Here is a 72,089-nt window from a genome sequence, read left to right on the forward strand (position 1 = left end):
GGCATGGGAACCTCAAAGGAGTTTTTTCCGTGTGAAAATAACAACCAGGCTGAACTTCATGGCAGGGTTCCAGATTCCTAGGAATTCCACGGGCTGTATTGCTCAGAGATAGAACCTACTGCTTGGGGCACAATCTGAAAAGCTTGCTGGACTCACGGCTTTCCCAAAGACCCAAGGTTCTCAAAGAGCGAGCGTAAGTTTGACGGAAAAAATAAACTGCCAGTGGCGCCTTTTTTACCTTGAAACCGGCAAGAAGCAAGATTTCCCTTAAACCTTGAATCTCAGAAACATTTTGATCGTGAAGGAAAACCAGTGAGAGCCGATGTACTTCCAATAATCCAACACTTAAATTAAACGTCAAACCTACATCCTATCCTAAAACCAACCCTAATCCTAACCCTAACCTAGTGAAAACCTAACCCTAGGTCTGAACCTAAACAGAGATGTAACCCTAAGCCTAGGTCTAACTGTATACTCCTAAATTTAAACTTAACGCTAACCTAAGGCTCACCCTAAACCAAGCCCTAACGCTAACCGTATGTCTATCCTAAGGCTAACCCTAATCCTAACCCCAAATCGGATGTGAACATGCAGTTCCCACTACAACTAACCTTACTCCTAACCGTCACCCTTCGCCTGAACCTAACTTAACTCTATCCCTCACCTTCAATCGATACATCAATTTCACCGTTAATGTAAACCAATCCCTTAAACTAGACAGAGAGCTAAACTTAACCTTAATGAAAACGGATGTAACACACTAACCGTAAGCCTGACCCCAACTCAACCTCTCACACGGTCTAACCCTCCCACAAATATTAACCCCAACCCATATCTACAACAGTCAAGTTTACCATAAGCCTAAATGAGACACTAGGTTCGCTCATCCTTAATCACTAAACCCTACTATTACCTTCAACCTCACACTCACCTTACATTTGATCCTCAGACTTACCATAACCCGAATCCTCACACAGCCGTAACTCTAACGTGAACTCTAACTCTGTCCCTAAACATGCCCAAATGCCTGTACCTATGCCCGTCTAAAGTTAAACCTAAACCGAAATCTTCTGTGCCACCATTTTGCAGCAGTTTAAAGAAGAACAGTGGGAAAGATTTTTCTGCAAGGAAGAAACTGCAGGCGGCGTGCCGGAACTGAGAATATCATGCTGCACGAGCTCTTTGGCCTCAGATGCTAAAAGTGCCATGTGTGGGAAGTATAAAGAAACGGGAGTTTACTTTCTCCGTGATCATCAACCTTTGTGGATTCTCTTTGTTCTAGACGCATGAAATAAAGACAGTTGTCCTGGGTTCCCCTGCCTCTGTACACTGATGCTTCCAGCAACGTCATGTCTCACAGGCTCTTTAAGTTTTTCTGCTACAGGGAAAAGGGTGAAGCGCCTGGGTTCCCGTGCTTCACTACTTCATGGCCTGAAGAAGATGTTTATAGGCACATCGGCAAATCCACCGGTGGCAATTATCTCATATTGTCATTGCGATGGGAAGATTTCTTATTCGATAGGAAATGGTTTACCATGGAAAACGGGTCACCACAGAGCTGTCTCTTTTGTGTTGACACTAACTCTGCTGAATTTAGCTGCCAGCATCTGCGTGTCCTCCCTTTCCTTTAAGGTCGATGGAGACGCATGAGTGTAAGGAGAACGGTGAATGGTGGCCGTTCGTAACGCACAGTCATCAGAAACCGCACAGTACAAATGCACAGTACAAATGCACAGTACAAATTTGAAGTACAAATGCTTTTCTACACGGGTGCTGCCACCCTGAGCTTTCCTTTGTCTTTGCTCAATCGATGCAGATTCCTGTGCTGAACACGCCATGGACTAGCACAGGTGGGTTCTTGTCAGTATACCGGGCAAACGCAGCAATTTCGATTGTCAAGACACACCTGGCTTGATCAAGGTTCTTTATTCCAGTGAAAACGATTTTTATCCAAATTATAGAGGAGCACCAGTGTGCCTCTGGGAGCTACACCAGGGAGCGGCTGCGGAGTTTTCATTTTCTGACTAAAATTCAACACGGAATTTCATGGATCAAAGGAAACCGTGAATTGTGGACGTACCAGATTCTCACATCTTCATTGTCTAATGGAAGCTGAAGTTTCCCAGTCTGGTCCGGCTGCCACTTCATTTCTGGCAATGACCATTCAATTGTGGACGTTCAGCCTTCTTCGGAATTCTCTTATACCGGCATGTTCCCGCGCCACATTAAGACCACTCGGTGGAGGTTTATGTGACTCAGGACAACTCTTTATTTCAGGCGTCTAGAACAAAGGCAATTCACAGAGGTTGATTATCTCTTATTAAAGTCCCGTTTCTCTATGATGCCCACTGATGACACTTCTACATCTGAGTGCAAAGAGCTCGTGCAGCATGATATTCTCATTTCAGCCACGCCGCCTGCAGTTTCTTCCTTGCAGAAAAATCTTTCCCAGTGTACTTCTTTAAAATGCTGCAAAAGAGTGGGACAGAAGATTTCGGTTTAGCGTTAACTTTAAACGGGCATAGATACAGGCATGTGGGCATTTTCAGAGACAGTGTTTCACTGGTCTACGGTAAAGGGTGAAGCGCCTGGGTTCCCGTGTTTCACTACTGTATGGCCTCAAGATGATGTTTGTAGGCACAGCGGCAAATCCATCGGTGGCCATTCTCTCATATTGTCATTGCGATGGGAAGATTCCTTATTCGCCAGGAAATGTTTTACCGTGGAAGACGGGTCACCACAGAGCTGTCTCTTTTGTGTTGAGACAAACTTTGCTGAATTTACGTGCCAGCAGTTGCGTGTCCTCCCTTTCTTTTAAGGTCGATGGAGACGCACGAGTGTAAGGAGAACGGTGAATGGTGGCCGTTCATAAGCCAGGATCATCAGAAACCGCAGAGTAAATTTTAGGAACGTAGACGTAGGACAGTGGAGAAAACTTCTCTCAGGGACTTCAGTGAACTCTCCTTACAATGCTGAGGCCTGCCTGACACGCCTAGTGCCTGGGGGCAAGCCGGCTCCTGCCCTAGGTAGTTTTGTTGAGCGTGCCTCCCTCAGGTGGTGCCTTTTCTCTCCCAGCAATATTGCTCCGTGAAATTCTGCCGATGATGAAAACTGTTTGCCATGGCTTTGTCCTTTCACCTCATTGGCCTCATCTTTGAAGTACAAATGCTTTTCTACACGGGTGCTGCCTCCCTGAGCTTTCCTTTGTCCTGGCTCAATCGATGCAGGTTCCTGTGCTGAATAAGCCATGGACCAGCACAGGTGGGTGCTTGTCAGTATACCGGGCACACGCAGCAATTTCGTTTGTCAAGACCCACCTGGCTTGATCAAGGTTCGTTATTGCAGTGAAAACGATTTTTATCCAAATTCTAGAGGAGCACCACTGTGCCTCTGGGAGCTACACCTGGGCCTGCTGAACAGAGGTTACGGAGTTTTCATTTTCTGACTAAAATTCAACTAGGAATTTCATGGATCTAAGGAAACCGAGAATTGTGGACATACCAGATTCTCACATCTTCATTGTCTAATGGAAGTTTGAGTTTCCCAGTCTGGTCCGGCTGCCACTTCATTTCTGGCAATGACCATTCAATTGTGGAAGTTCAGCCTTCTTCGGAATTCTCTTATACCGGCATGTTCCCGCGCCACATTAAGACCACTCGGTGGAGGTTTATGTGACTCAGGACAACTCTTTATTTCAGGCGCTAGAACAAAGGGAATTCACAGAGGTTGATGATCACTTATTAAAGTCCCGTTTCTCTATGATGCCCACTGATGACACTTCCGCATCTGAGGGCAAAGAGCTCGTGCAGCATGATATTCTCATTTCAGCTACGCCGCCTGCAGTTTCTTCCTTGCAGAAAAATCTTTCCCAGTGTACTTCTTTAAAATGCTGCAAAAGAGTGGGACAGAAGATTTCGGTTTAGCGTTAACTTTAAACGGGCATAGATACAGGCATGTGGGCATTTTTAGAGACAGTGTTTCACTGGTCTAGGGTAAAGGGTGAAGCGCCTGGGTTCCCGTGCTTCACTACTGTATGGCCTCAAGATGATGTTTGTAGGCACAGCGGCAAATCCATCGGTGGCCATTCTCTCATATTGTCATTGCGATGGGAAGATTCCTTATTCGCCAGGAAATGTTTTACCGTGGAAGACGGGTCACCACAGAGCTGTCTCTTTTGTGTTGAGACAAACTTTGCTGAATTTATCTGCCAGCAGTTGCGTGTCCTCCCTTTCTTTTAAGGTCGATGGAGACGCACGAGTGTAAGGAGAACGGTGAATGGTGGCCTTTCATAAGCCAGGATCATCAGAAACCGCAGAGTAAATTTTAGGAACGTAGACGTAGGACAGCGGAGAAAACTTCACTCAGGGACTTCAGTGAACTCTCCTTACAATGCTGAGGCGTGACACGCCTAGTGCCTGGGGGCAAGCCGGCTCCTGCCCTAGGTAGTTTTGTTGAGCGTGCCTCCCTCAGGTGGTGCCTTTTCTCTCCCAGCAATATTGCTCCGTGAAATTCTGCCGATGATGAAAGCTGTTTGCCATGGCTTTGTCCTTTCACCTCATTGGCCTCATCTTTGAAGTACAAATGCTTTTCTACACGGGTACTGTTTCCCTGAGCTTTCCTTTGTCTTGGCTCAATCGATGCAGGTTCCTGTGCTGAATAAGCCATGGACCAGCACAGGTGGGTGCTTGTCAGTATACCGGGCACACGCAGCAATTTCGTTTGTCAAGACCCACCTGGCTTGATCAAGGTTCGTTATTCCAGTGAAAACGATTTTTATCCAAATTCTAGAGGAGCACCAGTGTGCCTCTGGGAGCTACACCCGGGCCTGCTGAACAGAGGCTCCGGAGTTTTCATTTTCTGACTAAAATTCAACTAGGAATTTCATGGATCTAAGGAAACCGAGAATTGTGGACGTACCAGATTCTCACATCTTCATTGTCTAATGGAAGTTTGAGTTTCCCAGTCTGATCCGGCTGCCACTTCATTTCTGGCAATGACCATTCAATTGTGGACGTTCAGCCTTCTACGGAATTCTCTTATACCGGCATGTTCCCGCGCCACATTAAGACCACTCGGTGGAGGTTTATGTGACTCGGGACAACTCTTTATTTCAGGCGCTAGAACAAAGGGAATTCACAGAGGTTGATGATCACTTATTAAAGTCCCGTTTCTCTATGATGCCCACTGATGACACTTCCGCATCTGAGGGCAAAGAGCTCGTGCAGCATGATATTCTCATTTCAGCCACGCCGCCTGCAGTTTCTTCCTTGCAGAAAAATCTTTCCCAGTGTACTTCTTTAAAATGCTGCAAAAGAGTGGGACAGAAGATTTCGGTTTAGCGTTAACTTTAAACGGGCATAGATACAGGCATGTGGGCATTTTTAGAGACAGTGTTTCACTGGTCTAGGGTAAAGGGTGAAGCGCCTGGGTTCCCGTGCTTCACTACTGTATGGCCTCAAGATGATGTTTGTAGGCACAGCGGCAAATCCATCGGTGGCCATTCTCTCATATTGTCATTGCGATGGGAAGATTCCTTATTCGCCAGGAAATGTTTTACCGTGGAAGACGGGTCACCACAGAGCTGTCTCTTTTGTGTTGAGACAAACTGCTGAATTTACCTGCCAGCAGTTGCGTGTCCTCCCTTTCTTTTAAGGTCGATGGAGACGCACGAGTGTAAGGAGAACGGTGAATGGTGGCCGTTCATAAGCCAGGATCATCAGAAACCGCAGAGTAAATTTTAGGAACGTAGACGTAGGACAGCGGAGAAAACGTCATTCAGGGACTTCAGTGAACTCTCCTTACAATGCTGAGGCCTGCCTGACACGCCTAGTGCCTGGGGGCAAGCCGGCTCCTGCCCTAGGTAGTTTTGTTGAGCGTGCCTCCCTCAGGTGGTGCCTTTTCTCTCCCAGCAATATTGCTCCGTGAAATTCTGCCGATGATGAAAACTGTTTGCCATGGCTTTGTCCTTTCACCTCATTGGCCTCATCTTTGAAGTACAAATGCTTTTCTACACGGGTGCTGCCTCCCTGAGCTTTCCTTTGTCTTGGCTCAATCGATGCAGGTTCCTGTGCTGAATAAGCCATGGACCAGCACAGGTGGGTGCTTGTCAGTATACCGGGCACACGCAGCAATTTCGTTTGTCAAGACCCACCTGGCTTGATCAAGGTTCTTTATTCCAGTGAAAACGATTTTTATCCAAATTCTAGAGGAGCACCAGTGTGCCTCTGGGAGCTACACCCGGGCCTGCTAAACAGAGGCTCCGGAGTTTTCATTTTCTGACTAAAATTCAACACGGAATTTCATGGATCTAAGGAAACCGTGAATTGTGGACGTACCAGATTCTTACATCTTCATTGTCTAATGGAAGCTGAAGTTTCCCAGTCTGATCCGGCTGCCACTTCATTTCTGGCAATGACCATTCAATTGTGGACGTTCAGCCTTCGGAATTCTCTTATACCGGCATGTTCTCGCGCCACATTAAGACCACTCGGTGGAGGTTTATGTGACTCAGGACAACTCTTTATTTCAGGCGTCTAGAACAAAGGCAATTCACAGAGGTTGATGATCACTTATTAAAGTCCCGTTTCTCTATGATGCCCACTGATGACACTTCTACATCTGAGGGCAAAGAGCTCGTGCAGCATGATATTCTCATTTCAGCCACGCCGCCTGCAGTTTCTTCCTTGCAGAAAAATCTTTCCCAGTGTACTTCTTTAAAATGCTGCAAAAGAGTGGGACAGAAGATTTCGGTTTAGCGTTAACTTTAAACGGGCATAGATACAGGCATGTGGGCATTTTTAGAGACAGTGTTTCACTGGTCTAGGGTAAAGGGTGAAGCGCCTGGGTTCCCGTGCTTCACTACTGTATGGCCTCAAGATGATGTTTGTAGGCACAGCGGCAAATCCATCGGTGGCCATTCTCTCATATTGTCATTGCGATGGGAAGATTCCTTATTCGCCAGGAAATGTTTTACCGTGGAAGACGGGTCACCACAGAGCTGTCTCTTTTGTGTTGAGACAAACTTTGCTGAATTTACGTGCCAGCAGTTGCGTGTCCTCCCTTTCTTTTAAGGTCGATGGAGACGCACGAGTGTAAGGAGAACGGTGAATGGTGGCCGTTCATAAGCCAGGATCATCAGAAACCGCAGAGTAAATTTTAGGAACGTAGACGTAGGACAGCGGAGAAAACTTCACTCAGGGACTTCAGTGAACTCTCCTTACAATGCTGAGGCCTGACACGCCTAGTGCCTGGGGGCAAGCCGGCTCCTGCCCTAGGTAGTTTTGTTGAGCGTGCCTCCCTCAGGTGGTGCCTTTTCTCTCCCAGCAATATTGCTCCGTGAAATTCTGCCGATGATGAAAACTGTTTGCCATGGCTTTGTCCTTTCACCTCATTGGCCTCATCTTTGAAGTACAAATGCTTTTCTACACGGGTGCTGCCTCCCTGAGCTTTCCTTTGTCTTGGCTCAATCGATGCAGGTTCCTGTGCTGAATAAGCCATGGACCAGCACAGGTGGGTGCTTGTCAGTATACCGGGCACACGCAGCAATTTCGTTTGTCAAGACCCACCTGGCTTGATCAAGGTTCGTTATTCCAGTGAAAACGATTTTTATCCAAATTCTAGAGGAGCACCAGTGTGCCTCTGGGAGCTACACCCGGGCCTGCTGAACAGAGGCTCCGGAGTTTTCATTTTCTGACTAAAATTCAACTAGGAATTTCATGGATCTAAGGAAACCGAGAATTGTGGACGTACCAGATTCTCACATCTTCATTGTCTAATGGAAGTTTGAGTGTCCCAGTCTGGTCCGGCTGCAAATTCATTTCTGGCAATGACCATTCAATTGTGGAAGTTCAGCCTTCTACGGAATTCTCTTATACCGGCACGTTCCCGCGCCACATTAAGACCACTCGGTGGAGGTTTATGTGACTCAGGACAACTCTTTATTTCAGGCGCTAGAACAAAGGGAATTCACAGAGGTTGATGATCACTTATTAAAGTCCCGTTTCTCTATGATGCCCACTGATGACACTTCCGCATCTGAGGGCAAAGAGCTCGTGCAGCATGATATTCTCATTTCAGCCACGCCGCCTGCAGTTTCTTCCTTGCAGAAAAATCTTTCCCAGTGTACTTCTTTAAAATGCTGCAAAAGAGTGGGACAGAAGATTTCGGTTTAGCGTTAACTTTAAACGGGCATAGATACAGGCATGTGGGCATTTTTAGAGACAGTGTTTCACTGGTCTAGGGTAAAGGGTGAAGCGCCTGGGTTCCCGTGCTTCACTACTGTATGGCCTCAAGATGATGTTTGTAGGCACAGCGGCAAATCCATCGGTGGCCATTCTCTCATATTGTCATTGCGATGGGAAGATTCCTTATTCGCCAGGAAATGTTTTACCGTGGAAGACGGGTCACCACAGAGCTGTCTCTTTTGTGTTGAGACAAACTGCTGAATTTACCTGCCAGCAGTTGCGTGTCCTCCCTTTCTTTTAAGGTCGATGGAGACGCACGAGTGTAAGGAGAACGGTGAATGGTGGCCGTTCATAAGCCAGGATCATCAGAAACCGCAGAGTAAATTTTAGGAACGTAGACGTAGGACAGCGGAGAAAACTTCACTCAGGGACTTCAGTGAACTCTCCTTACAATGCTGAGGCCTGACACGCCTAGTGCCTGGGGGCAAGCCGGCTCCTGCCCTAGGTAGTTTTGTTGAGCGTGCCTCCCTCAGGTGGTGCCTTTTCTCTCCCAGCAATATTGCTCCGTGAAATTCTGCCGATGATGAAAACTGTTTGCCATGGCTTTGTCCTTTCACCTCATTGGCCTCATCTTTGAAGTACAAATGCTTTTCTACACGGGTGCTGCCTCCCTGAGCTTTCCTTTGTCTTGGCTCAATCGATGCAGGTTCCTGTGCTGAATAAGCCATGGACCAGCACAGGTGGGTGCTTGTCAGTATACCGGGCACACGCAGCAATTTCGTTTGTCAAGACCCACCTGGCTTGATCAAGGTTCGTTATTCCAGTGAAAACGATTTTTATCCAAATTCTAGAGGAGCACCAGTGTGCCTCTGGGAGCTACACCCGGGCCTGCTGAACAGAGGCTCCGGAGTTTTCATTTTCTGACTAAAATTCAACTAGGAATTTCATGGATCTAAGGAAACCGAGAATTGTGGACGTACCAGATTCTCACATCTTCATTGTCTATTGGAAGTTTGAGTTTCCCAGTCTGGTCCGGCTGCCACTTCATTTCTGGCAATGACCATTCAATTGTGGAAGTTCAGCCTTCTACGGAATTCTCTTATACCGGCACGTTCCCGCGCCACATTAAGACCACTCGGTGGAGGTTTATGTGACTCAGGACAACTCTTTATTTCAGGCGCTAGAACAAAGGGAATTCACAGAGGTTGATGATCACTTATTAAAGTCCCGTTTCTCTATGATGCCCACTGATGACACTTCCGCATCTGAGGGCAAAGAGCTCGTGCAGCATGATATTCTCATTTCAGCCACGCCGCCTGCAGTTTCTTCCTTGCAGAAAAATCTTTCCCAGTGTACTTCTTTAAAATGCTGCAAAAGAGTGGGACAGAAGATTTCGGTTTAGCGTTAACTTTAAACGGGCATAGATACAGGCATGTGGGCATTTTTAGAGACAGTGTTTCACTGGTCTAGGGTAAAGGGTGAAGCGCCTGGGTTCCCGTGCTTCACTACCGTATGGCCTCAAGATGATGTTTGTAGGCACAGCGGCAAATCCATCGGTGGCCATTCTCTCATATTGTCATTGCGATGGGAAGATTCCTTATTCGCCAGGAAATGTTTTACCGTGGAAGACGGGTCACCACAGAGCTGTCTCTTTTGTGTTGAGACAAACTGCTGAATTTACCTGCCAGCAGTTGCGTGTCCTCCCTTTCTTTTAAGGTCGATGGAGACGCACGAGTGTAAGGAGAACGGTGAATGGTGGCCGTTCATAAGCCAGGATCATCAGAAACCGCAGAGTAAATTTTAGGAACGTAGACGTAGGACAGCGGAGAAAACGTCATTCAGGGACTTCAGTGAACTCTCCTTACAATGCTGAGGCCTGCCTGACACGCCTAGTGCCTGGGGGCAAGCCGGCTCCTGCCCTAGGTAGTTTTGTTGAGCGTGCCTCCCTCAGGTGGTGCCTTTTCTCTCCCAGCAATATTGCTCCGTGAAATTCTGCCGATGATGAAAACTGTTTGCCATGGCTTTGTCCTTTCACCTCATTGGCCTCATCTTTGAAGTACAAATGCTTTTCTACACGGGTGCTGCCTCCCTGAGCTTTCCTTTGTCTTGGCTCAATCGATGCAGGTTCCTGTGCTGAATAAGCCATGGACCAGCACAGGTGGGTGCTTGTCAGTATACCGGGCACACGCAGCAATTTCGTTTGTCAAGACCCACCTGGCTTGATCAAGGTTCGTTATTCCAGTGAAAACGATTTTTATCCAAATTCTAGAGGAGCACCAGTGTGCCTCTGGGAGCTACACCCGGGCCTGCTGAACAGAGGCTCCGGAGTTTTCATTTTCTGACTAAAATTCAACACGGAATTTCATGGATCTAAGGAAACCGTGAATTGTGGACGTACCAGATTCTCACATCTTCATTGTCTAATGGAAGCTGAAGTTTCCCAGTCTGATCCGGCTGCCACTTCATTTCTGGCAATGACCATTCAATTGTGGACGTTCAGCCTTCTTCGGAATTCTCTTATACCGGCATGTTCCCGTGCCACATTAAGACCACTCGGTGGAGGTTTATGTGACTCAGGACAACTCTTTATTTCAGGCGTCTAGAACAAAGGCAATTCACAGAGGTTGATTATCTCTTATTAAAGTCCCGTTTCTCTATGATGCCCACTGATGACACTTCTACATCTGAGGGCAAAGAGCTCGTGCAGCATGATATTCTCATTTCAGCCACGCCGCCTGCAGTTTCTTCCTTGCAGAAAAATCTTTCCCAGTGTACTTCTTTAAAATGCTGCAAAAGAGTGTGACAGAAGATTTCGGTTTAGCGTTAACTTTAAACGGGCATAGATACAGGCATGTGGGCATTTGTAGAGACAGTGTTTCACTGGTCTAGGGTAAAGGGTGAAGCGCCTGGGTTCCCGTGCTTCACTACTGTATGGCCTCAAGATGATGTTTGTAGGCACAGCGGCAAATCCATCGGTGGCCATTCTCTCATATTGTCATTGCGATGGGAAGATTCCTTATTCGCCAGGAAATGTTTTACCGTGGAAGACGGGTCACCACAGAGCTGTCTCTTTTGTGTTGAGACAAACTTTGCTGAATTTACCTGCCAGCAGTTGCGTGTCCTCCCTTTCTTTTAAGGTCGATGGAGACGCACGAGTGTAAGGAGAACGGGGAATGGTGGCCGTTCATAAGCCAGGATCATCAGAAACCGCAGAGTAAATTTTAGGAACGTAGACGTAGGACAGCGGAGAAAACTTCACTCAGGGACTTCAGTGAACTCTCCTTACAATGCTGAGGCCTGACACGCCTAGTGCCTGGGGGCAAGCCGGCTCCTGCCCTAGGTAGTTTTGTTGAGCGTGCCTCCCTCAGGTGGTGCCTTTTCTCTCCCAGCAATATTGCTCTGTGAAATTCTGCCGATGATGAAAACTGTTTGCCATGGCTTTGTCCTTTCACCTCATTGGCCTCATCTTTGAAGTACAAATGCTTTTCTACACGGGTGCTGCCTCCCTGAGCTTTCCTTTGTCTTGGCTCAATCGATGCAGGTTCCTGTGCTGAATAAGCCATGGACCAGCACAGGTGGGTGCTTGTCAGTATACCAGGCACACGCAGCAATTTCGTTTGTCAAGACCCACCTGGCTTGATCAAGGTTCGTTATTCCAGTGAAAACAATTTTTATCCAAATTCTAGAGGAGCACCAGTGTGCCTCTGGGAGCTACACCCGGGCCTGCTGAACAGAGGCTCCGGAGTTTTCATTTTCTGACTAAAATTCAACACGGAATTTCATGGATCTAAGGAAACCGTGAATTGTGGACGTACCAGATTCTCACATCTTCATTGTCTAATGGAAGCTGAAGTTTCCCAGTCTGATCCGGCTGCCACTTCATTTCTGGCAATGACCATTCAATTGTGGACGTTCAGCCTTCTTCGGAATTCTCTTATACCGGCATGTTCCCGTGCCACATTAAGACCACTCGGTGGAGGTTTATGTGACTCAGGACAACTTTATTTCAGGCGTCTAGAACAAAGGCAATTCACAGAGGTTGATTATCTCTTATTAAAGTCCCGTTTCTCTATGATGCCCACTGATGACACTTCTGCATCTGAGGGCAAAAAGCTCGTGCAGCATGATATTCTCATTTCAGCCACGCCGCCTGCAGTTTCTTCCTTGCAGAAAAATCTTTCCCAGTGTACTTCTTTAAAATGCTGCAAAAGAGTGTGACAGAAGATTTCGGTTTAGCGTTAACTTTAAACGGGCATAGATACAGGCATGTGGGCATTTTTAGAGACAGTGTTTCACTGGTCTAGGGTAAAGGGTGAAGCGCCTGGGTTCCCGTGCTTCACTACTGTATGGCCTCAAGATGATGTTTGTAGGCACAGCGGCAAATCCATCGGTGGCCATTCTCTCATATTGTCATGGCGATGGGAAGATTCCTTATTCGCCAGGAAATGTTTTACCGTGGAAGACGGGTCACCACAGAGCTGTCTCTTTTGTGTTGAGACAAACTTTGCTGAATTTACCTGCCAGCAGTTGCGTGTCCTCCCTTTCTTTTAAGGTCGATGGAGACGCACGAGTGTAAGGAGAACGGTGAATGGTGGCCGTTCATAAGCCAGGATCATCAGAAACCGCAGAGTAAATTTTAGGAACGTAGACGTAGGACAGCGGAGAAAACTTCACTCAGGGACTTCAGTGAACTCTCCTTACAATGCTGAGGTCTGACACGCCTAGTGCCTGGGGGCAAGCCGGCTCCTGCCCTAGGTAGTTTTGTTGAGCGTGCCTCCCTCAGGTGGTGCCTTTTCTCTCCCAGCAATATTGCTCCGTATAATTCTGCCGATGATCAAAACTGTTTGCCATGGCTTTGTCCTTTCACCTCATTGGCCTCATCTTTGAAGTACAAATGCTTTTCTACACGGGTGCTGCCTCCCTGAGCTTTCCTTTGTCTTGGCTCAATCGATGCAGGTTCCTGTGCTGAATAAGCCATGGACCAGCACAGGTGGGTGCTTGTCAGTATACCGGGCACACGCAGCAATTTCGTTTGTCAAGACCCACCTGGCTTGATCCATGTTCTTTATTCCAGTGAAAACGATTTTTATCCAAATTCTAGAGGAGCACCAGTGTGCCTCTGGGAGCTACACCCGGGCCTGCTGAACAGAGGCTCCGGAGTTTTCATTTTCTGACTAAAATTCAACACGGAATTTCATGGATCTAAGGAAACCGTGAATTGTGGACGTACCAGATTCTCACATCTTCATTGTCTAATGGAAGCTGAAGTTTCCCAGTCTGATCCGGCTGCCACTTCATTTCTGGCAATGACCATTCAATTGTGGACGTTCAGCCTTCTTCGGAATTCTCTTATACCGGCATGTTCCCGTGCCACATTAAGACCACTCGGTGGAGGTTTATGTGACTCAGGACAACTCTTTATTTCAGGCGTCTAGAACAAAGGCAATTCACAGAGGTTGATTATCTCTTATTAAAGTCCCGTTTCTCTATGATGCCCACTGATGACACTTCTACATCTGAGGGCAAAGAGCTCGTGCAGCATGATATTCTCATTTCAGCCACGCCGCCTGCAGTTTCTTCCTTGCAGAAAAATCTTTCCCAGTGTACTTCTTTAAAATGCTGCAAAAGAGTGTGACAGAAGATTTCGGTTTAGCGTTAACTTTAAACGGGCATAGATACAGGCATGTGGGCATTTGTAGAGACAGTGTTTCACTGGTCTAGGGTAAAGGGTGAAGCGCCTGGGTTCCCGTGCTTCACTACTGTATGGCCTCAAGATGATGTTTGTAGGCACAGCGGCAAATCCATCGGTGGCCATTCTCTCATATTGTCATTGCGATGGGAAGATTCCTTATTCGCCAGGAAATGTTTTACCGTGGAAGACGGGTCACCACAGAGCTGTCTCTTTTGTGTTGAGACAAACTTTGCTGAATTTACCTGCCAGCAGTTGCGTGTCCTCCCTTTCTTTTAAGGTCGATGGAGACGCACGAGTGTAAGGAGAACGGGGAATGGTGGCCGTTCATAAGCCAGGATCATCAGAAACCGCAGAGTAAATTTTAGGAACGTAGACGTAGGACAGCGGAGAAAACTTCACTCAGGGACTTCAGTGAACTCTCCTTACAATGCTGAGGCCTGACACGCCTAGTGCCTGGGGGCAAGCCGGCTCCTGCCCTAGGTAGTTTTGTTGAGCGTGCCTCCCTCAGGTGGTGCCTTTTCTCTCCCAGCAATATTGCTCTGTGAAATTCTGCCGATGATGAAAACTGTTTGCCATGGCTTTGTCCTTTCACCTCATTGGCCTCATCTTTGAAGTACAAATGCTTTTCTACACGGGTGCTGCCTCCCTGAGCTTTCCTTTGTCTTGGCTCAATCGATGCAGGTTCCTGTGCTGAATAAGCCATGGACCAGCACAGGTGGGTGCTTGTCAGTATACCGGGCACACGCAGCAATTTCGTTTGTCAAGACCCACCTGGCTTGATCAAGGTTCGTTATTCCAGTGAAAACAATTTTTATCCAAATTCTAGAGGAGCACCAGTGTGCCTCTGGGAGCTACACCCGGGCCTGCTAAACAGAGGCTCCGGAGTTTTCATTTTCTGACTAAAATTCAACTAGGAATTTCATGGATCTAAGGAAACCGAGAATTGTGGACGTACCAGATTCTCACATCTTCATTGTCTAATGGAAGTTTGAGATTCCCAGTCTGGTCCGGCTGCCACTTCATTTCTGGCAATGACCATTCAATTGTGGACGTTCAGCCTTTTTCGGAATTCTCTTATACCGGCATGTTCCCGCGCCACATTAAGACCACTCGGTGGAGGTTTATGTGACTCTGGACAACTCTTTATTTCAGGCGCTAGAACAAAGGGAATTCAGAGGTTGATGATCACTTATTAAAGTCCCGTTTCTCTATGATGCCCACTGATGACACTTCCGCATCTGAGGGCAACGAGCTCGTGCAGCATGATATTCTCATTTCAGCCACGCCGCCTGCAGTTTCTTCCTTGCAGAAAAATCTTTCCCAGTGTACTTCTTTAAAATGCTGCAAAAGAGTGGGACAGAAGATTTCGGTTTAGCGTTAACTTTAAACGGGCATAGATACAGGCATGTGGGCATTTTTAGAGACAGTGTTTCACTGGTCTAGGGTAAAGGGTGAAGCGCCTGGGTTCCCGTGCTTCACTACTGTATGGCCTCAAGATGATGTTTGTAGGCACAGCGGCAAATCCATCGGTGGCCATTCTCTCATATTGTCATTGCGATGGGAAGATTCCTTATTCGCCAGGAAATGTTTTACCGTGGAAGACGGGTCACCACAGAGCTGTCTCATTTGTGTTGAGACAAACTTTGCTGAATTTACCTGCCAGCAGTTGCGTGTCCTCCCTTTCTTTTAAGGCTGATGGAAACGCACGAGTGTAAGGAGAACGGTGAATGGTGGCCGTTCATAAGCCAGGATCATCAGAAACCGCAGAGTAAATTTTAGGAACGTAGACGTAGGACAGCGGAGAAAACTTCACTCAGGGAATTCAGTGAACTCTCCTTACAATGCTGAGGCCTGCCTGACACGCCTAGTGCCTGGGGGCAAGCCGGCTCCTGCCCTAGGTAGTTTTGTTGAGCATGCCTCCCTCAGGTGGTGCCTTTTCTCTCCCAGCAATATTGCTCCGTGAAATTCTGCCGATGATGAAAACTGTTTGCCATGGCTTTGTCCTTTCACCTCATTGGCCTCATCTTTGAAGTACAAATGCTTTTCTACACGGGTGCTGCCTCCCTGAGCTTTCCTTTGTCTTGGCTCAATCGATGCAGGTTCCTGTGCTGAATAAGCCATGGACCAGCACAGGTGGGTGCTTGTCAGTATACCGGGCACACGCAGCAATTTCGTTTGTCAAGACCCACCTGGCTTGATCCATGTTCTTTATTCCAGTGAAAACGATTTTTATCCAAATTCTAGAGGAGCACCAGTGTGCCTCTGGGAACTACACCCGGGCCTGCTGAACAGCGGCTCCGGAGTTTTCATTTTCTGACTAAAATTCAACTAGGAATTTCATGGATCTAAGGAAACCGTGAATTGTGGACGTACCAGATTCTCACATCTTCATTGTCTAATGGAAGCTGAAGTTTCCCAGTCTGATCCGGCTGCCACTTCATTTCTAGCAATGACCATTCAATTGTGGACGTTCAGCCTTCTTCGGAATTCTCTTATACCGGCATGTTCCCGCGCCACATTAAGACCACTCGGTGGAGGTTTATGTGACTCAGGACAACTCTTTATTTCAGGCGCTAGAACAAAGGCAATTCACAGAGGTTGATTATCTCTTATTAAAGTCCCGTTTCTCTATGATGCCCACTGATGACACTTCTACATCTGAGGGCAAAGAGCTCGTGCAGCATGATATTCTCATTTCAGCCACGCCGCCTGCAGTTTCTTCCTTGCAGAAAAATCTTTCCCAGTGTACTTCTTTAAAATGCTGCAAAAGAGTGGGACAGAAGATTTCGGTTTAGCGTTAACTTTAAACGGGCATAGATACAGGCATGTGGGCATTTGTAGAGACAGTGTTTCACTGGTCTAGGGTAAAGGGTGAAGCGCCTGGGTTCCCGTGCTTCACTACTGTATGGCCTCAAGATGATGTTTGTAGGCACAGCGGCAAATCCATCGGTGGCCATTCTCTCATATTGTCATTGCGATGGGAAGATTCCTTATTCGCCAGGAAATGTTTTACCGTGGAAGACGGGTCACCACAGAGCTGTCTCTTTTGTGTTGAGACAAACTTTGCTGAATTTACCTGCCAGCAGTTGCGTGTCCTCCCTTTCTTTTAAGGTCGATGGAGACGCACGAGTGTAAGGAGAACGGGGAATGGTGGCCGTTCATAAGCCAGGATCATCAGAAACCGCAGAGTAAATTTTAGGAACGTAGACGTAGGACAGCGGAGAAAACTTCATTCAGGGACTTCAGTGAACTCTCCTTACAATGCTGAGGCCTGACACGCCTAGTGCCTGGGGGCAAGCCGGCTCCTGCCCTAGGTAGTTTTGTTGAGCGTGCCTCCCTCAGGTGGTGCCTTTTCTCTCCCAGCAATATTGCTCCGTGAAATTCTGCCGATGATGAAAACTGTTTGCCATGGCTTTGTCCTTTCACCTCATTGGCCTCATCTTTGAAGTACAAATGCTTTTCTACACGGGTGCTGTTTCCCTGAGCTTTCCTTTGTCTTGACTCAATCGATGCAGGTTCCTGTGCTGAATAAGCCATGGACCAGCACAGGTGGGTGCTTGTCAGTATACCGGGCACACGCAGCAATTTCGTTTGTCAAGACCCACCTGGCTTGATCCATGTTCTTTATTCCAGTGAAAACGATTTTTATCCAAATTCTAGAGGAGCACCAGTGTGCCTCTGGGAACTACACCCGGGCCTGCTGAACAGCGGCTCCGGAGTTTTCATTTTCTGACTAAAATTCAACTAGGAATTTCATGGATCTAAGGAAACCGTGAATTGTGGACGTACCAGATTCTCACATCTTCATTGTCTAATGGAAGCTGAAGTTTCCCAGTCTGATCCGGCTGCCACTTCATTTCTAGCAATGACCATTCAATTGTGGACGTTCAGCCTTCTTCGGAATTCTCTTATACCGGCATGTTCCCGCGCCACATTAAGACCACTCGGTGGAGGTTTATGTGACTCAGGACAACTCTTTATTTCAGGCGCTAGAACAAAGGCAATTCACAGAGGTTGATTATCTCTTATTAAAGTCCCGTTTCTCTATGATGCCCACTGATGACACTTCTACATCTGAGGGCAAAGAGCTCGTGCAGCATGATATTCTCATTTCAGCCACGCCGCCTGCAGTTTCTTCCTTGCAGAAAAATCTTTCCCAGTGTACTTCTTTAAAATGCTGCAAAAGAGTGGGACAGAAGATTTCGGTTTAGCGTTAACTTTAAACGGGCATAGATACAGGCATGTGGGCATTTGTAGAGACAGTGTTTCACTGGTCTAGGGTAAAGGGTGAAGCGCCTGGGTTCCCGTGCTTCACTACTGTATGGCCTCAAGATGATGTTTGTAGGCACAGCGGCAAATCCATCGGTGGCCATTCTCTCATATTGTCATTGCGATGGGAAGATTCCTTATTCGCCAGGAAATGTTTTACCGTGGAAGACGGGTCACCACAGAGCTGTCTCTTTTGTGTTGAGACAAACTTTGCTGAATTTACCTGCCAGCAGTTGCGTGTCCTCCCTTTCTTTTAAGGTCGATGGAGACGCACGAGTGTAAGGAGAACGGGGAATGGTGGCCGTTCATAAGCCAGGATCATCAGAAACCGCAGAGTAAATTTTAGGAACGTAGACGTAGGACAGCGGAGAAAACTTCATTCAGGGACTTCAGTGAACTCTCCTTACAATGCTGAGGCCTGACACGCCTAGTGCCTGGGGGCAAGCCGGCTCCTGCCCTAGGTAGTTTTGTTGAGCGTGCCTCCCTCAGGTGGTGCCTTTTCTCTCCCAGCAATATTGCTCCGTGAAATTCTGCCGATGATGAAAACTGTTTGCCATGGCTTTGTCCTTTCACCTCATTGGCCTCATCTTTGAAGTACAAATGCTTTTCTACACGGGTGCTGTTTCCCTGAGCTTTCCTTTGTCTTGACTCAATCGATGCAGGTTCCTGTGCTGAATAAGCCATGGACCAGCACAGGTGGGTGCTTGTCAGTATACCGGGCACACGCAGCAATTTCGTTTGTCAAGACCCACCTGGCTTGATCCATGTTCTTTATTCCAGTGAAAACGATTTTTATCCAAATTCTAGAGGAGCACCAGTGTGCCTCTGGGAACTACACCCGGGCCTGCTGAACAGCGGCTCCGGAGTTTTCATTTTCTGACTAAAATTCAACTAGGAATTTCATGGATCTAAGGAAACCGTGAATTGTGGACGTACCAGATTCTCACATCTTCATTGTCTAATGGAAGCTGAAGTTTCCCAGTCTGATCCGGCTGCCACTTCATTTCTAGCAATGACCATTCAATTGTGGACGTTCAGCCTTCTTCGGAATTCTCTTATACCGGCATGTTCCCGCGCCACATTAAGACCACTCGGTGGAGGTTTATGTGACTCAGGACAACTCTTTATTTCAGGCGCTAGAACAAAGGCAATTCACAGAGGTTGATTATCTCTTATTAAAGTCCCGTTTCTCTATGATGCCCACTGATGACACTTCTACATCTGAGGGCAAAGAGCTCGTGCAGCATGATATTCTCATTTCAGCCACGCCGCCTGCAGTTTCTTCCTTGCAGAAAAATCTTTCCCCGTGTACTTCTTTAAAATGCTGCAAAAGAGTGGGACAGAAGATTTCGGTTTAGCGTTAACTTTAAACGGGCATAGATACAGGCATGTGGGCATTTTTAGAGACAGTGTTTCACTGGTCTAGGGTAAAGGGTGAAGCGCCTGGGTTCCCGTGCTTCACTACTGTATGGCCTCAAGATGATGTTTGTAGGCACAGCGGCAAATCCATCGGTGGCCATTCTCTCATATTGTCATTGCGATGGGAAGATTCCTTATTCGCCAGGAAATGTTTTACCGTGGAAGACGGGTCACCACAGAGCTGTCTCTTTTGTGTTGAGACAAACTTTGCTGAATTTACCTGCCAGCAGTTGCGTGTCCTCCCTTTCTTTTAAGGTCGATGGAGACGCACGAGTGTAAGGAGAACGGGGAATGGTGGCCGTTCATAAGCCAGGATCATCAGAAACCGCAGAGTAAATTTTAGGAACGTAGACGTAGGACAGCGGAGAAAACTTCATTCAGGGACTTCAGTGAACTCTCCTTACAATGCTGAGGCCTGACACGCCTAGTGCCTGGGGGCAAGCCGGCTCCTGCCCTAGGTAGTTTTGTTGAGCGTGCCTCCCTCAGGTGGTGCCTTTTCTCTCCCAGCAATATTGCTCCGTGAAATTCTGCCGATGATGAAAACTGTTTGCCATGGCTTTGTCCTTTCACCTCATTGGCCTCATCTTTGAAGTACAAATGCTTTTCTACACGGGTGCTGCCTCCCTGAGCTTTCCTTTGTCTTGGCTCAATCGATGCAGGTTCCTGTGCTGAATAAGCCATGGACCAGCACAGGTGGGTGCTTGTCAGTATACCGGGCACACGCAGCAATTTCGTTTGTCAAGACCCACCTGGCTTGATCCATGTTCTTTATTCCAGTGAAAACGATTTTTATCCAAATTCTAGAGGAGCACCAGTGTGCCTCTGGGAGCTACACCCGGGCCTGCTGAACAGAGGCTCCGGAGTTTTCATTTTCTGACTAAAATTCAACACGGAATTTCATGGATCTAAGGAAACCGTGAATTGTGGACGTACCAGATTCTCACATCTTCATTGTCTAATGGAAGCTGAAGTTTCCCAGTCTGATCCGGCTGCCACTTCATTTCTGGCAATGACCATTCAATTGTGGACGTTCAGCCTTCTTCGGAATTCTCTTATACCGGCATGTTCCCGCGCCACATTAAGACCACTCGGTGGAGGTTTATGTGACTCAGGACAACTCTTTATTTCAGGCGCTAGAACAAAGGCAATTCACAGAGGTTGATGATCACTTATCAAAGTCCCGTTTCTCTATGATGCCCACTGATGACACTTCCGCATCTGAGGGCAACGAGCTCGTGCAGCATGATATTCTCATTTCAGCCACGCCGCCTGCAGTTTCTTCCTTGCAGAAAAATCTTTCCCAGTGTACTTCTTTAAAATGCTGCAAAAGAGTGGGACAGAAGATTTCGGTTTAGCGTTAACTTTAAACGGGCATAGATACAGGCATGTGGGCATTTTTAGAGACAGTGTTTCACTGGTCTAGGGTAAAGGGTGAAGCGCCTGGGTTCCCGTGCTTCACTACTGTATGGCCTCAAGATGATGTTTGTAGGCACAGCGGCAAATCCATCGGTGGCCATTCTCTCATATTGTCATTGCGATGGGAAGATTCCTTATTCGCCAGGAAATGTTTTACCGTGGAAGACGGGTCACCACAGAGCTGTCTCTTTTGTGTTGAGACAAACTTTGCTGAATTTACCTGCCAGCAGTTGCGTGTCCTCCCTTTCTTTTAAGGTCGATGGAGACGCACGAGTGTAAGGAGAACGGTGAATGGTGGCCGTTCATAAGCCAGGATCATCAGAAACCGCAGAGTAAATTTTAGGAACGTAGACGTAGGACAGCGGAGAAAACTTCATTCAGGGACTTCAGTGAACTCTCCTTACAATGCTGAGGCCTGACACGCCTAGTGCCTGGGGGCAAGCCGGCTCCTGCCCTAGGTAGTTTTGTTGAGCGTGCCTCCCTCAGGTGGTGCCTTTTCTCTCCCAGCAATATTGCTCCGTGAAATTCTGCCGATGATGAAAACTGTTTGCCATGGCTTTGTCCTTTCACCTCATTGGCCTCATCTTTGAAGTACAAATGCTTTTCTACACGGGTGCTGCCTCCCTGAGCTTTCCTTTGTCTTGGCTCAATCGATGCAGGTTCCTGTGCTGAATAAGCCATGGACCAGCACAGGTGGGTGCTTGTCAGTATACCGGGCACACGCAGCAATTTCGTTTGTCAAGACCCACCTGGCTTGATCCATGTTCTTTATTCCAGTGAAAACGATTTTTATCCAAATTCTAGAGGAGCACCAGTGTGCCTCTGGGAGCTACACCCGGGCCTGCTGAACAGAGGCTCCGGAGTTTTCATTTTCTGACTAAAATTCAACACGGAATTTCATGGATCTAAGGAAACCGTGAATTGTGGACGTACCAGATTCTCACATCTTCATTGTCTAATGGAAGCTGAAGTTTCCCAGTCTGATCCGGCTGCCACTTCATTTCTGGCATTGACCATTCAATTGTGGACGTTCAGCCTTCTTCGGAATTCTCTTATACCGGCATGTTCCCGCGCCACATTAAGACCACTCGGTGGAGGTTTATGTGACTCAGGACAACTCTTTATTTCAGGCGCTAGAACAAAGGGAATTCACAGAGGTTGATGATCACTTATTAAAGTCCCGTTCCTCTATGATGCCCACTGATGACACTTCCGCATCTGAGGGCAACGAGCTCGTGCAGCATGATATTCTCATTTCAGCCACGCCGCCTGCAGTTTCTTCCTTGCAGAAAAATCTTTCCCAGTGTACTTCTTTAAAATGCTGCAAAAGAGTGGGACAGAAGATTTCGGTTTAGCGTTAACTTTAAACGGGCATAGATACAGGCATGTGGGCATTTTTAGAGACAGTGTTTCACTGGTCTAGGGTAAAGGGTGAAGCGCCTGGGTTCCCGTGCTTCACTACTGTATGGCCTCAAGATGATGTTTGTAGGCACAGCGGCAAATCCATCGGTGGCCATTCTCTCATATTGTCATTGCGATGGGAAGATTCCTTATTCGCCAGGAAATGTTTTACCGTGGAAGACGGGTCACCACAGAGCTGTCTCTTTTGTGTTGAGACAAACTTTGCTGAATTTACCTGCCAGCAGTTGCGTGTCCTCCCTTTCTTTTAAGGTCGATGGAGACGCACGAGTGTAAGGAGAACGGTGAATGGTGGCCGTTCATAAGCCAGGATCATCAGAAACCGCAGAGTAAATTTTAGGAACGTAGACGTAGGACAGCGGAGAAAACTTCACTCAGGGACTTCAGTGAACTCTCCTTACAATGCTGAGGCCTGACACGCCTAGTGCCTGGGGGCAAGCCGGCTCCTGCCCTAGGTAGTTTTGTTGAGCGTGCCTCCCTCAGGTGGTGCCTTTTCTCTCCCAGCAATATTGCTCCGTGAAATTCTGCCGATGATGAAAACTGTTTGCCATGGCTTTGTCCTTTCACCTCATTGGCCTCATCTTTGAAGTACAAATGCTTTTCTACACGGGTGCTGCCTCCCTGAGCTTTCCTTTGTCTTGGCTCAATCGATGCAGGTTCCTGTGCTGAATAAGCCATGGACCAGCACAGGTGGGTGCTTGTCAGTATACCGGGCACACGCAGCAATTTCGTTTGTCAAGACCCACCTGGCTTGATCCATGTTCTTTATTCCAGTGAAAACGATTTTTATCCAAATTCTAGAGGAGCACCAGTGTGCCTCTGGGAGCTACACCCGGGCCTGCTGAACAGAGGCTCCGGAGTTTTCATTTTCTGACTAAAATTCAACGCGGAATTTCATGGATCTAAGGAAACCGTGAATTGTGAACGTACCAGATTCTCACATCTTCATTGTCTAATGGAAGCTGAAGTTTCCCAGTCTGATCCGGCTGCCACTTCATTTCTGGCAATGACCATTCAATTGTGGACGTTCAGCCTTCTTCGGAATTCTCTTATACCGGCATGTTCCCGTGCCACATTAAGACCACTCGGTGGAGGTTTATGTGACTCAGGACAACTCTTTATTTCAGGCGCTAGAACAAAGGGAATTCACAGAGGTTGATGATCACTTATTAAAGTCCCGTTCCTCTATGATGCCCACTGATGACACTTCCGCATCTGAGGGCAACGAGCTCGTGCAGCATGATATTCTCATTTCAGCCACGCCGCCTGCAGTTTCTTCCTTGCAGAAAAATCTTTCCCAGTGTACTTCTTTAAAATGCTGCAAAAGAGTGGGACAGAAGATTTCGGTTTAGCGTTAACTTTAAACGGGCATAGATACAGGCATGTGGGCATTTGTAGAGACAGTGTTTCACTGGTCTAGGGTAAAGGGTGAAGCGCCTGGGTTCCCGTGCTTCACTACTGTATGGCCTCAAGATGATGTTTGTAGGCACAGCGGCAAATCCATCGGTGGCCATTCTCTCATATTGTCATTGCGATGGGAAGATTCCTTATTCGCCAGGAAATGTTTTACCGTGGAAGACGGGTCACCACAGAGCTGTCTCTTTTGTGTTGAGACAAACTTTGCTGAATTTACCTGCCAGCAGTTGCGTGTCCTCCCTTTCTTTTAAGGTCGATGGAGACGCACGAGTGTAAGGAGAACGGGGAATGGTGGCCGTTCATAAGCCAGGATCATCAGAAACCGCAGAGTAAATTTTAGGAACGTAGACGTAGGACAGCGGAGAAAACTTCATTCAGGGACTTCAGTGAACTCTCCTTACAATGCTGAGGCCTGACACGCCTAGTGCCTGGGGGCAAGCCGGCTCCTGCCCTAGGTAGTTTTGTTGAGCGTGCCTCCCTCAGGTGGTGCCTTTTCTCTCCCAGCAATATTGCTCCGTGAAATTCTGCCGATGATGAAAACTGTTTGCCATGGCTTTGTCCTTTCACCTCATTGGCCTCATCTTTGAAGTACAAATGCTTTTCTACACGGGTGCTGTTTCCCTGAGCTTTCCTTTGTCTTGACTCAATCGATGCAGGTTCCTGTGCTGAATAAGCCATGGACCAGCACAGGTGGGTGCTTGTCAGTATACCGGGCACACGCAGCAATTTCGTTTGTCAAGACCCACCTGGCTTGATCCATGTTCTTTATTCCAGTGAAAACGATTTTTATCCAAATTCTAGAGGAGCACCAGTGTGCCTCTGGGAACTACACCCGGGCCTGCTGAACAGCGGCTCCGGAGTTTTCATTTTCTGACTAAAATTCAACTAGGAATTTCATGGATCTAAGGAAACCGTGAATTGTGGACGTACCAGATTCTCACATCTTCATTGTCTAATGGAAGCTGAAGTTTCCCAGTCTGATCCGGCTGCCACTTCATTTCTAGCAATGACCATTCAATTGTGGACGTTCAGCCTTCTTCGGAATTCTCTTATACCGGCATGTTCCCGCGCCACATTAAGACCACTCGGTGGAGGTTTATGTGACTCAGGACAACTCTTTATTTCAGGCGCTAGAACAAAGGCAATTCACAGAGGTTGATTATCTCTTATTAAAGTCCCGTTTCTCTATGATGCCCACTGATGACACTTCTACATCTGAGGGCAAAGAGCTCGTGCAGCATGATATTCTCATTTCAGCCACGCCGCCTGCAGTTTCTTCCTTGCAGAAAAATCTTTCCCCGTGTACTTCTTTAAAATGCTGCAAAAGAGTGGGACAGAAGATTTCGGTTTAGCGTTAACTTTAAACGGGCATAGATACAGGCATGTGGGCATTTTTAGAGACAGTGTTTCACTGGTCTAGGGTAAAGGGTGAAGCGCCTGGGTTCCCGTGCTTCACTACTGTATGGCCTCAAGATGATGTTTGTAGGCACAGCGGCAAATCCATCGGTGGCCATTCTCTCATATTGTCATTGCGATGGGAAGATTCCTTATTCGCCAGGAAATGTTTTACCGTGGAAGACGGGTCACCACAGAGCTGTCTCTTTTGTGTTGAGACAAACTTTGCTGAATTTACCTGCCAGCAGTTGCGTGTCCTCCCTTTCTTTTAAGGTCGATGGAGACGCACGAGTGTAAGGAGAACGGTGAATGGTGGCCGTTCATAAGCCAGGATCATCAGAAACCGCAGAGTAAATTTTAGGAACGTAGACGTAGGACAGCGGAGAAAACTTCATTCAGGGACTTCAGTGAACTCTCCTTACAATGCTGAGGCCTGACACGCCTAGTGCCTGGGGGCAAGCCGGCTCCTGCCCTAGGTAGTTTTGTTGAGCGTGCCTCCCTCAGGTGGTGCCTTTTCTCTCCCAGCAATATTGCTCCGTGAAATTCTGCCGATGATGAAAACTGTTTGCCATGGCTTTGTCCTTTCACCTCATTGGCCTCATCTTTGAAGTACAAATGCTTTTCTACACGGGTGCTGCCTCCCTGAGCTTTCCTTTGTCTTGGCTCAATCGATGCAGGTTCCTGTGCTGAATAAGCCATGGACCAGCACAGGTGGGTGCTTGTCAGTATACCGGGCACACGCAGCAATTTCGTTTGTCAAGACCCACCTGGCTTGATCCATGTTCTTTATTCCAGTGAAAACGATTTTTATCCAAATTCTAGAGGAGCACCAGTGTGCCTCTGGGAGCTACACCCGGGCCTGCTGAACAGAGGCTCCGGAGTTTTCATTTTCTGACTAAAATTCAACACGGAATTTCATGGATCTAAGGAAACCGTGAATTGTGGACGTACCAGATTCTCACATCTTCATTGTCTAATGGAAGCTGAAGTTTCCCAGTCTGATCCGGCTGCCACTTCATTTCTGGCATTGACCATTCAATTGTGGACGTTCAGCCTTCTTCGGAATTCTCTTATACCGGCATGTTCCCGCGCCACATTAAGACCACTCGGTGGAGGTTTATGTGACTCAGGACAACTCTTTATTTCAGGCGCTAGAACAAAGGGAATTCACAGAGGTTGATGATCACTTATTAAAGTCCCGTTCCTCTATGATGCCCACTGATGACACTTCCGCATCTGAGGGCAACGAGCTCGTGCAGCATGATATTCTCATTTCAGCCACGCCGCCTGCAGTTTCTTCCTTGCAGAAAAATCTTTCCCAGTGTACTTCTTTAAAATGCTGCAAAAGAGTGGGACAGAAGATTTCGGTTTAGCGTTAACTTTAAACGGGCATAGATACAGGCATGTGGGCATTTTTAGAGACAGTGTTTCACTGGTCTAGGGTAAAGGGTGAAGCGCCTGGGTTCCCGTGCTTCACTACTGTATGGCCTCAAGATGATGTTTGTAGGCACAGCGGCAAATCCATCGGTGGCCATTCTCTCATATTGTCATTGCGATGGGAAGATTCCTTATTCGCCAGGAAATGTTTTACCGTGGAAGACGGGTCACCACAGAGCTGTCTCTTTTGTGTTGAGACAAACTTTGCTGAATTTACCTGCCAGCAGTTGCGTGTCCTCCCTTTCTTTTAAGGTCGATGGAGACGCACGAGTGTAAGGAGAACGGTGAATGGTGGCCGTTCATAAGCCAGGATCATCAGAAACCGCAGAGTAAATTTTAGGAACGTAGACGTAGGACAGCGGAGAAAACTTCACTCAGGGACTTCAGTGAACTCTCCTTACAATGCTGAGGCCTGACACGCCTAGTGCCTGGGGGCAAGCCGGCTCCTGCCCTAGGTAGTTTTGTTGAGCGTGCCTCCCTCAGGTGGTGCCTTTTCTCTCCCAGCAATATTGCTCCGTGAAATTCTGCCGATGATGAAAACTGTTTGCCATGGCTTTGTCCTTTCACCTCATTGGCCTCATCTTTGAAGTACAAATGCTTTTCTACACGGGTGCTGCCTCCCTGAGCTTTCCTTTGTCTTGGCTCAATCGATGCAGGTTCCTGTGCTGAATAAGCCATGGACCAGCACAGGTGGGTGCTTGTCAGTATACCGGGCACACGCAGCAATTTCGTTTGTCAAGACCCACCTGGCTTGATCCATGTTCTTTATTCCAGTGAAAACGATTTTTATCCAAATTCTAGAGGAGCACCAGTGTGCCTCTGGGAGCTACACCCGGGCCTGCTGAACAGAGGCTCCGGAGTTTTCATTTTCTGACTAAAATTCAACACGGAATTTCATGGATCTAAGGAAACCGTGAATTGTGGACGTACCAGATTCTCACATCTTCATTGTCTAATGGAAGCTGAAGTTTCCCAGTCTGATCCGGCTGCCACTTCATTTCTGGCATTGACCATTCAATTGTGGACGTTCAGCCTTCTTCGGAATTCTCTTATACCGGCATGTTCCCGCGCCACATTAAGACCACTCGGTGGAGGTTTATGTGACTCAGGACAACTCTTTATTTCAGGCGCTAGAACAAAGGGAATTCACAGAGGTTGATGATCACTTATTAAAGTCCCGTTCCTCTATGATGCCCACTGATGACACTTCCGCATCTGAGGGCAACGAGCTCGTGCAGCATGATATTCTCATTTCAGCCACGCCGCCTGCAGTTTCTTCCTTGCAGAAAAATCTTTCCCAGTGTACTTCTTTAAAATGCTGCAAAAGAGTGGGACAGAAGATTTCGGTTTAGCGTTAACTTTAAACGGGCATAGATACAGGCATGTGGGCATTTTTAGAGACAGTGTTTCACTGGTCTAGGGTAAAGGGTGAAGCGCCTGGGTTCCCGTGCTTCACTACTGTATGGCCTCAAGATGATGTTTGTAGGCACAGCGGCAAATCCATCGGTGGCCATTCTCTCATATTGTCATTGCGATGGGAAGATTCCTTATTCGCCAGGAAATGTTTTACCGTGGAAGACGGGTCACCACAGAGCTGTCTCTTTTGTGTTGAGACAAACTTTGCTGAATTTACCTGCCAGCAGTTGCGTGTCCTCCCTTTCTTTTAAGGTCGATGGAGACGCACGAGTGTAAGGAGAACGGTGAATGGTGGCCGTTCATAAGCCAGGATCATCAGAAACCGCAGAGTAAATTTTAGGAACGTAGACGTAGGACAGCGGAGAAAACTTCACTCAGGGACTTCAGTGAACTCTCCTTACAATGCTGAGGCCTGACACGCCTAGTGCCTGGGGGCAAGCCGGCTCCTGCCCTAGGTAGTTTTGTTGAGCGTGCCTCCCTCAGGTGGTGCCTTTTCTCTCCCAGCAATATTGCTCCGTGAAATTCTGCCGATGATGAAAACTGTTTGCCATGGCTTTGTCCTTTCACCTCATTGGCCTCATCTTTGAAGTACAAATGCTTTTCTACACGGGTGCTGCCTCCCTGAGCTTTCCTTTGTCTTGGCTCAATCGATGCAGGTTCCTGTGCTGAATAAGCCATGGACCAGCACAGGTGGGTGCTTGTCAGTATACCGGGCACACGCAGCAATTTCGTTTGTCAAGACCCACCTGGCTTGATCCATGTTCTTTATTCCAGTGAAAACGATTTTTATCCAAATTCTAGAGGAGCACCAGTGTGCCTCTGGGAGCTACACCCGGGCCTGCTGAACAGAGGCTCCGGAGTTTTCATTTTCTGACTAAAATTCAACGCGGAATTTCATGGATCTAAGGAAACCGTGAATTGTGAACGTACCAGATTCTCACATCTTCATTGTCTAATGGAAGCTGAAGTTTCCCAGTCTGATCCGGCTGCCACTTCATTTCTGGCAATGACCATTCAATTGTGGACGTTCAGCCTTCTTCGGAATTCTCTTATACCGGCATGTTCCCGTGCCACATTAAGACCACTCGGTGGAGGTTTATGTGACTCAGGACAACTCTTTATTTCAGGCGCTAGAACAAAGGGAATTCACAGAGGTTGATGATCACTTATTAAAGTCCCGTTCCTCTATGATGCCCACTGATGACACTTCCGCATCTGAGGGCAACGAGCTCGTGCAGCATGATATTCTCATTTCAGCCACGCCGCCTGCAGTTTCTTCCTTGCAGAAAAATCTTTCCCAGTGTACTTCTTTAAAATGCTGCAAAAGAGTGGGACAGAAGATTTCGGTTTAGCGTTAACTTTAAACGGGCATAGATACAGGCATGTGGGCATTTGTAGAGACAGTGTTTCACTGGTCTAGGGTAAAGGGTGAAGCGCCTGGGTTCCCGTGCTTCACTACTGTATGGCCTCAAGATGATGTTTGTAGGCACAGCGGCAAATCCATCGGTGGCCATTCTCTCATATTGTCATTGCGATGGGAAGATTCCTTATTCGCCAGGAAATGTTTTACCGTGGAAGACGGGTCACCACAGAGCTGTCTCTTTTGTGTTGAGACAAACTTTGCTGAATTTACCTGCCAGCAGTTGCGTGTCCTCCCTTTCTTTTAAGGTCGATGGAGACGCACGAGTGTAAGGAGAACGGTGAATGGTGGCCGTTCATAAGCCAGGATCATCAGAAACCGCAGAGTAAATTTTAGGAACGTAGACGTAGGACAGCGGAGAAAACTTCATTCAGGGACTTCAGTGAACTCTCCTTACAATGCTGAGGCCTGACACGCCTAGTGCCTGGGGGCAAGCCGGCTCCTGCCCTAGGTAGTTTTGTTGAGCGTGCCTCCCTCAGGTGGTGCCTTTTCTCTCCCAGCAATATTGCTCCGTGAAATTCTGCCGATGATGAAAACTGTTTGCCATGGCTTTGTCCTTTCACCTCATTGGCCTCATCTTTGAAGTACAAATGCTTTTCTACACGGGTGCTGTTTCCCTGAGCTTTCCTTTGTCTTGACTCAATCGATGCAGGTTCCTGTGCTGAATTAGCCATGGACCAGCACAGGTGGGTGCTTGTCAGTATACCGGGCACACGCAGCAATTTCGTTTGTCAAGACCCACCTGGCTTGATCCATGTTCTTTATTCCAGTGAAAACGATTTTTATCCAAATTCTAGAGGAGCACCAGTGTGCCTCTGGGAACTACACCCGGGCCTGCTGAACAGCGGCTCCGGAGTTTTCATTTTCTGACTAAAATTCAACTAGGAATTTCATGGATCTAAGGAAACCGTGAATTGTGGACGTACCAGATTCTCACATCTTCATTGTCTAATGGAAGCTGAAGTTTCCCAGTCTGATCCGGCTGCCACTTCATTTCTAGCAATGACCATTCAATTGTGGACGTTCAGCCTTCTTCGGAATTCTCTTATACCGGCATGTTCCCGCGCCACATTAAGACCACTCGGTGGAGGTTTATGTGACTCAGGACAACTCTTTATTTCAGGCGCTAGAACAAAGGCAATTCACAGAGGTTGATTATCTCTTATTAAAGTCCCGTTTCTCTATGATGCCCACTGATGACACTTCTACATCTGAGGGCAAAGAGCTCGTGCAGCATGATATTCTCATTTCAGCCACGCCGCCTGCAGTTTCTTCCTTGCAGAAAAATCTTTCCCCGTGTACTTCTTTAAAATGCTGCAAAAGAGTGGGACAGAAGATTTCGGTTTAGCGTTAACTTTAAACGGGCATAGATACAGGCATGTGGGCATTTTTAGAGACAGTGTTTCACTGGTCTAGGGTAAAGGGTGAAGCGCCTGGGTTCCCGTGCTTCACTACTGTATGGCCTCAAGATGATGTTTGTAGGCACAGCGGCAAATCCATCGGTGGCCATTCTCTCATATTGTCATTGCGATGGGAAGATTCCTTATTCGCCAGGAAATGTTTTACCGTGGAAGACGGGTCACCACAGAGCTGTCTCTTTTGTGTTGAGACAAACTTTGCTGAATTTACCTGCCAGCAGTTGCGTGTCCTCCCTTTCTTTTAAGGTCGATGGAGACGCACGAGTGTAAGGAGAACGGGGAATGGTGGCCGTTCATAAGCCAGGATCATCAGAAACCGCAGAGTAAATTTTAGGAACGTAGACGTAGGACAGCGGAGAAAACTTCATTCAGGGACTTCAGTGAACTCTCCTTACAATGCTGAGGCCTGACACGCCTAGTGCCTGGGGGCAAGCCGGCTCCTGCCCTAGGTAGTTTTGTTGAGCGTGCCTCCCTCAGGTGGTGCCTTTTCTCTCCCAGCAATATTGCTCCGTGAAATTCTGCCGATGATGAAAACTGTTTGCCATGGCTTTGTCCTTTCACCTCATTGGCCTCATCTTTGAAGTACAAATGCTTTTCTACACGGGTGCTGCCTCCCTGAGCTTTCCTTTGTCTTGGCTCAATCGATGCAGGTTCCTGTGCTGAATAAGCCATGGACCAGCACAGGTGGGTGCTTGTCAGTATACCGGGCACACGCAGCAATTTCGTTTGTCAAGACCCACCTGGCTTGATCCATGTTCTTTATTCCAGTGAAAACGATTTTTATCCAAATTCTAGAGGAGCACCAGTGTGCCTCTGGGAGCTACACCCGGGCCTGCTGAACAGAGGCTCCGGAGTTTTCATTTTCTGACTAAAATTCAACACGGAATTTCATGGATCTAAGGAAACCGTGAATTGTGGACGTACCAGATTCTCACATCTTCATTGTCTAATGGAAGCTGAAGTTTCCCAGTCTGATCCGGCTGCCACTTCATTTCTGGCAATGACCATTCAATTGTGGACGTTCAGCCTTCTTCGGAATTCTCTTATACCGGCATGTTCCCGCGCCACATTAAGACCACTCGGTGGAGGTTTATGTGACTCAGGACAACTCTTTATTTCAGGCGCTAGAACAAAGGCAATTCACAGAGGTTGATGATCACTTATCAAAGTCCCGTTTCTCTATGATGCCCACTGATGACACTTCCGCATCTGAGGGCAACGAGCTCGTGCAGCATGATATTCTCATTTCAGCCACGCCGCCTGCAGTTTCTTCCTTGCAGAAAAATCTTTCCCAGTGTACTTCTTTAAAATGCTGCAAAAGAGTGGGACAGAAGATTTCGGTTTAGCGTTAACTTTAAACGGGCATAGATACAGGCATGTGGGCATTTTTAGAGACAGTGTTTCACTGGTCTAGGGTAAAGGGTGAAGCGCCTGGGTTCCCGTGCTTCACTACTGTATGGCCTCAAGATGATGTTTGTAGGCACAGCGGCAAATCCATCGGTGGCCATTCTCTCATATTGTCATTGCGATGGGAAGATTCCTTATTCGCCAGGAAATGTTTTACCGTGGAAGACGGGTCACCACAGAGCTGTCTCTTTTGTGTTGAGACAAACTTTGCTGAATTTACCTGCCAGCAGTTGCGTGTCCTCCCTTTCTTTTAAGGTCGATGGAGACGCACGAGTGTAAGGAGAACGGTGAATGGTGGCCGTTCATAAGCCAGGATCATCAGAAACCGCAGAGTAAATTTTAGGAACGTAGACGTAGGACAGCGGAGAAAACTTCATTCAGGGACTTCAGTGAACTCTCCTTACAATGCTGAGGCCTGACACGCCTAGTGCCTGGGGGCAAGCCGGCTCCTGCCCTAGGTAGTTTTGTTGAGCGTGCCTCCCTCAGGTGGTGCCTTTTCTCTCCCAGCAATATTGCTCCGTGAAATTCTGCCGATGATGAAAACTGTTTGCCATGGCTTTGTCCTTTCACCTCATTGGCCTCATCTTTGAAGTACAAATGCTTTTCTACACGGGTGCTGCCTCCCTGAGCTTTCCTTTGTCTTGGCTCAATCGATGCAGGTTCCTGTGCTGAATAAGCCATGGACCAGCACAGGTGGGTGCTTGTCAGTATACCGGGCACACGCAGCAATTTCGTTTGTCAAGACCCACCTGGCTTGATCCATGTTCTTTATTCCAGTGAAAACGATTTTTATCCAAATTCTAGAGGAGCACCAGTGTGCCTCTGGGAGCTACACCCGGGCCTGCTGAACAGAGGCTCCGGAGTTTTCATTTTCTGACTAAAATTCAACACGGAATTTCATGGATCTAAGGAAACCGTGAATTGTGGACGTACCAGATTCTCACATCTTCATTGTCTAATGGAAGCTGAAGTTTCCCAGTCTGATCCGGCTGCCACTTCATTTCTGGCATTGACCATTCAATTGTGGACGTTCAGCCTTCTTCGGAATTCTCTTATACCGGCATGTTCCCGCGCCACATTAAGACCACTCGGTGGAGGTTTATGTGACTCAGGACAACTCTTTATTTCAGGCGCTAGAACAAAGGGAATTCACAGAGGTTGATGATCACTTATTAAAGTCCCGTTCCTCTATGATGCCCACTGATGACACTTCCGCATCTGAGGGCAACGAGCTCGTGCAGCATGATATTCTCATTTCAGCCACGCCGCCTGCAGTTTCTTCCTTGCAGAAAAATCTTTCCCAGTGTACTTCTTTAAAATGCTGCAAAAGAGTGGGACAGAAGATTTCGGTTTAGCGTTAACTTTAAACGGGCATAGATACAGGCATGTGGGCATTTTTAGAGACAGTGTTTCACTGGTCTAGGGTAAAGGGTGAAGCGCCTGGGTTCCCGTGCTTCACTACTGTATGGCCTCAAGATGATGTTTGTAGGCACAGCGGCAAATCCATCGGTGGCCATTCTCTCATATTGTCATTGCGATGGGAAGATTCCTTATTCGCCAGGAAATGTTTTACCGTGGAAGACGGGTCACCACAGAGCTGTCTCTTTTGTGTTGAGACAAACTTTGCTGAATTTACCTGCCAGCAGTTGCGTGTCCTCCCTTTCTTTTAAGGTCGATGGAGACGCACGAGTGTAAGGAGAACGGTGAATGGTGGCCGTTCATAAGCCAGGATCATCAGAAACCGCAGAGTAAATTTTAGGAACGTAGACGTAGGACAGCGGAGAAAACTTCATTCAGGGACTTCAGTGAACTCTCCTTACAATGCTGAGGCCTGACACGCCTAGTGCCTGGGGGCAAGCCGGCTCCTGCCCTAGGTAGTTTTGTTGAGCGTGCCTCCCTCAGGTGGTGCCTTTTCTCTCCCAGCAATATTGCTCCGTGAAATTCTGCCGATGATGAAAACTGTTTGCCATGGCTTTGTCCTTTCACCTCATTGGCCTCATCTTTGAAGTACAAATGCTTTTCTACACGGGTGCTGCCTCCCTGAGCTTTCCTTTGTCTTGGCTCAATCGATGCAGGTTCCTGTGCTGAATAAGCCATGGACCAGCACAGGTGGGTGCTTGTCAGTATACCGGGCACACGCAGCAATTTCGTTTGTCAAGACCCACCTGGCTTGATCCATGTTCTTTATTCCAGTGAAAACGATTTTTATCCAAATTCTAGAGGAGCACCAGTGTGCCTCTGGGAGCTACACCCGGGCCTGCTGAACAGAGGCTCCGGAGTTTTCATTTTCTGACTAAAATTCAACGCGGAATTTCATGGATCTAAGGAAACCGTGAATTGTGAACGTACCAGATTCTCACATCTTCATTGTCTAATGGAAGCTGAAGTTTCCCAGTCTGATCCGGCTGCCACTTCATTTCTGGCAATGACCATTCAATTGTGGACGTTCAGCCTTCTTCGGAATTCTCTTATACCGGCATGTTCCCGTGCCACATTAAGACCACTCGGTGGAGGTTTATGTGACTCAGGACAACTCTTTATTTCAGGCGCTAGAACAAAGGGAATTCACAGAGGTTGATGATCACTTATTAAAGTCCCGTTCCTCTATGATGCCCACTGATGACACTTCCGCATCTGAGGGCAACGAGCTCGTGCAGCATGATATTCTCATTTCAGCCACGCCGCCTGCAGTTTCTTCCTTGCAGAAAAATCTTTCCCAGTGTACTTCTTTAAAATGCTGCAAAAGAGTGGGACAGAAGATTTCGGTTTAGCGTTAACTTTAAACGGGCATAGATACAGGCATGTGGGCATTTTTAGAGACAGTGTTTCACTGGTCTAGGGTAAAGGGTGAAGCGCCTGGGTTCCCGTGCTTCACTACTGTATGGCCTCAAGATGATGTTTGTAGGCACAGCGGCAAATCCATCGGTGGCCATTCTCTCATATTGTCATTGCGATGGGAAGATTCCTTATTCGCCAGGAAATGTTTTACCGTGGAAGACGGGTCACCACAGAGCTGTCTCTTTTGTGTTGAGACAAACTTTGCTGAATTTACCTGCCAGCAGTTGCGTGTCCTCCCTTTCTTTTAAGGTCGATGGAGACGCACGAGTGTAAGGAGAACGGGGAATGGTGGCCGTTCATAAGCCAGGATCATCAGAAACCGCAGAGTAAATTTTAGGAACGTAGACGTAGGACAGCGGAGAAAACTTCATTCAAGGACTTCAGTGAACTCTCCTTACAATGCTGAGGCCTGACACGCCTAGTGCCTGGGGGCAAGCCGGCTCCTGCCCTAGGTAGTTTTGTTGAGCGTGCCTCCCTCAGGTGGTGCCTTTTCTCTCCCAGCAATATTGCTCCGTGAAATTCTGCCGATGATGAAAACTGTTTGCCATGGCTTTGTCCTTTCACCTCATTGGCCTCATCTTTGAAGTACAAATGCTTTTCTACACGGGTGCTGCCTCCCTGAGCTTTCCTTTGTCTTGGCTCAATCGATGCAGGTTCCTGTGCTGAATAAGCCATGGACCAGCACAGGTGGGTGCTTGTCAGTATACCGGGCACACGCAGCAATTTCGTTTGTCAAGACCCACCTGGCTTGATCCATGTTCTTTATTCCAGTGAAAACGATTTTTATCCAAATTCTAGAGGAGCACCAGTGTGCCTCTGGGAGCTACACCCGGGCCTGCTGAACAGAGGCTCCGGAGTTTTCATTTTCTGACTAAAATTCAACACGGAATTTCATGGATCTAAGGAAACCGTGAATTGTGGACGTACCAGATTCTCACATCTTCATTGTCTAATGGAAGCTGAAGTTTCCCAGTCTGATCCGGCTGCCACTTCATTTCTGGCAATGACCATTCAATTGTGGACGTTCAGCCTTCTTCGGAATTCTCTTATACCGGCATGTTCCCGCGCCACATTAAGACCACTCGGTGGAGGTTTATGTGACTCAGGACAACTCTTTATTTCAGGCGCTAGAACAAAGGCAATTCACAGAGGTTGATGATCACTTATCAAAGTCCCGTTTCTCTATGATGCCCACTGATGACACTTCCGCATCTGAGGGCAACGAGCTCGTGCAGCATGATATTCTCATTTCAGCCACGCCGCCTGCAGTTTCTTCCTTGCAGAAAAATCTTTCCCAGTGTACTTCTTTAAAATGCTGCAAAAGAGTGGGACAGAAGATTTCGGTTTAGCGTTAACTTTAAACGGGCATAGATACAGGCATGTGGGCATTTTTAGAGACAGTGTTTCACTGGTCTAGGGTAAAGGGTGAAGCGCCTGGGTTCCCGTGCTTCACTACTGTATGGCCTCAAGATGATGTTTGTAGGCACAGCGGCAAATCCATCGGTGGCCATTCTCTCATATTGTCATTGCGATGGGAAGATTCCTTATTCGCCAGGAAATGTTTTACCGTGGAAGACGGGTCACCACAGAGCTGTCTCTTTTGTGTTGAGACAAACTTTGCTGAATTTACCTGCCAGCAGTTGCGTGTCCTCCCTTTCTTTTAAGGTCGATGGAGACGCACGAGTGTAAGGAGAACGGTGAATGGTGGCCGTTCATAAGCCAGGATCATCAGAAACCGCAGAGTAAATTTTAGGAACGTAGACGTAGGACAGCGGAGAAAACTTCATTCAGGGACTTCAGTGAACTCTCCTTACAATGCTGAGGCCTGACACGCCTAGTGCCTGGGGGCAAGCCGGCTCCTGCCCTAGGTAGTTTTGTTGAGCGTGCCTCCCTCAGGTGGTGCCTTTTCTCTCCCAGCAATATTGCTCCGTGAAATTCTGCCGATGATGAAAACTGTTTGCCATGGCTTTGTCCTTTCACCTCATTGGCCTCATCTTTGAAGTACAAATGCTTTTCTACACGGGTGCTGCCTCCCTGAGCTTTCCTTTGTCTTGGCTCAATCGATGCAGGTTCCTGTGCTGAATAAGCCATGGACCAGCACAGGTGGGTGCTTGTCAGTATACCGGGCACACGCAGCAATTTCGTTTGTCAAGACCCACCTGGCTTGATCCATGTTCTTTATTCCAGTGAAAACGATTTTTATCCAAATTCTAGAGGAGCACCAGTGTGCCTCTGGGAGCTACACCCGGGCCTGCTGAACAGAGGCTCCGGAGTTTTCATTTTCTGACTAAAATTCAACACGGAATTTCATGGATCTAAGGAAACCGTGAATTGTGGACGTACCAGATTCTCACATCTTCATTGTCTAATGGAAGCTGAAGTTTCCCAGTCTGATCCGGCTGCCACTTCATTTCTGGCATTGACCATTCAATTGTGGACGTTCAGCCTTCTTCGGAATTCTCTTATACCGGCATGTTCCCGCGCCACATTAAGACCACTCGGTGGAGGTTTATGTGACTCAGGACAACTCTTTATTTCAGGCGCTAGAACAAAGGGAATTCACAGAGGTTGATGATCACTTATTAAAGTCCCGTTCCTCTATGATGCCCACTGATGACACTTCCGCATCTGAGGGCAACGAGCTCGTGCAGCATGATATTCTCATTTCAGCCACGCCGCCTGCAGTTTCTTCCTTGCAGAAAAATCTTTCCCAGTGTACTTCTTTAAAATGCTGCAAAAGAGTGGGACAGAAGATTTCGGTTTAGCGTTAACTTTAAACGGGCATAGATACAGGCATGTGGGCATTTTTAGAGACAGTGTTTCACTGGTCTAGGGTAAAGGGTGAAGCGCCTGGGTTCCCGTGCTTCACTACTGTATGGCCTCAAGATGATGTTTGTAGGCACAGCGGCAAATCCATCGGTGGCCATTCTCTCATATTGTCATTGCGATGGGAAGATTCCTTATTCGCCAGGAAATGTTTTACCGTGGAAGACGGGTCACCACAGAGCTGTCTCTTTTGTGTTGAGACAAACTTTGCTGAATTTACCTGCCAGCAGTTGCGTGTCCTCCCTTTCTTTTAAGGTCGATGGAGACGCACGAGTGTAAGGAGAACGGTGAATGGTGGCCGTTCATAAGCCAGGATCATCAGAAACCGCAGAGTAAATTTTAGGAACGTAGACGTAGGACAGCGGAGAAAACTTCATTCAGGGACTTCAGTGAACTCTCCTTACAATGCTGAGGCCTGACACGCCTAGTGCCTGGGGGCAAGCCGGCTCCTGCCCTAGGTAGTTTTGTTGAGCGTGCCTCCCTCAGGTGGTGCCTTTTCTCTCCCAGCAATATTGCTCCGTGAAATTCTGCCGATGATGAAAACTGTTTGCCATGGCTTTGTCCTTTCACCTCATTGGCCTCATCTTTGAAGTACAAATGCTTTTCTACACGGGTGCTGCCTCCCTGAGCTTTCCTTTGTCTTGGCTCAATCGATGCAGGTTCCTGTGCTGAATAAGCCATGGACCAGCACAGGTGGGTGCTTGTCAGTATACCGGGCACACGCAGCAATTTCGTTTGTCAAGACCCACCTGGCTTGATCCATGTTCTTTATTCCAGTGAAAACGATTTTTATCCAAATTCTAGAGGAGCACCAGTGTGCCTCTGGGAGCTACACCCGGGCCTGCTGAACAGAGGCTCCGGAGTTTTCATTTTCTGACTAAAATTCAACGCGGAATTTCATGGATCTAAGGAAACCGTGAATTGTGAACGTACCAGATTCTCACATCTTCATTGTCTAATGGAAGCTGAAGTTTCCCAGTCTGATCCGGCTGCCACTTCATTTCTGGCAATGACCATTCAATTGTGGACGTTCAGCCTTCTTCGGAATTCTCTTATACCGGCATGTTCCCGTGCCACATTAAGACCACTCGGTGGAGGTTTATGTGACTCAGGACAACTCTTTATTTCAGGCGCTAGAACAAAGGGAATTCACAGAGGTTGATGATCACTTATTAAAGTCCCGTTCCTCTATGATGCCCACTGATGACACTTCCGCATCTGAGGGCAACGAGCTCGTGCAGCATGATATTCTCATTTCAGCCACGCCGCCTGCAGTTTCTTCCTTGCAGAAAAATCTTTCCCAGTGTACTTCTTTAAAATGCTGCAAAAGAGTGGGACAGAAGATTTCGGTTTAGCGTTAACTTTAAACGGGCATAGATACAGGCATGTGGGCATTTTTAGAGACAGTGTTTCACTGGTCTAGGGTAAAGGGTGAAGCGCCTGGGTTCCCGTGCTTCACTACTGTATGGCCTCAAGATGATGTTTGTAGGCACAGCGGCAAATCCATCGGTGGCCATTCTCTCATATTGTCATTGCGATGGGAAGATTCCTTATTCGCCAGGAAATGTTTTACCGTGGAAGACGGGTCACCACAGAGCTGTCTCTTTTGTGTTGAGACAAACTTTGCTGAATTTACCTGCCAGCAGTTGCGTGTCCTCCCTTTCTTTTAAGGTCGATGGAGACGCACGAGTGTAAGGAGAACGGTGAATGGTGGCCGTTCATAAGCCAGGATCATCAGAAACCGCAGAGTAAATTTTAGGAACGTAGACGTAGGACAGCGGAGAAAACTTCACTCAGGGACTTCAGTGAACTCTCCTTACAATGCTGAGGCCTGACACGCCTAGTGCCTGGGGGCAAGCCGGCTCCTGCCCTAGGTAGTTTTGTTGAGCGTGCCTCCCTCAGGTGGTGCCTTTTCTCTCCCAGCAATATTGCTCCGTGAAATTCTGCCGATGATGAAAACTGTTTGCCATGGCTTTGTCCTTTCACCTCATTGGCCTCATCTTTGAAGTACAAATGCTTTTCTACACGGGTGCTGCCTCCCTGAGCTTTCCTTTGTCTTGGCTCAATCGATGCAGGTTCCTGTGCTGAATAAGCCATGGACCAGCACAGGTGGGTGCTTGTCAGTATACCGGGCACACGCAGCAATTTCGTTTGTCAAGACCCACCTGGCTTGATCCATGTTCTTTATTCCAGTGAAAACGATTTTTATCCAAATTCTAGAGGAGCACCAGTGTGCCTCTGGGAGCTACACCCGGGCCTGCTGAACAGAGGCTCCGGAGTTTTCATTTTCTGACTAAAATTCAACGCGGAATTTCATGGATCTAAGGAAACCGTGAATTGTGAACGTACCAGATTCTCACATCTTCATTGTCTAATGGAAGCTGAAGTTTCCCAGTCTGATCCGGCTGCCACTTCATTTCTGGCAATGACCATTCAATTGTGGACGTTCAGCCTTCTTCGGAATTCTCTTATACCGGCATGTTCCCGTGCCACATTAAGACCACTCGGTGGAGGTTTATGTGACTCAGGACAACTCTTTATTTCAGGCGCTAGAACAAAGGGAATTCACAGAGGTTGATGATCACTTATTAAAGTCCCGTTCCTCTATGATGCCCACTGATGACACTTCCGCATCTGAGGGCAACGAGCTCGTGCAGCATGATATTCTCATTTCAGCCACGCCGCCTGCAGTTTCTTCCTTGCAGAAAAATCTTTCCCAGTGTACTTCTTTAAAATGCTGCAAAAGAGTGGGACAGAAGATTTCGGTTTAGCGTTAACTTTAAACGGGCATAGATACAGGCATGTGGGCATTTTTAGAGACAGTGTTTCACTGGTCTAGGGTAAAGGGTGAAGCGCCTGGGTTCCCGTGCTTCACTACTGTATGGCCTCAAGATGATGTTTGTAGGCACAGCGGCAAATCCATCGGTGGCCATTCTCTCATATTGTCATTGCGATGGGAAGATTCCTTATTCGCCAGGAAATGTTTTACCGTGGAAGACGGGTCACCACAGAGCTGTCTCTTTTGTGTTGAGACAAACTTTGCTGAATTTACCTGCCAGCAGTTGCGTGTCCTCCCTTTCTTTTAAGGTCGATGGAGACGCACGAGTGTAAGGAGAACGGTGAATGGTGGCCGTTCATAAGCCAGGATCATCAGAAACCGCAGAGTAAATTTTAGGAACGTAGACGTAGGACAGCGGAGAAAACTTCACTCAGGGACTTCAGTGAACTCTCCTTACAATGCTGAGGCCTGACACGCCTAGTGCCTGGGGGCAAGCCGGCTCCTGCCCTAGGTAGTTTTGTTGAGCGTGCCTCCCTCAGGTGGTGCCTTTTCTCTCCCAGCAATATTGCTCCGTGAAATTCTGCCGATGATGAAAACTGTTTGCCATGGCTTTGTCCTTTCACCTCATTGGCCTCATCTTTGAAGTACAAATGCTTTTCTACACGGGTGCTGCCTCCCTGAGCTTTCCTTTGTCTTGGCTCAATCGATGCAGGTTCCTGTGCTGAATAAGCCATGGACCAGCACAGGTGGGTGCTTGTCAGTATACCGGGCACACGCAGCAATTTCGTTTGTCAAGACCCACCTGGCTTGATCCATGTTCTTTATTCCAGTGAAAACGATTTTTATCCAAATTCTAGAGGAGCACCAGTGTGCCTCTGGGAGCTACACCCGGGCCTGCTGAACAGAGGCTCCGGAGTTTTCATTTTCTGACTAAAATTCAACGCGGAATTTCATGGATCTAAGGAAACCGTGAATTGTGAACGTACCAGATTCTCACATCTTCATTGTCTAATGGAAGCTGAAGTTTCCCAGTCTGATCCGGCTGCCACTTCATTTCTGGCAATGACCATTCAATTGTGGACGTTCAGCCTTCTTCGGAATTCTCTTATACCGGCATGTTCCCGTGCCACATTAAGACCACTCGGTGGAGGTTTATGTGACTCAGGACAACTCTTTATTTCAGGCGCTAGAACAAAGGGAATTCACAGAGGTTGATGATCACTTATTAAAGTCCCGTTCCTCTATGATGCCCACTGATGACACTTCCGCATCTGAGGGCAACGAGCTCGTGCAGCATGATATTCTCATTTCAGCCACGCCGCCTGCAGTTTCTTCCTTGCAGAAAAATCTTTCCCAGTGTACTTCTTTAAAATGCTGCAAAAGAGTGGGACAGAAGATTTCGGTTTAGCGTTAACTTTAAACGGGCATAGATACAGGCATGTGGGCATTTTTAGAGACAGTGTTTCACTGGTCTAGGGTAAAGGGTGAAGCGCCTGGGTTCCCGTGCTTCACTACTGTATGGCCTCAAGATGATGTTTGTAGGCACAGCGGCAAATCCATCGGTGGCCATTCTCTCATATTGTCATTGCGATGGGAAGATTCCTTATTCGCCAGGAAATGTTTTACCGTGGAAGACGGGTCACCACAGAGCTGTCTCTTTTGTGTTGAGACAAACTTTGCTGAATTTACCTGCCAGCAGTTGCGTGTCCTCCCTTTCTTTTAAGGTCGATGGAGACGCACGAGTGTAAGGAGAACGGTGAATGGTGGCCGTTCATAAGCCAGGATCATCAGAAACCGCAGAGTAAATTTTAGGAACGTAGACGTAGGACAGCGGAGAAAACTTCACTCAGGGACTTCAGTGAACTCTCCTTACAATGCTGAGGCCTGACACGCCTAGTGCCTGGGGGCAAGCCGGCTCCTGCCCTAAGTAGTTTTGTTGAGCGTGCCTCCCTCAGGTGGTGCCTTTTCTCTCCCAGCAATATTGCTCCGTGAAATTCTGCCGATGATGAAAACTGTTTGCCATGGCTTTGTCCTTTCACCTCATTGGCCTCATCTTTGAAGTACAAATGCTTTTCTACACGGGTGCTGCCTCCTGAGCTTTCCTTTGTCTTGGCTCAATCGATGCAGGTTCCTGTGCTGAATAAGCCATGGACCAGCACAGGTGGGTGCTTGTCAGTATACCGGGCACACGCAGCAATTTCGTTTGTCAAGACACACCTGGCTTGATCAAGGTTCTTTATTCCAGTGAAAACGATTTTTATCCAAATTCTAGAGGAGCACCAGTGTGCCTCTGGGAGCTACACCCGGGCCTGCTGAACAGAGGCTCCGGAGTTTTCATTTTCTGACTAAAATTCAACACGGAATTTCATGGATCTAAGGAAACCGTGAATTGTGGACGTACCAGATTCTCACATCTTCATTGTCTAATGGAAGCTGAAGTTTCCCAGTCTGATCCGGCTGCCACTTCATTTCTGGCAATGACCATTCAATTGTGGACGTTCAGCCTTCTTCGGAATTCTCTTATACCGGCATGTTCCCGTGCCACATTAAGACCACTCGGTGGAGGTTTATGTGACTCAGGAAAACTTTATTTCAGGCGTCTAGAACAAAGGCAATTCACAGAGGTTGATTATCTCTTATTAAAGTCCCGTTTCTCTATGATGCCCACTGATGACACTTCCGCATCTGAGGGCAACGAGCTCGTGCAGCATGATATTCTCATTTCAGCCACGCCGCCTGCAGTTTCTTCCTTGCAGAAAAATCTTTCCCAGTGTACTTCTTTAAAATGCTGCAAGAGTGGGACAGAAGATTTCGGTTTAGCGTTAACTTTAAACGGGCATAGATACAGGCATGTGGGCATTTTTAGAGACAGTGTTTCACTGGTCTAGGGTAAAGGGTGAAGCGCCTGGGTTCCCGTGCTTCACTACTGTATGGCCTCAAAATGATGTTTGTAGGCACAGCGGCAAATCCATCGGTGGCCATTCTCTCATATTGTCATTGCGATGGGAAGATTCCTTATTCGCCAGGAAATGTTTTACCGTGGAAGACGGGTCACCACAGAGCTGTCTCTTTTGTGTTGAGACAAACTTTGCTGAATTTACCTGCCAGCAGTTGCGTGTCCTCCCTTTCTTTTAAGGTCGATGGAGACGCACGAGTGTAAGGAGAACGGTGAATGGTGGCCGTTCATAAGCCAGGATCATCAGAAACCGCAGAGTAAATTTTAGGAACGTAGACGTAGGACAGCGGAGAAAACTTCACTCAGGGACTTCAGTGAACTCTCCTTACAATGCTGAGGCCTGACACGCCTAGTGCCTGGGGGCAAGCCGGCTCCTGCCCTAGGTAGTTTTGTTGAGCGTGCCTCCCTCAGGTGGTGCCTTTTCTCTCCCAGCAATATTGCTCCGTGAAATTCTGCCGATGATGAAAACTGTTTGCCATGGCTTTGTCCTTTCACCTCATTGGCCTCATCTTTGAAGTACAAATGCTTTTCTACACGGGTGCTGCCTCCCTGAGCTTTCCTTTGTCTTGGCTCAATCGATGCAGGTTCCTGTGCTGAATAAGCCATGGACCAGCACAGGTGGGTGCTTGTCAGTATACCAGGCACACGCAGCAATTTCGTTTGTCAAGACCCACCTGGCTTGATCAAGGTTCGTTATTCCAGTGAAAACAATTTTTATCCAAATTCTAGAGGAGCACCAGTGTGCCTCTGGGAGCTACACCCGGGCCTGCTAAACAGAGGCTCCGGAGTTTGCATTTTCTGACTAAAATTCAACACGGAATTTCATGGATCTAAGGAAACCGAGAATTGTGGACGTACCAGATTCTCACATCTTCATTGTCTAATGGAAGTTTGAGATTACCAGTCTGGTCCGGCTGCCACTTCATTTCTGGCAATGACCATTCAATTGTGGACGTTCAGCCTTCTTCGGAATTCTCTTATACCGGCATGTTCCCGAGCCACATTAAGACCACTCGGTGGAGGTTTATGTGACTCTGGACAACTCTTTATTTCAGGCGCTAGAACAAAGGGAATTCAGAGGTTGATGATCACTTATTAAAGTCCCGTTTCTCTATGATGCCCACTGATGACACTTCCGCATCTGAGGGCAACGAGCTCGTGCAGCATGATATTCTCATTTCAGCCACGCCGCCTGCAGTTTCTTCCTTGCAGAAAAATCTTTCCCAATGTACTTCTTTAAAATGCTGCAAAAGAGTGGGACAGAAGATTTCGGTTTAGCGTTAACTTTAAACGGGCATAGATACAGGCATGTGGGCATTTTTAGAGACAGTGTTTCACTGGTCTAGGGTAAAGGGTGAAGCGCCTGGGTTCCCGTGCTTCACTACTGTATGGCCTCAAGATGATGTTTGTAGGCACAGCGGCAAATCCATCGGTGGCCATTCTCTCATATTGTCATTGCGATGGGAAGATTCCTTATTCGCCAGGAAATGTTTTACCGTGGAAGACGGGTCACCACAGAGCTGTCTCTTTTGTGTTGAGACAAACTTTGCTGAATTTACCTGCCAGCAGTTGCGTGTCCTCCCTTTCTTTTAAGGTCGATGGAGACGCACGAGTGTAAGGAGAACGGTGAATGGTGGCCGTTCATAAGCCAGGATCATCAGAAACCGCAGAGTAAATTTTAGGAACGTAGACGTAGGACAGCGGAGAAAACTTCATTCAGGGACTTCAGTGAACTCTCCTTACAATGCTGAGGCCAGACACGCCTAGTGCCTGGGGGCAAGCCGGCTCCTGCCCTAGGTAGTTTTGTTGAGCGTGCCTCCCTCAGGTGGTGCCTTTTCTCTCCCAGCAATATTGCTCCGTGAAATTCTGCCGATGATGAAAACTGTTTGCCATGGCTTTGTCCTTTCACCTCATTGGCCTCATCTTTGAAGTACAAATGCTTTTCTACACGGGTGCTGCCTCCCTGAGCTTTCCTTTGTCTTGGCTCAATCGATGCAGGTTCCTGTGCTGAATAAGCCATGGACCAGCACAGGTGGGTGCTTGTCAGTATACGGGACACACGCAGCAATTTCGTTTGTCAAGACCCACCTGGCTTGATCCATGTTCTTTATTCCAGTGAAAACGATTTTTATCCAAATTCTAGAGGAGCACCAGTGTGCCTCTGGGAGCTACACCCGGGCCTGCTGAACAGAGGCTCCGGAGTTTTCATTTTCTGACTAAAATTCAACACGGAATTTCATGGATCTAAGGAAACCGTGAATTGTGGACGTACCAGATTCTCACATCTTCATTGTCTAATGGAAGCTGAAGTTTCCCAGTCTGATCCGGCTGCCACTTCATTTCTGGCAATGACCATTCAATTGTGGACGTTCAGCCTTCTTCGGAATTCTCTTATACCGGCATGTTCCCGTGCCACATTAAGACCACTCGGTGGAGGTTTATGTGACTCAGGACAACTTTATTTCAGGCGTCTAGAACAAAGGCAATTCACAGAGGTTGATTATCTCTTATTAAAGTCCCGTTTCTCTATGATGCCCACTGATGACACTTCCGCATCTGAGGGCAACGAGCTCGTGCAGCATGATATTCTCATTTCAGCCACGCCGCCTGCAGTTTCTTCCTTGCAGAAAAATCTTTCCCAGTGTACTTCTTTAAAATGCTGCAAAAGAGTGGGACAGAAGATTTCGGTTTAGCGTTAACTTTAAACGGGCATAGATACAGGCATGTGGGCATTTTTAGAGACAGTGTTTCACTGGTCTAGGGTAAAGGGTGAAGCGCCTGGGTTCCCGTGCTTCACTACTGTATGGCCTCAAGATGATGTTTGTAGGCACAGCGGCAAATCCATCGGTGGCCATTCTCTCATATTGTCATTGCGATGGGAAGATTCCTTATTCGCCAGGAAATGTTTTACCGTGGAAGACGGGTCACCACAGAGCTGTCTCTTTTGTGTTGAGACAAACTGCTGAATTTACCTGCCAGCAGTTGCGTGTCCTCCCTTTCTTTTAAGGTCGATGGAGACGCACGAGTGTAAGGAGAACGGTGAATGGTGGCCGTTCATAAGCCAGGATCATCAGAAACCGCAGAGTAAATTTTAGGAACGTAGACGTAGGACAGCGGAGAAAACTTCACTCAGGGACTTCAGTGAACTCTCCTTACAATGCTGAGGCCTGACACGCCTAGTGCCTGGGGGCAAGCCGGCTGCTGCCCTAGGTAGTTTTGTTGAGCGTGCCTCCCTCAGGTGGTGCCTTTTCTCTCCCAGCAATATTGCTCCGTATAATTCTGCCGATGATGAAAACTGTTTGCCATGGCTTTGTCCTTTCACCTCATTGGCCTCATCTTTGAAGTACAAATGCTTTTCTACACGGGTGCTGCCTCCCTGAGCTTTCCTTTGTCTTGGCTCAATCGATGCAGGTTCCTGTGCTGAATAAGCCATGGACCAGCACAGGTGGGTGCTTGTCAGTATACCGGGCACACGCAGCAATTTCGTTTGTCAAGACCCACCTGGCTTGATCCATGTTCTTTATTCCAGTGAAAACGATTTTTATCCAAATTCTAGAGGAGCACCAGTGTGCCTCTGGGAGCTACACCCGGGCCTGCTGAACAGAGGCTCCGGAGTTTTCATTTTCTGACTAAAATTCAACACGGAATTTCATGGATCTAAGGAAACCGTGAATTGTGGACGTACCAGATTCTCACATCTTCATTGTCTAATGGAAGCTGAAGTTTCCCAGTCTGATCCGGCTGCCACTTCATTTCTGGCAATGACCATTCAATTGTGGACGTTCAGCCTTCTTCGGAATTCTCTTATACCGGCATGTTCCCGTGCCACATTAAGACCACTCGGTGGAGGTTTATGTGACTCAGGACAACTCTTTATTTCAGGCGTCTAGAACAAAGGCAATTCACAGAGGTTGATTATCTCTTATTAAAGTCCCGTTTCTCTATGATGCCCACTGATGACGCTTCCGCATCTGAGGGCAACGAGCTCGTGCAGCATGATATTCTCATTTCAGCCACGCCGCCTGCAGTTTCTTCCTTGCAGAAAAATCTTTCCCAGTGTACTTCTTTAAAATGCTGCAAAAGAGTGGGACAGAAGATTTCGGTTTAGCGTTAACTTTAAACGGGCATAGATACAGGCATGTGGGCATTTTTAGAGACAGTGTTTCACTGGTCTAGGGTAAAGGGTGAAGCGCCTGGGTTCCCGTGCTTCACTACTGTATGGCCTCAAGATGATGTTTGTAGGCACAGCGGCAAATCCATCGGTGGCCATTCTCTCATATTGTCATTGCGATGGGAAGATTCCTTATTCGCCAGGAAATGTTTTACCGTGGAAGACGGGTCACCACAGAGCTGTCTCTTTTGTGTTGAGACAAACTTTGCTGAATTTACCTGCCAGCAGTTGCGTGTCCTCCCTTTCTTTTAAGGTCGATGGAGACGCACGAGTGTAAGGAGAACGGTGAATGGTGGCCGTTCAAAAGCCAGGATCATCAGAAACCGCAGAGTAAATTTTAGGAACGTAGACGTAGGACAGCGGAGAAAACTTCACTCAGGGACTTCAGTGAACTCTCCTTACAATGCTGAGGCCTGACACGCCTAGTGCCTGGGGGCAAGCCGGCTCCTGCCCTAGGTAGTTTTGTTGAGCGTGCCTCCCTCAGGTGGTGCCTTTTCTCTCCCAGCAATATTGCTCCGTGAAATTCTGCCGATGATGAAAACTGTTTGCCATGGCTTTGTCCTTTCACCTCATTGGCCTCATCTTTGAAGTACAAATGCTTTTCTACACTGGTGCTGCCTCCTGAGCTTTCCTTTGTCTTGGCTCAATCGATGCAGGTTCCAGTGCTGAATAAGCCATGGACCAGCACAGGTGGGTGCTTGTCAGTATACCGGGCACACGCAGCAATTTCGTTTGTCAAGACACACCTGGCTTGATCAAGGTTCTTTATTCCAGTGAAAACGATTTTTATCCAAATTCTAGAGGAGCACCAGTGTGCCTCTGGGAGCTACACCCGGGCCTGCTGAACAGAGGCTCCGGAGTTTTCATTTTCTGACTAAAATTCAACACGGAATTTCATGGATCTAAGGAAACCGTGAATTGTGGACGTACCAGATTCTCACATCTTCATTGTCTAATGGAAGCTGAAGTTTCCCAGTCTGATCCGGCTGCCACTTCATTTCTGGCAATGACCATTCAATTGTGGACGTTCAGCCTTCTTCGGAATTCTCTTATACCGGCATGTTCCCGTGCCACATTAAGACCACTCGGTGGAGGTTTATGTGACTCAGGAAAACTATTTCAGGCGTCTAGAACAAAGGCAATTCACAGAGGTTGATTATCTCTTATTAAAGTCCCGTTTCTCTATGATGCCCACTGATGACACTTCTGCATCTGAGGGCAAAGAGCTCGTGCAGCATGATATTCTCATTTCAGCCACGCCGCCTGCAGTTTCTTCCTTGCAGAAAAATCTTTCCCAGTGTACTTCTTTAAAATGCTGCAAAAGAGTGTGACAGAAGATTTCGGTTTAGCGTTAACTTTAAACGGGCATAGATACTGGCATGTGGGCATTTTTAGAGACAGTGTTTCACTGGTCTAGGGTAAAGGGTGAAGCGCCTGGGTTCCCGTGCTTCACTACTGTATGGCCTCAAAATGATGTTTGTAGGCACAGCGGCAAATCCATCGGTGGCCATTCTCTCATATTGTCATTGCGATGGGAAGATTCCTTATTCGCCAGGAAATGTTTTACCGTGGAAGACGGGTCACCACAGAGCTCTCTCTTTTGTGTTGAGACAAACTTTGCTGAATTTACCTGCCAGCAGTTGCGTGTCCTCCCTTTCTTTTAAGGTCGATGGAGACGCACGAGTGTAAGGAGAACGGTGAATGGTGGCCGTTCATAAGCCAGGATCATCAGAAACCGCAGAGTAAATTTTAGGAACGTAGACGTAGGACAGCGGAGAAAACTTCATTCAGGGATTTCAGTGAACTCTCCTTACAATGCTGAGGCCTGACACGCCTAGTGCCTGGGGGCAAGCCGGCTCCTGCCCTAGGTAGTTTTGTTGAGCGTGCCTCCCTCAGGTGGTGCCTTTTCTCTCCCAGCAATATTGCTCCGTGAAATTCTGCCGATGATGAAAACTGTTTGCCATGGCTTTGTCCTTTCACCTCATTGGCCTCATCTTTGAAGTACAAATGCTTTTCTACACGGGTGCTGCCTCCCTGAGTTTTCCTTTGTCTTGGCTCAATCGATGCAGGTTCCTGTGCTGAATAAGCCATGGACCAGCACAGGTGGGTGCTAGTCAGTATACCGGGCACACGCAGCAATTTCGTTTGTCAAGACCCACCTGGCTTGATCAAGGTTCGTTATTCCAGTGAAAACAATTTTTATCCAAATTCTAGAGGAGCACCAGTGTGCCTCTGGGAGCTACACCCGGGCCTGCTGAACAGAGGCTCCGGAGTTTTCATTTTCTGACTAAAATTCAACACGGAATTTCATGGATCTAAGGAAACCGTGAATTGTGGACGTACCAGATTCTCACATCTTCATTGTCTAATGGAAGCTGAAGTTTCCCAGTCTGCTCCGGCTGCCACTTCATTTCTGGCAATGACCATTCAATTGTGGACGTTCAGCCTTCTTCGGAATTCTCTTATACCGGCATGTTCCCGTGCCACATTAAGACCACTCGGTGGAGGTTTATGTGACTCAGGACAACTCTTTATTTCAGGCGTCTAGAACAAAGGCAATTCACAGAGGTTGATTATCTCTTATTAAAGTCCCGTTTCTCTATGATGCCCACTGATGACACTTCTACATCTGAGGGCAAAGAGCTCGTGCAGCATGATATTCTCATTTCAGCCACGCCGCCTGCAGTTTCTTCCTTGCAGAAAAATCTTTCCCAGTGTACTTCTTTAAAATGCTGCAAAAGAGTGTGACAGAAGATTTCGGTTTAGCGTTAACTTTAAACGGGCATAGATACAGGCATGTGGGCATTTGTAGAGACAGTGTTTCACTGGTCTAGGGTAAAGGGTGAAGCGCCTGGGTTCCCGTGCTTCACTACTGTATGGCCTCAAGATGATGTTTGTAGGCACAGCGGCAAATCCATCGGTGGCCATTCTCTCATATTGTCATTGCGATGGGAAGATTCCTTATTCGCCAGGAAATGTTTTACCGTGGAAGACGGGTCACCACAGAGCTGTCTCTTTTGTGTTGAGACAAACTTTGCTGAATTTACCTGCCAGCAGTTGCGTGTCCTCCCTTTCTTTTAAGGTCGATGGAGACGCACGAGTGTAAGGAGAACGGGGAATGGTGGCCGTTCATAAGCCAGGATCATCAGAAACCGCAGAGTAAATTTTAGGAACGTAGACGTAGGACAGCGGAGAAAACTTCACTCAGGGACTTCAGTGAACTCTCCTTACAATGCTGAGGCCTGACACGCCTAGTGCCTGGGGGCAAGCCGGCTCCTGCCCTAGGTAGTTTTGTTGAGCGTGCCTCCCTCAGGTGGTGCCTTTTCTCTCCCAGCAATATTGCTCTGTGAAATTCTGCCGATGATGAAAACTGTTTGCCATGGCTTTGTCCTTTCACCTCATTGGCCTCATCTTTGAAGTACAAATGCTTTTCTACACGGGTGCTGCCTCCCTGAGCTTTCCTTTGTCTTGGCTCAATCGATGCAGGTTCCTGTGCTGAATAAGCCATGGACCAGCACAGGTGGGTGCTTGTCAGTATACCAGGCACACGCAGCAATTTCGTTTGTCAAGACCCACCTGGCTTGATCAAGGTTCGTTATTCCAGTGAAAACAATTTTTATCCAAATTCTAGAGGAGCACCAGTGTGCCTCTGGGAGCTACACCCGGGCCTGCTGAACAGAGGCTCCGGAGTTTTCATTTTCTGACTAAAATTCAACACGGAATTTCATGGATCTAAGGAAACCGTGAATTGTGGACGTACCAGATTCTCACATCTTCATTGTCTAATGGAAGCTGAAGTTTCCCAGTCTGATCCGGCTGCCACTTCATTTCTGGCAATGACCATTCAATTGTGGACGTTCAGCCTTCTTCGGAATTCTCTTATACCGGCATGTTCCCGTGCCACATTAAGACCACTCGGTGGAGGTTTATGTGACTCAGGACAACTCTTTATTTCAGGCGTCTAGAACAAAGGCAATTCACAGAGGTTGATTATCTCTTATTAAAGTCCCGTTTCTCTATGATGCCCACTGATGACACTTCTACATCTGAGGGCAAAGAGCTCGTGCAGCATGATATTCTCATTTCAGCCACGCCGCCTGCAGTTTCTTCCTTGCAGAAAAATCTTTCCCAGTGTACTTCTTTAAAATGCTGCAAAAGAGTGTGACAGAAGATTTCGGTTTAGCGTTAACTTTAAACGGGCATAGATACAGGCATGTGGGCATTTGTAGAGACAGTGTTTCACTGGTCTAGGGTAAAGGGTGAAGCGCCTGGGTTCCCGTGCTTCACTACTGTATGGCCTCAAGATGATGTTTGTAGGCACAGCGGCAAATCCATCGGTGGCCATTCTCTCATATTGTCATTGCGATGGGAAGATTCCTTATTCGCCAGGAAATGTTTTACCGTGGAAGACGGGTCACCACAGAGCTGTCTCTTTTGTGTTGAGACAAACTTTGCTGAATTTACCTGCCAGCAGTTGCGTGTCCTCCCTTTCTTTTAAGGTCGATGGAGACGCACGAGTGTAAGGAGAACGGGGAATGGTGGCCGTTCATAAGCCAGGATCATCAGAAACCGCAGAGTAAATTTTAGGAACGTAGACGTAGGACAGCGGAGAAAACTTCACTCAGGGACTTCAGTGAACTCTCCTTACAATGCTGAGGCCTGACACGCCTAGTGCCTGGGGGCAAGCCGGCTCCTGCCCTAGGTAGTTTTGTTGAGCGTGCCTCCCTCAGGTGGTGCCTTTTCTCTCCCAGCAATATTGCTCTGTGAAATTCTGCCGATGATGAAAACTGTTTGCCATGGCTTTGTCCTTTCACCTCATTGGCCTCATCTTTGAAGTACAAATGCTTTTCTACACGGGTGCTGCCTCCCTGAGCTTTCCTTTGTCTTGGCTCAATCGATGCAGGTTCCTGTGCTGAATAAGCCATGGACCAGCACAGGTGGGTGCTTGTCAGTATACCAGGCACACGCAGCAATTTCGTTTGTCAAGACCCACCTGGCTTGATCAAGGTTCGTTATTCCAGTGAAAACAATTTTTATCCAAATTCTAGAGGAGCACCAGTGTGCCTCTGGGAGCTACACCCGGGCCTGCTGAACAGAGGCTCCGGAGTTTTCATTTTCTGACTAAAATTCAACACGGAATTTCATGGATCTAAGGAAACCGTGAATTGTGGACGTACCAGATTCTCACATCTTCATTGTCTAATGGAAGCTGAAGTTTCCCAGTCTGATCCGGCTGCCACTTCATTTCTGGCAATGACCATTCAATTGTGGACGTTCAGCCTTCTTCGGAATTCTCTTATACCGGCATGTTCCCGTGCCACATTAAGACCACTCGGTGGAGGTTTATGTGACTCAGGACAACTCTTTATTTCAGGCGTCTAGAACAAAGGCAATTCACAGAGGTTGATTATCTCTTATTAAAGTCCCGTTTCTCTATGATGCCCACTGATGACACTTCTACATCTGAGGGCAAAGAGCTCGTGCAGCATGATATTCTCATTTCAGCCACGCCGCCTGCAGTTTCTTCCTTGCAGAAAAATCTTTCCCAGTGTACTTCTTTAAAATGCTGCAAAAGAGTGTGACAGAAGATTTCGGTTTAGCGTTAACTTTAAACGGGCATAGATACAGGCATGTGGGCATTTGTAGAGACAGTGTTTCACTGGTCTAGGGTAAAGGGTGAAGCGCCTGGGTTCCCGTGCTTCACTACTGTATGGCCTCAAGATGATGTTTGTAGGCACAGCGGCAAATCCATCGGTGGCCATTCTCTCATATTGTCATTGCGATGGGAAGATTCCTTATTCGCCAGGAAATGTTTTACCGTGGAAGACGGGTCACCACAGAGCTGTCTCTTTTGTGTTGAGACAAACTTTGCTGAATTTACCTGCCAGCAGTTGCGTGTCCTCCCTTTCTTTTAAGGTCGATGGAGACGCACGAGTGTAAGGAGAACGGGGAATGGTGGCCGTTCATAAGCCAGGATCATCAGAAACCGCAGAGTAAATTTTAGGAACGTAGACGTAGGACAGCGGAGAAAACTTCACTCAGGGACTTCAGTGAACTCTCCTTACAATGCTGAGGCCTGACACGCCTAGTGCCTGGGGGCAAGCCGGCTCCTGCCCTAGGTAGTTTTGTTGAGCGTGCCTCCCTCAGGTGGTGCCTTTTCTCTCCCAGCAATATTGCTCTGTGAAATTCTGCCGATGATGAAAACTGTTTGCCATGGCTTTGTCCTTTCACCTCATTGGCCTCATCTTTGAAGTACAAATGCTTTTCTACACGGGTGCTGCCTCCCTGAGCTTTCCTTTGTCTTGGCTCAATCGATGCAGGTTCCTGTGCTGAATAAGCCATGGACCAGCACAGGTGGGTGCTTGTCAGTATACCAGGCACACGCAGCAATTTCGTTTGTCAAGACCCACCTGGCTTGATCAAGGTTCGTTATTCCAGTGAAAACAATTTTTATCCAAATTCTAGAGGAGCACCAGTGTGCCTCTGGGAGCTACACCCGGGCCTGCTGAACAGAGGCTCCGGAGTTTTCATTTTCTGACTAAAATTCAACACGGAATTTCATGGATCTAAGGAAACCGTGAATTGTGGACGTACCAGATTCTCACATCTTCATTGTCTAATGGAAGCTGAAGTTTCCCAGTCTGATCCGGCTGCCACTTCATTTCTGGCAATGACCATTCAATTGTGGACGTTCAGCCTTCTTCGGAATTCTCTTATACCGGCATGTTCCCGTGCCACATTAAGACCACTCGGTGGAGGTTTATGTGACTCAGGACAACTCTTTATTTCAGGCGTCTAGAACAAAGGCAATTCACAGAGGTTGATTATCTCTTATTAAAGTCCCGTTTCTCTATGATGCCCACTGATGACACTTCTACATCTGAGGGCAAAGAGCTCGTGCAGCATGATATTCTCATTTCAGCCACGCCGCCTGCAGTTTCTTCCTTGCAGAAAAATCTTTCCCAGTGTACTTCTTTAAAATGCTGCAAAAGAGTGTGACAGAAGATTTCGGTTTAGCGTTAACTTTAAACGGGCATAGATACAGGCATGTGGGCATTTGTAGAGACAGTGTTTCACTGGTCTAGGGTAAAGGGTGAAGCGCCTGGGTTCCCGTGCTTCACTACTGTATGGCCTCAAGATGATGTTTGTAGGCACAGCGGCAAATCCATCGGTGGCCATTCTCTCATATTGTCATTGCGATGGGAAGATTCCTTATTCGCCAGGAAATGTTTTACCGTGGAAGACGGGTCACCACAGAGCTGTCTCTTTTGTGTTGAGACAAACTTTGCTGAATTTACCTGCCAGCAGTTGCGTGTCCTCCCTTTCTTTTAAGGTCGATGGAGACGCACGAGTGTAAGGAGAACGGGGAATGGTGGCCGTTCATAAGCCAGGATCATCAGAAACCGCAGAGTAAATTTTAGGAACGTAGACGTAGGACAGCGGAGAAAACTTCACTCAGGGACTTCAGTGAACTCTCCTTACAATGCTGAGGCCTGACACGCCTAGTGCCTGGGGGCAAGCCGGCTCCTGCCCTAGGTAGTTTTGTTGAGCGTGCCTCCCTCAGGTGGTGCCTTTTCTCTCCCAGCAATATTGCTCTGTGAAATTCTGCCGATGATGAAAACTGTTTGCCATGGCTTTGTCCTTTCACCTCATTGGCCTCATCTTTGAAGTACAAATGCTTTTCTACACGGGTGCTGCCTCCCTGAGCTTTCCTTTGTCTTGGCTCAATCGATGCAGGTTCCTGTGCTGAATAAGCCATGGACCAGCACAGGTGGGTGCTTGTCAGTATACCAGGCACACGCAGCAATTTCGTTTGTCAAGACCCACCTGGCTTGATCAAGGTTCGTTATTCCAGTGAAAACAATTTTTATCCAAATTCTAGAGGAGCACCAGTGTGCCTCTGGGAGCTACACCCGGGCCTGCTGAACAGAGGCTCCGGAGTTTTCATTTTCTGACTAAAATTCAACACGGAATTTCATGGATCTAAGGAAACCGTGAATTGTGGACGTACCAGATTCTCACATCTTCATTGTCTAATGGAAGCTGAAGTTTCCCAGTCTGATCCGGCTGCCACTTCATTTCTGGCAATGACCATTCAATTGTGGACGTTCAGCCTTCTTCGGAATTCTCTTATACCGGCATGTTCCCGTGCCACATTAAGACCACTCGGTGGAGGTTTATGTGACTCAGGACAACTCTTTATTTCAGGCGTCTAGAACAAAGGCAATTCACAGAGGTTGATTATCTCTTATTAAAGTCCCGTTTCTCTATGATGCCCACTGATGACACTTCTACATCTGAGGGCAAAGAGCTCGTGCAGCATGATATTCTCATTTCAGCCACGCCGCCTGCAGTTTCTTCCTTGCAGAAAAATCTTTCCCAGTGTACTTCTTTAAAATGCTGCAAAAGAGTGTGACAGAAGATTTCGGTTTAGCGTTAACTTTAAACGGGCATAGATACAGGCATGTGGGCATTTGTAGAGACAGTGTTTCACTGGTCTAGGGTAAAGGGTGAAGCGCCTGGGTTCCCGTGCTTCACTACTGTATGGCCTCAAGATGATGTTTGTAGGCACAGCGGCAAATCCATCGGTGGCCATTCTCTCATATTGTCATTGCGATGGGAAGATTCCTTATTCGCCAGGAAATGTTTTACCGTGGAAGACGGGTCACCACAGAGCTGTCTCTTTTGTGTTGAGACAAACTTTGCTGAATTTACCTGCCAGCAGTTGCGTGTCCTCCCTTTCTTTTAAGGTCGATGGAGACGCACGAGTGTAAGGAGAACGGGGAATGGTGGCCGTTCATAAGCCAGGATCATCAGAAACCGCAGAGTAAATTTTAGGAACGTAGACGTAGGACAGCGGAGAAAACTTCACTCAGGGACTTCAGTGAACTCTCCTTACAATGCTGAGGCCTGACACGCCTAGTGCCTGGGGGCAAGCCGGCTCCTGCCCTAGGTAGTTTTGTTGAGCGTGCCTCCCTCAGGTGGTGCCTTTTCTCTCCCAGCAATATTGCTCTGTGAAATTCTGCCGATGATGAAAACTGTTTGCCATGGCTTTGTCCTTTCACCTCATTGGCCTCATCTTTGAAGTACAAATGCTTTTCTACACGGGTGCTGCCTCCCTGAGCTTTCCTTTGTCTTGGCTCAATCGATGCAGGTTCCTGTGCTGAATAAGCCATGGACCAGCACAGGTGGGTGCTTGTCAGTATACCAGGCACACGCAGCAATTTCGTTTGTCAAGACCCACCTGGCTTGATCAAGGTTCGTTATTCCAGTGAAAACAATTTTTATCCAAATTCTAGAGGAGCACCAGTGTGCCTCTGGGAGCTACACCCGGGCCTGCTGAACAGAGGCTCCGGAGTTTTCATTTTCTGACTAAAATTCAACACGGAATTTCATGGATCTAAGGAAACCGTGAATTGTGGACGTACCAGATTCTCACATCTTCATTGTCTAATGGAAGCTGAAGTTTCCCAGTCTGATCCGGCTGCCACTTCATTTCTGGCAATGACCATTCAATTGTGGACGTTCAGCCTTCTTCGGAATTCTCTTATACCGGCATGTTCCCGTGCCACATTAAGACCACTCGGTGGAGGTTTATGTGACTCAGGACAACTCTTTATTTCAGGCGTCTAGAACAAAGGCAATTCACAGAGGTTGATTATCTCTTATTAAAGTCCCGTTTCTCTATGATGCCCACTGATGACACTTCTACATCTGAGGGCAAAGAGCTCGTGCAGCATGATATTCTCATTTCAGCCACGCCGCCTGCAGTTTCTTCCTTGCAGAAAAATCTTTCCCAGTGTACTTCTTTAAAATGCTGCAAAAGAGTGTGACAGAAGATTTCGGTTTAGCGTTAACTTTAAACGGGCATAGATACAGGCATGTGGGCATTTGTAGAGACAGTGTTTCACTGGTCTAGGGTAAAGGGTGAAGCGCCTGGGTTCCCGTGCTTCACTACTGTATGGCCTCAAGATGATGTTTGTAGGCACAGCGGCAAATCCATCGGTGGCCATTCTCTCATATTGTCATTGCGATGGGAAGATTCCTTATTCGCCAGGAAATGTTTTACCGTGGAAGACGGGTCACCACAGAGCTGTCTCTTTTGTGTTGAGACAAACTTTGCTGAATTTACCTGCCAGCAGTTGCGTGTCCTCCCTTTCTTTTAAGGTCGATGGAGACGCACGAGTGTAAGGAGAACGGGGAATGGTGGCCGTTCATAAGCCAGGATCATCAGAAACCGCAGAGTAAATTTTAGGAACGTAGACGTAGGACAGCGGAGAAAACTTCACTCAGGGACTTCAGTGAACTCTCCTTACAATGCTGAGGCCTGACACGCCTAGTGCCTGGGGGCAAGCCGGCTCCTGCCCTAGGTAGTTTTGTTGAGCGTGCCTCCCTCAGGTGGTGCCTTTTCTCTCCCAGCAATATTGCTCTGTGAAATTCTGCCGATGATGAAAACTGTTTGCCATGGCTTTGTCCTTTCACCTCATTGGCCTCATCTTTGAAGTACAAATGCTTTTCTACACGGGTGCTGCCTCCCTGAGCTTTCCTTTGTCTTGGCTCAATCGATGCAGGTTCCTGTGCTGAATAAGCCATGGACCAGCACAGGTGGGTGCTTGTCAGTATACCAGGCACACGCAGCAATTTCGTTTGTCAAGACCCACCTGGCTTGATCAAGGTTCGTTATTCCAGTGAAAACAATTTTTATCCAAATTCTAGAGGAGCACCAGTGTGCCTCTGGGAGCTACACCCGGGCCTGCTGAACAGAGGCTCCGGAGTTTTCATTTTCTGACTAAAATTCAACACGGAATTTCATGGATCTAAGGAAACCGTGAATTGTGGACGTACCAGATTCTCACATCTTCATTGTCTAATGGAAGCTGAAGTTTCCCAGTCTGATCCGGCTGCCACTTCATTTCTGGCAATGACCATTCAATTGTGGACGTTCAGCCTTCTTCGGAATTCTCTTATACCGGCATGTTCCCGTGCCACATTAAGACCACTCGGTGGAGGTTTATGTGACTCAGGACAACTCTTTATTTCAGGCGTCTAGAACAAAGGCAATTCACAGAGGTTGATTATCTCTTATTAAAGTCCCGTTTCTCTATGATGCCCACTGATGACACTTCTACATCTGAGGGCAAAGAGCTCGTGCAGCATGATATTCTCATTTCAGCCACGCCGCCTGCAGTTTCTTCCTTGCAGAAAAATCTTTCCCAGTGTACTTCTTTAAAATGCTGCAAAAGAGTGTGACAGAAGATTTCGGTTTAGCGTTAACTTTAAACGGGCATAGATACAGGCATGTGGGCATTTGTAGAGACAGTGTTTCACTGGTCTAGGGTAAAGGGTGAAGCGCCTGGGTTCCCGTGCTTCACTACTGTATGGCCTCAAGATGATGTTTGTAGGCACAGCGGCAAATCCATCGGTGGCCATTCTCTCATATTGTCATTGCGATGGGAAGATTCCTTATTCGCCAGGAAATGTTTTACCGTGGAAGACGGGTCACCACAGAGCTGTCTCTTTTGTGTTGAGACAAACTTTGCTGAATTTACCTGCCAGCAGTTGCGTGTCCTCCCTTTCTTTTAAGGTCGATGGAGACGCACGAGTGTAAGGAGAACGGGGAATGGTGGCCGTTCATAAGCCAGGATCATCAGAAACCGCAGAGTAAATTTTAGGAACGTAGACGTAGGACAGCGGAGAAAACTTCACTCAGGGACTTCAGTGAACTCTCCTTACAATGCTGAGGCCTGACACGCCTAGTGCCTGGGGGAAAGCCGGCTCCTGCCCTAGGTAGTTTTGTTGAGCGTGCCTCCCTCAGGTGGTGCCTTTTCTCTCCCAGCAATATTGCTCTGTGAAATTCTGCCGATGATGAAAACTGTTTGCCATGGCTTTGTCCTTTCACCTCATTGGCCTCATCTTTGAAGTACAAATGCTTTTCTACACGGGTGCTGCCTCCCTGAGCTTTCCTTTGTCTTGGCTCAATCGATGCAGGTTCCTGTGCTGAATAAGCCATGGACCAGCACAGGTGGGTGCTTGTCAGTATACCAGGCACACGCAGCAATTTCGTTTGTCAAGACCCACCTGGCTTGATCAAGGTTCGTTATTCCAGTGAAAACAATTTTTATCCAAATTCTAGAGGAGCACCAGTGTGCCTCTGGGAGCTACACCCGGGCCTGCTGAACAGAGGCTCCGGAGTTTTCATTTTCTGACTAAAATTCAACACGGAATTTCATGGATCTAAGGAAACCGTGAATTGTGGACGTACCAGATTCTCACATCTTCATTGTCTAATGGAAGCTGAAGTTTCCCAGTCTGATCCGGCTGCCACTTCATTTCTGGCAATGACCATTCAATTGTGGACGTTCAGCCTTCTTCGGAATTCTCTTATACAGGCATGTTCCCGTGCCACATTAAGACCACTCGGTGGAGGTTTATGTGACTCAGGACAACTTTATTTCAGGCGTCTAGAACAAAGGCAATTCACAGAGGTTGATTATCTCTTATTAAAGTCCCGTTTCTCTATGATGCCCACTGATGACACTTCTGCATCTGAGGGCAAAAAGCTCGTGCAGCATGATATTCTCATTTCAGCCACGCCGCCTGCAGTTTCTTCCTTGCAGAAAAATCTTTCCCAGTGTACTTCTTTAAAATGCTGCAAAAGAGTGTGACAGAAGATTTCGGTTTAGCGTTAACTTTAAACGGGCATAGATACAGGCATGTGGGCATTTTTAGAGACAGTGTTTCACTGGTCTAGGGTAAAGGGTGAAGCGCCTGGGTTCCCGTGCTTCACTACTGTATGGCCTCAAGATGATGTTTGTAGGCACAGCGGCAAATCCATCGGTGGCCATTCTCTCATATTGTCATTGCGATGGGAAGATTCCTTATTCGCCAGGAAATGTTTTACCGTGGAAGACGGGTCACCACAGAGCTGTCTCTTTTGTGTTGAGACAAACTTTGCTGAATTTACCTGCCAGCAGTTGCGTGTCCTCCCTTTCTTTTAAGGTCGATGGAGACGCACGAGTGTAAGGAGAACGGTGAATGGTGGCCGTTCATAAGCCAGGATCATCAGAAACCGCAGAGTAAATTTTAGGAACGTAGACGTAGGACAGCGGAGAAAACTTCACTCAGGGACTTCAGTGAACTCTCCTTACAATGCTGAGGTCTGACACGCCTAGTGCCTGGGGGCAAGCCGGCTCCTGCCCTAGGTAGTTTTGTTGAGCGTGCCTCCCTCAGGTGGTGCCTTTTCTCTCCCAGCAATATTGCTCCGTATAATTCTGCCGATGATCAAAACTGTTTGCCATGGCTTTGTCCTTTCACCTCATTGGCCTCATCTTTGAAGTACAAATGCTTTTCTACACGGGTGCTGCCTCCCTGAGCTTTCCTTTGTCTTGGCTCAATCGATGCAGGTTCCTGTGCTGAATAAGCCATGGACCAGCACAGGTGGGTGCTTCTCAGTATACCGGGCACACGCAGCAATTTCGTTTGTCAAGACCCACCTGGCTTGATCCATGTTCTTTATTCCAGTGAAAACGATTTTTATCCAAATTCTAGAGGAGCACCAGTGTGCCTCTGGGAGCTACACCCGGGCCTGCTGAACAGAGGCTCCGGAGTTTTCATTTTCTGACTAAAATTCAACACGGAATTTCATGGATCTAAGGAAACCGTGAATTGTGGACGTACCAGATTCTCACATCTTCATTGTCTAATGGAAGCTGAAGTTTCCCAGTCTGATCCGGCTGCCACTTCATTTCTGGCAATGACCATTCAATTGTGGACGTTCAGCCTTCTTCGGAATTCTCTTATACCGGCATGTTCCCGTGCCACATTAAGACCACTCGGTGGAGGTTTAGGTGACTCAGGACAACTCTTTATTTCAGGCGTCTAGAACAAAGGCAATTCACAGAGGTTGATTATCTCTTATTAAAGTCCCGTTTCTCTATGATGCCCACTGATGACACTTCTACATCTGAGGGCAAAGAGCTCGTGCAGCATGATATTCTCATTTCAGCCACGCCGCCTGCAGTTTCTTCCTTGCAGAAAAATCTTTCCCAGTGTACTTCTTTAAAATGCTGCAAAAGAGTGTGACAGAAGATTTCGGTTTAGCGTTAACTTTAAACGGGCATAGATACAGGCATGTGGGCATTTGTAGAGACAGTGTTTCACTGGTCTAGGGTAAAGGGTGAAGCGCCTGGGTTCCCGTGCTTCACTATTGTATGGCCTCAAGATGATGTTTGTAGGCACAGCGGCAAATCCATCGGTGGCCATTCTCTCATATTGTCATTGCGATGGGAAGATTCCTTATTCGCCAGGAAATGTTTTACCGTGGAAGACGGGTCACCACAGAGCTGTCTCTTTTGTGTTGAGACAAACTTTGCTGAATTTACCTGCCAGCAGTTGCGTGTCCTCCCTTTCTTTTAAGGTCGATGGAGACGCACGAGTGTAAGGAGAACGGGGAATGGTGGCCGTTCATAAGCCAGGATCATCAGAAACCGCAGAGTAAATTTTAGGAACGTAGACGTAGGACAGCGGAGAAAACTTCACTCAGGGACTTCAGTGAACTCTCCTTACAATGCTGAGGCCTGACACGCCTAGGGCCTGGGGGCAAGCCGGCTCCTGCCCTAGGTAGTTTTGTTGAGCGTGCCTCCCTCAGGTGGTGCCTTTTCTCTCCCAGCAATATTGCTCTGTGAAATTCTGCCGATGATGAAAACTGTTTGCCATGGCTTTGTCCTTTCACCTCATTGGCCTCATCTTTGAAGTACAAATGCTTTTCTACACGGGTGCTGCCTCCCTGAGCTTTCCTTTGTCTTGGCTCAATCGATGCAGGTTCCTGTGCTGAATAAGCCATGGACCAGCACAGGTGGGTGCTTGTCAGTATACCAGGCACACGCAGCAATTTCGTTTGTCAAGACCCACCTGGCTTGATCAAGGTTCGTTATTCCAGTGAAAACAATTTTTATCCAAATTCTAGAGGAGCACCAGTGTGCCTCTGGGAGCTACACCCGGGCCTGCTGAACAGAGGCTCCGGAGTTTGCATTTTCTGACTAAAATTCAACACGGAATTTCATGGATCTAAGGAAACCGAGAATTGTGGACGTACCAGATTCTCACATCTTCATTGTCTAATGGAAGTTTGAGATTCCCAGTCTGGTCCGGCTGCCACTTCATTTCTGGCAATGACCATTCAATTGTGGACGTTCAGCCTTCTTCGGAATTCTCTTATACCGGCATGTTCCCGAGCCACATTAAGACCACTCGGTGGAGGTTTATGTGACTCTGGACAACTCTTTATTTCAGGCGCTAGAACAAAGGGAATTCAGAGGTTGATGATCACTTATTAAAGTCCCGTTTCTCTATGATGCCCACTGATGACACTTCCGCATCTGAGGGCAACGAGCTCGTGCAGCATGATATTCTCATTTCGGCCACGCCGCCTGCAGTTTCTTCCTTGCAGAAAAATCTTTCCCAGTGTACTTCTTTAAAATGCTGCAAAAGAGTGTGACAGAAGATTTCGGTTTAGCGTTAACTTTAAACGGGCATAGATACAGGCATGTGGGCATTTTTAGAGACAGTGTTTCACTGGTCTAGGGTAAAGGGTGAAGCGCCTGGGTTCCCGTGCTTCACTACTGTATGGCCTCAAGATGATGTTTGTAGGCACAGCGGCAAATCCATCGGTGGCCATTCTCTCATATTGTCATTGCGATGGGAAGATTCCTTATTCGCCAGGAAATGTTTTACCGTGGAAGACGGGTAACCACAGAACTGTCTCTTTTGTGTTGAGACAAACTTTGCTGAATTTACCTGCCAGCAGTTGCGTGTCCTCCCTTTCTTTTAAGGTCGATGGAGACGCACGAGTGTAAGTAGAACGGTGAATGGTGGCCGTTCATAAGCCAGGATCATCAGAAACCGCAGAGTAAATTTTAGGAACGTAGACGTAGGACAGCGGAGAAAACTTCATTCAGGGACTTCAGTGAACTCTCCTTACAATGCTGAGGCCTGACACGCCTAGTGCCTGGGGGCAAGCCGGCTCCTGCCCTAGGTAGTTTTGTTGAGCGTGCCTCCCTCAGGTGGTGCCTTTTCTCTCCCAGCAATATTGCTCCGTGAAATTCTGCCGATGATGAAAACTGTTTGCCATGGCTTTGTCCTTTCACCTCATTGGCCTCATCTTTGAAGTACAAATGCTTTTCTACACGGGTGCTGCCTCCCTGAGCTTTCCTTTGTCTTGGCTCAATCGATGCAGGTTCCTGTGCTGAATAAGCCATGGACCAGCACAGGTGGGTGCTTGTCAGTATACGGGACACACGCAGCAATTTCGTTTGTCAAGACCCACCTGGCTTGATCCATGTTCTTTATTCCAGTGAAAACGATTTTTATCCAAATTCTAGAGGAGCACCAGTGTGCCTCTGGGAGCTACACCCGGGCCTGCTGAACAGAGGCTCCGGAGTTTTCATTTTCTGACTAAAATTCAACACGGAATTTCATGGATCTAAGGAAACCGTGAATTGTGGACGTACCAGATTCTCACATCTTCATTGTCTAATGGAAGCTGAAGTTTCCCAGTCTGATCCGGCTGCCACTTCATTTCTGGCAATGACCATTCAATTGTGGACGTTCAGCCTTCTTCGGAATTCTCTTATACCGGCATGTTCCCGTGCCACATTAAGACCACTCGGTGGAGGTTTAGGTGACTCAGGACAACTCTTTATTTCAGGCGTCTAGAACAAAGGCAATTCACAGAGGTTGATTATCTCTTATTAAAGTCCCGTTTCTCTATGATGCCCACTGATGACACTTCTGCATCTGAGGGCAAAGAGCTCGTGCAGCATGATATTCTCATTTCCGCCACGCCGCCTGCAGTTTCTTCCTTGCAGAAAAATCTTTCCCAGTGTACTTCTTTAAAATGCTGCAAAAGAGTGGGACAGAAGTTTTCGGTTTAGCGTTAACTTTAAACGGGCATAGATACAGGCATGTGGGCATTTTTAGAGACAGTGTTTCACTGGTCTAGGGTAAAGGGTGAAGCGCCTGGGTTCCCGTGCTTCACTACTGTATGGCCTCAAGATGATGTTTGTAGGCACAGCGGCAAATCCATCGGTGGCCATTCTCTCATATTGTCATTGCGATGGGAAGATTCCTTATTCGCCAGGAAATGTTTTACCGTGGAAGACGGGTCACCACAGAGCTGTCTCTTTTGTGTTGAGACAAACTTTGCTGAATTTACCTGCCAGCAGTTGCGTGTCCTCCCTTTCTTTTAAGGTCGATGGAGACGCACGAGTGTAAGGAGAACGGTGAATGGTGGCCGTTCATAAGTCAATATCATCAGAAACCGCAGAGTAAATTTTAGGAACGTAGACGTAGGACAGCGGAGAAAACTTCACTCAGGGACTTCAGTGAACTCTCCTTACAATGCTGAGGCCTGACACGCCTAGTGCCTGGGGGCAAGCCGGCTCCTGCCCTAGGTAGTTTTGTTGAGCGTGCCTCCCTCAGGTGGTGCCTTTTCTCTCCCAGCAACATTGCTCCGTGAAATTCTGCCGATGATGAAAACTGTTTGCCATGGCTTTGTCCTTTCACCTCATTGGCCTCATCTTTGAAGTACAAATGCTTTTCTACACGGGTGCTGCCTCCCTGAGCTTTCCTTTGTCTTGGCTCAATCGATGCAGGTTCCTGTGCTGAATAAGCCATGGACCAGCACAGGTGGGTGCTTGTCAGTATACCGGGCACACGCAGCAATTTCGTTTGTCAAGACCCACCTGGCTTGATCAAGGTTCGTTATTCCAGTGAAAACAATTTTTATCCAAATTCTAGAGGAGCACCAGTGTGTCTCTGGGAGCTACACCCGGGCCTGCTAAACAGAGGCTCCGGAGTTTTCATTTTCTGACTAAAATTCAACTAGGAATTTCATGGATCTAAGGAAACCGAGAATTGTGGACGTACCAGATTCTCACATCTTCATTGTCTAATGGAAGTTTGAGATTCCCAGTCTGGTCCGGCTGCCACTTCATTTCTGGCAATGACCATTCAATTGTGGACGTTCAGCCTTTTTCGGAATTCTCTTATACCGGCATGTTCCCGCGCCACATTAAGACCACTCGGTGGAGGTTTATGTGACTCTGGACAACTCTTTATTTCAGGCGCTAGAACAAAGGGAATTCAGAGGTTGATGATCACTTATTAAAGTCCCGTTTCTCTATGATGCCCACTGATGACACTTCCGCATCTGAGGGCAACGAGCTCGTGCAGCATGATATTCTCATTTCAGCCACGCCGCCTGCAGTTTCTTCCTTGCAGAAAAATCTTTCCCAGTGTACTTCTTTAAAATGCTGCAAAAGAGTGGGACAGAAGATTTCGGTTTAGCGTTAACTTTAAACGGGCATAGATACAGGCATGTGGGCATTTTTAGAGACAGTGTTTCACTGGTCTAGGGTAAAGGGTGAAGCGCCTGGGTTCCCGTGCTTCACTACTGTATGGCCTCAAGATGATGTTTGTAGGCACAGCGGCAAATCCATCGGTGGCCATTCTCTCATATTGTCATTGCGATGGGAAGATTCCTTATTCGCCAGGAAATGTTTTACCGTGGAAGACGGGTCACCACAGAGCTGTCTCTTTTGTGTTGAGACAAACTTTGCTGAATTTACCTGCCAGCAGTTGCGTGTCCTCCCTTTCTTTTAAGGCTGATGGAAACGCACGAGTGTAAGGAGAACGGTGAATGGTGGCCGTTCATAAGCCAGGATCATCAGAAACCGCAGAGTAAATTTTAGGAACGTAGACGTAGGACAGCGGAGAAAACTTCACTCAGGGAATTCAGTGAACTCTCCTTACAATGCTGAGGCCTGCCTGACACGCCTAGTGCCTGGGGGCAAGCCGGCTCCTGCCCTAGGTAGTTTTGTTGAGCATGCCTCCCTCAGGTGGTGCCTTTTCTCTCCCAGCAATATTGCTCCGTGAAATTCTGCCGATGATGAAAACTGTTTGCCATGGCTTTGTCCTTTCACCTCATTGGCCTCATCTTTGAAGTACCAATGCTTTTCTACACGGGTGCTGCCTCCCTGAGCTTTCCTTTGTCTTGGCTCAATCGATGCAGGTTCCTGTGCTGAATAAGCCATGGACCAGCACAGGTGGGTGCTTGTCAGTATACCGGGCACACGCAGCAATTTTGTTTGTCAAGACCCACCTGGCTTGATCAAGGTTCGTTATTCCAGTGAAAACAATTTTTATCCAAATTCTAGAGGAGCACCAGTGTGCCTCTGGGAGCTACACCCGGGCCTGCTGAACAGAGGCTCCGGAGTTTTCATTTTCTGACTAAAATTCAACACGGAATTTCATGGATCTAAGGAAACCGTGAATTGTGGACGTACCAGATTCTCACATCTTCATTGTCTAATGGAAGCTGAAGTTTCCCAGTCTGATCCGGCTGCCACTTCATTTCTGGCAATGACCATTCAATTGTGGACGTTCAGCCTTCTTCGGAATTCTCTTATACCGGCATGTTCCCGTGCCACATTAAGACCACTCGGTGGAGGTTTAGGTGACTCAGGACAACTCTTTATTTCAGGCGTCTAGAACAAAGGCAATTCACAGAGGTTGATTATCTCTTATTAAAGTCCCGTTTCTCTATGATGCCCACTGATGACACTTCTGCATCTGAGGGCAAAGAGCTCGTGCAGCATGATATTCTCATTTCAGCCACGCCGCCTGCAGTTTCTTCCTTGCAGAAAAATCTTTCCCAGTGTACTTCTTTAAAATGCTGCAAAAGAGTGGGACAGAAGATTTCGGTTTAGCGTTAATTTTAAACGGGCATAGATACAGGCATGTGGGCATTTTTAGAGACAGTGTTTCACTGGTCTAGGGTAAAGGGTGAAGCGCCTGGGTTCCCGTGCTTCACTACTGTATGGCCTCAAGATGATGTTTGTAGGCACAGCGGCAAATCCATCGGTGGCCATTCTCTCATATTGTCATTGCGATGGGAAGATTCCTTATTCGCCAGGAAATGTTTTACCGTGGAAGACGGGTCACCACAGAACTGTCTCTTTTGTGTTGAGACAAACTTTGCTGAATTTACCTGCCAGCAGTTGCGTGTCCTCCCTTTCTTTTAAGGTCGATGGAGACGCACGAATGTAAGGAGAACGGTGAATGGTGGCCGTTCATAAGCCAGGATCATCAGAAACCGCAGAGTAAATTTTAGGAACGTAGACGTAGGACAGCGGAGAAAACTTCACTCAGGGACTTCAGTGAACTCTCCTTACAATGCTGAGGCCTGACACGCCTAGTGCCTGGGGCCAAGCCGGCTCCTGCCCTAGGTAGTTTTGTTGAGCGTGCCTCCCTCAGGTGGTGCCTTTTATCTCCCAGCAATATTGCTCCGTGAAATTCTGCCGATGATGAAAACTGTTTGCCATGGCTTTGTCCTTTCACCTCATTGGCCTCATCTTTGAAGTACAAATGCTTTTCTACACGGGTGCTGCCTCCCTGAGCTTTCCTTTGTCTTGGCTCAATCGATGCAGGTTCCTGTGCTGAATAAGCCATGGACCAGCACAGGTGGGTGCTTGTCAGTATACCGGGCACACGCAGCAATTTCGTTTGTCAAGACACACCTGGCTTGATCAAGGTTCGTTATTCCAGTGAAAACAATTTTTATCCAAATTCTAGAGGAGCACCAGTGTGCCTCTGGGAGCTACACCCGGGCCTGCTAAACAGAGGCTCCGGAGTTTTCATTTTCTGACTAAAATTCAACACGGAATTTCATGGATCTAAGGAAACCGTGAATTGTGGACGTACCAGATTCTCACATCTTCATTGTCTAATGGAAGTTTGAGTTTCCCAGTCTGGTCCGGCTGCCACTTCATTTCTGGCAATGACCATTCAATTGTGGACGTTCAGCCTTCTTCGGAATTCTCTTATACCGGCATGTTCCCGCGCCACATTAAGACCACTCGGTGGAGGTTTATGTGACTCAGGACAACTCTTTATTTCAGGCGCTAGAACAAAGGCAATTCACAGAGGTTGATGATCACTTATTAAAGTCCCGTTTCTCTATGATGCCCACTGATGACACTTCCGCATCTGAGGGCAAAGAGCTCGTGCAGCATATTCTCATTTCAGCCACGCCGCCTGCAGTTTCTTCCTTGCAGAAAAATCTTTCCCAGTGTACTTCTTTAAAATGCTGCAAAAGAGTGGGACAGAAGATTTCGGTTTAGCGTTAACTTTAAACGGGCATAGATACAGGCATGTGGGCATTTTTAGAGAGTGTTTCACTGGTCTAGGGTAAAGGGTGAAGCGCCTGGGTTCCCGTGCTTCACTACTGTATGGCCTCAAGATGATGTTTGTAGGCACAGCGGCAAATCCATCGGTGGCCATTCTCTCATATTGTCATTGCGATGGGAAGATTCCTTATTCGCCAGGAAATGTTTTACCGTGGAAGACGGGTCACCACAGAGCTGTCTCTTTTGTGTTGAGACAAACTTTGCTGAATTTACCTGCCAGCAGTTGCGTGTCCTCCCTTTCTTTTAAGGTCGATGGAGACGCACGAGTGTAAGGAGAACGGTGAATGGTGGCCGTTCATAAGCCAGGATCATCAGAAACCGCAGAGTAAATTTTAGGAACGTAGACGTAGGACAGCGGAGAAAACTTCACTCAGGGACTTCAGTGAACTCTCCTTACAATGCTGAGGTCTGACACGCCTAGTGCCTGGGGGCAAGCCGGCTCCTGCCCTAGGTAGTTTTGTTGAGCGTGCCTCCCTCAGGTGGTGCCTTTTCTCTCCCAGCAATATTGCTCCGTATAATTCTGCCGATGATCAAAACTGTTTGCCATGGCTTTGTCCTTTCACCTCATTGGCCTCATCTTTGAAGTACAAATGCTTTTCTACACGGGTGCTGCCTCCCTGAGCTTTCCTTTGTCTTGGCTCAATCGATGCAGGTTCCTGTGCTGAATAAGCCATGGACCAGCACAGGTGGGTGCTTGTCAGTATACCGGGCACACGCAGCAATTTCGTTTGTCAAGACCCACCTGGCTTGATCAAGGTTCGTTATTCCAGTGAAAACAATTTTTATCCAAATTCTAGAGGAGCACCAGTGTGCCTCTGGGAGCTACACCCGGGCCTGCTAAACAGAGGCTCCGGAGTTTTCATTTTCTGACTAAAATTCAACTAGGAATTTCATGGATCTAAGGAAACCGAGAATTGTGGACGTACCAGATTCTCACATCTTCATTGTCTAATGGAAGCTGAAGTTTCCCAGTCTGATCCGGCTGCCACTTCATTTCTGGCAATGACCATTCAATTGTGGACGTTCAGCCTTCTTCGGAATTCTCTTATACCGGTATGTTCCCGTGCCACATTAAGACCACTCGGTGGAGGTTTAGGTGACTCAGGACAACTCTTTATTTCAGGCGTCTAGAACAAAGGCAATTCACAGAGGTTGATTATCTCTTATTAAAGTCCCGTTTCTCTATGATGCCCACTGATGACACTTCTGCATCTGAGGGCAAAGAGCTCGTGCAGCATGATATTCTCATTTCAGCCACGCCGCCTGCAGTTTCTTCCTTGCAGAAAAATCTTTCCCAGTGTACTTCTTTAAAATGCTGCAAAAGAGTGGGACAGAAGATTTCGGTTTAGCGTTAATTTTAAACGGGCATAGATACAGGCATGTGGGCATTTTTAGAGACAGTGTTTCACTGGTCTAGGGTAAAGGGTGAAGCGCCTGGGTTCCCGTGCTTCACTACTGTATGGCCTCAAGATGATGTTTGTAGGCACAGCGGCAAATCCATCGGTGGCCATTCTCTCATATTGTCATTGCGATGGGAAGATTCCTTATTCGCCAGGAAATGTTTTACCGTGGAAGACGGGTCACCACAGAGCTGTCTCTTTTGTGTTGAGACAAACTTTGCTGAATTTACCTGCCAGCAGTTGCGTGTCCTCCCTTTCTTTTAAGGTCGATGGAGACGCACGAATGTAAGGAGAACGGTGAATGGTGGCCGTTCATAAGCCAGGATCATCAGAAACCGCAGAGTAAATTTTAGGAACGTAGACGGAGGACAGCGGAGAAAACTTCACTCAGGGACTTCAGTGAACTCTCCTTACAATGCTGAGGCCTGACACGCCTAGTGCCTGGGGGCAAGCCGGCTCCTGCCCTAGGTAGTTTTGTTGAGCGTGCCTCCCTCAGGTGGTGCCTTTTCTCTCCCAGCAATATTGCTCTGTGAAATTCTGCCGATGATGAAAACTGTTTGCCATGGCTTTGTCCTTTCACCTCATTGGCCTCATCTTTGAAGTACAAATGCTTTTCTACACGGGTGCTGCCTCCCTGAGCTTTCCTTTGTCTTGGCTCAATCGATGCAGGTTCCTGTGCTGAATAAGCCATGGACCAGCACAGGTGGGTGCTTGTCAGTATACCGGGCACACGCAGCAATTTCGTTTGTCAAGACCCACCTGGCTTGATCAAGGTTCGTTATTCCAGTGAAAACAATTTTTATCCAAATTCTAGAGGAGCACCAGTGTGCCTCTGGGAGCTACACCCGGGCCTGCTAAACAGAGGCTTCGGAGTTTTCATTTTCTGACTAAAATTCAACACGGAATTTCATGGATCTTAGGAAACCGTGAATTGTGGACGTACCAGATTCTCACATCTTCATTGTCTAATGGAAGTTTGAGTTTCCCAGTCTGGTCCGGCTGCCACTTCATTTCTGGCAATGACCATTCAATTGTGGACGTTCAGCCTTCTTCGGAATTCTCTTATACCGGCATGTTCCCGCGCCACATTAAGACCACTTGGTGGAGGTTTATGTGACTCAGGACAACTCTTTATTTCAGGCGCTAGAACAAAGGCAATTCACAGAGGTTGATGATCACTTATTAAAGTCCCGTTCCTCTATGATGCCCACTGATGACACTTCTACATCTGAGGGCAAAGAGCTCGTGCAGCATGATATTCTCATTTCAGCCACGCCGCCTGCAGTTTCTTCCTTGCAGAAAAATCTTTCCCAGTGTACTTCTTTAAAATGCTGCAAAGAGTGGGACAGAAGATTTCGGTTTAGCGTTAACTTTAAACGGGCATAGATACAGGCATGTGGGCATTTTTAGAGACAGTGTTTCAGTGGTCTAGGGTAAAGGGTGAAGCGCCAGGGTTCCCGTGCTTCACTACTGTATGGCCTGAAGACGATGTTTGCAGGCACAGCGGCAAATCCATCGGTGGCCATTCTCTCGTATTGTCATTGCGATGGGAAATTTCCTTATTCGC

Source organism: Tenrec ecaudatus, unplaced genomic scaffold (genome assembly GCF_050624435.1).
Source record: "Tenrec ecaudatus isolate mTenEca1 unplaced genomic scaffold, mTenEca1.hap1 Scaffold_213, whole genome shotgun sequence".
In the NCBI taxonomy this organism is placed as follows: domain Eukaryota; kingdom Metazoa; phylum Chordata; class Mammalia; order Afrosoricida; family Tenrecidae; genus Tenrec; species Tenrec ecaudatus.